This window comes from Bidens hawaiensis, unplaced genomic scaffold (genome assembly GCF_021521415.1).
Source record: "Bidens hawaiensis isolate Kalapana, Puna unplaced genomic scaffold, B.hawaiensis_p1.1 tig00004234_1, whole genome shotgun sequence".
Lineage (NCBI taxonomy): Eukaryota > Viridiplantae > Streptophyta > Magnoliopsida > Asterales > Asteraceae > Bidens > Bidens hawaiensis.
In genome coordinates this window covers 76,584-148,672 of record NW_027491252.1, presented here as the reverse complement: position 1 = coordinate 148,672, position 72,089 = coordinate 76,584, and the positions used below count along the sequence as shown (strand labels likewise).

Here is a 72,089-nt window from a genome sequence, read left to right as displayed (position 1 = left end):
AATGATGTTGTTGTGTAGGATTTGAATTATAAAGAGAGGGATTGGATATTTAAGCCTACACAATTTGAAAAAAAAATGTTACACATTAAATACTTATATGTAGTGCTATTATTATGATGTAGGCTACATGTTGTTCAGTAAAAAAAATTATGTGTAGGCTACATACATGTACATTATTTATGATAACACAATTTATGTAGGATCCATAAATTTTTGTGTAGGAACGACACACAATATTTGTTTGTGTAGTATACGTAATTGGTGCATACCAATGAAAGACAATTTTTTATTTTGTGATATACATAGTTTGTGTAAGATACATGCACGTACGTTGTTTGTAACACAAATTGTTGTGTAGGATCTATAAATTGTTGTGTAGGTATAGAAAGTGATTTATATGTTTACGGGTTTCTTTTTGAACGACGAACAATATTTTATATATTTCGAAAATAGAAGGTATAGAAGAATATGTTTGATTTATATTATATATATATATATATATATATATATATATATATATATTTGATCGATCTTATTTTTTTTGGTAGGGGTTCGGTATGAATATAGAATGAGGAGATAAAAAGAATCTTGGTGATTTTCAATTAATTAAAAAGAGAGAATTAAAAAATATAAAAAAAGTGACAGAATTGTGAATGATTCGAATAACATAAAACAAATTATAAATATAATAAACTTAATTAATAGATAAATAAACTAATAAAGGGGTATAAAATGAAATTCACAAAATTTAATAGTTACCATATAAAGTACTTTGGAAGTTTTATCAATCTACCCATATATTTAGTTAAAATAAAAAAAGAAAAGAAAGAATTTGATTGGTTGAATTAATTTCTCACACTTCTCGCAATAACTTGACTTCTCTCTTGAACTTAAACATATATATATATATATATATATATAAGTTATCCTAAACCCTAAATTCCTAAAACATTTTCACTCGTTGTTTCTTAGCCCCTCTCTGGCCATCAGCTCCTCCTCTGAACTCTGGTGCTTCCTCCGGGCGTCACAACTTGCTGCCTCATCGTTAACCCTACTTAGTAAGTTAGTAATGTTTTATCGTGTATACCAGGAAGTAACAGGTTCGTGTTCATGTTTGGGATACAAGTACACGATAAGTTTTCGTGTCGTGTACAGGTATACACATTTCGTGTTCGTGTCTTATCATGTACAGAGGTATACACGATATGTCAACCCTAGCTGCCATACACTAACATCCCTAGCGTATGACCCGTAGTCTAACGAATGAACCCCATTCACTAAACACACTAAGCGAATGAGCCATATTACATCATAGAATATTGACTAGACTGCCCCTAGCCTGTTCGATCAATTGCGGACAACAAATCATGCACTAACATGAAGTTTGAAATTTAAATATTTTTATTTCTTTAAGTATAAATAGTCGAAAAAAAGTAAAAAAAAAACAATCATCTAACAATGCGGAAAGGATTCGAAAAATAAACAATAGTCCTAATTCTAACAATGTGATTACAATAGTTTTAGAAAAAGATTTAAAGATTGTAGAATTGACCCATGTACTAGGATTGGTCAAATGTGTCTTTCTTAAGCTTTTTTAATAGTTTTCCCCTTTTTGTTTCATGAGTCGGAACTCGTGAAGGAATTACACCAGGTATGAACATTACATGATTTCTTGAATGTTTTTGTTATTTTGGAGACTCTCGAAAAGCAGATATGTAAGAGCTTAGTGGTACTGTAGTTGAGATAAAAATTGGTATAAATATGGCTTGAAAGACTTTGGTTTGTTGAGAAATAATAGAAATGATGTATGATAGCTACTTGCACTGCGGAAGAAGGTCTAATGGGAATTTGCATCGACGGAGTCTGTTGGATCACAGTTTGTGCAAGGTTGAATTTACTCTTTAACTCAATTTGACAGTGGAATCTTTGATTCCAACCACCTCACTCTAGTGACCATCAAAATTCTTAACAATTTATCCAATTGAGTCCTCAAATCAAAACTGTATCCCTTCACAAACTCAATTTGATTTATTAACAAATGGTACAAAACTCTCAACACCCCAAGTATCAATAAATTTGAAGTATAAATTGCCAACTATATCATGATGTCTACTCATAACCTAACATTTTGAGAGGGTCATCCATGTAGAGAATCTATCTACTAAAACAAAATCAAAAGAACAAACAAAAATTTATCATGTTTTAAGTAAAATTGCTAAAAGTAGACTATTCGAAAGATGAGTTAGATAAATCTAACTACGTGTATTTGAAAGATCTATTTGTTCAACGAATGTCGATGATTTCGAATATAATATAACATGGATATCTAATGATGTGTTAGGTATATTATTTTAAAATTTTCCATGAAATTATAAAATTAGAAGAAAATATAATACTGCCATACACATAGTACAAAATTTGACGTTCAAGCTATTATATATCATTTTACGATATCAAATGATTACATATCTTTCATACAAATTATTTTATATTGTTGATTTCACATCTGAATCTTATGCGAATTATTATGTTTTCAAAGGCTATATCTTTACGTTAACACCACATAGCTTCAGGATCTTGATTCTGTTGACTAAAATAAAAAATCTAAAAATATTTGAAGCAAGCACGAAACTGGAATTACCTTATCATCTCTTGGTTAACTGTGAATTTAACAACTTGGTTTGGCTTTATATTCCTTCTCAATTGGGGTTATCAAAAGCAAATACGATGATAGACTCGAGCAATCTTTATCACTACTGCCTTGTTCTTGAGTTTTTTAATCAATGAAAGAAAAGGAAAGGAGAGATAAGGATAAGAAAGGAAAGGGAAGAGAAGAAATTTTTTTTTAATTATGTGTGTTCTTGAGTTCGAAGGAAATTAGAGGAAAGGAATGTTATGCTTAGTAATCAACCCATTTTTGGAAGGATAATTTATTGGGAAAAAACATCAATTTAATCCCTCATAACTCCTCATACTCATTTCCTTTCCATCCTAAAATAAACTCAAGAACACCAATTTTTTAACTATCCTCAGTTTTTCTTTCCTTTCTCTCCTTTAAAAAAAAACTCAAAAACAGGGCATACGTATTGGGCCACATGGAGAGCGTGGAATAACAAGATTTTTAATGAAGTGGTATCGGTAAGAAAAACAATAAAGATATTAAGGTGACAATAATTCTTTTGGATTAAAAACTGGGCGGATATTTCATCTTTAGAATGGTTATGATTGTGTAGCTTCTCCGTCTCTTATTACCATAGTAATTGTAATATTTAGACTCTTCTAGTTTCTGATTGGTTGTTTCTTATTTTGTTTAAATAATTAAAATCGTAATTCAAAATTTAATTTGATTCCTCTGCTTTCAAGTTATGCATACCAACTTGATTTCGTTAATAGCGAATTAAAGGAAAAGAACAAAAGCTATTAAAAAAAAGCAAGTGTGAAATGTTTATTTGGACTCTGAGTAATTAGTTGTTTATATCATTATTTGGTCACAAGATATCATTTATATTCGTTAATGAATATTAAACAAGTTAACTCGAAACATGACACGATTTCAAGTAGGTGTGGGTTAGATTTACGTTTTGGCAAGATTAAATATGGCCGTATTTTGATTCCCCTGTGATTAAGAATGTCATATTATATAATGAATATCTGACCCATTTAATATAGTTTTCTTTTACTAATTTTATTTGCCACACATTTGTATAAAAATGGATTTATATCGAATAAAAGATGAACATCTAAAAGGCTACACCACCACCACTAGCTTTTCGAAAAACAACTAAATAATCTAAATTCGTAAGAATAAAAAAATGACAAGACTAATTTAGGGGTTTCAGATGCCTCGGATCTGTGTAACAAGAAAACACAGGTCAATTTTTTTGGTCAACAAAGTTGTAAATGCCCAGGCAGCCACCCTGTGTTCTGGTTAATTACACTTTTGCCCCTTCCCGTCTACCCCAACCCCACCTACCTAGATATATCATACGTGCTGTCACGTCCCACTTTCCAACGCCAACAACCAATCTCTTTGGGCAATATACTTGTCTGGAAACATAGGGCCTGTTTGGGATTCCTTATTTACACTTCATAAGTTATAAGTTACAAAAGTGTAACTTATAACCTATTTCCCTCACAACTTTTAATTTTGTCAAATACCTTATGATTTTTTTGTGAAAGTTACGAGTCATAAGGAAGTAAAATAAGCAATCCCAAACACCCCCATAATATTATCACCAGAAACATATAGCTAAACATAGTAGTTTTGTCCATTAATTTTTTAAAGAAATCAAAATATGGTTTCTTGACAATTTTAATTTTTTAATATATTGTAACTGACTCTTTGAATTATATACATTATAAAATTCTTGTTTAGAAGACCCTAAAACAAGGAAAAACTAATAATTAAGATAAATGACATGTGTTATGGAACGGTGAAGAGTGTGTTTTTGCCAGCTCAGATGATGGTGTGTGAAACATCACGAGAGTGAAATGTGAAACCTTCACGGCCTACATGTTGCCTACATAGCAAATTCACATATCAAATTTCACTCATCACATAACACAATCTTACGTTAGTACTATTTTCAAATAAACAAGAAATGCTCTTGGCTGCCTATCTGTAGTGGAAACCATCGTTGATCCTCTTTTCCACACTCAACATATCATTCATTTCCCTCCTCTTTATGTTACCTTAATCATCATCTTTGCCACATTTTTTCTTTATTAGTTTGTTATTCGTGTTGAACTTAATGATTTTTTTAAAAAAATTTAATTTTGTAGTGTTGTATTACATCTCACAAGGATTGTGCATTTGGCATTTTTATTCTTGTAGGTTTCATTAATTGGTACACAAAATTCACGTGATATCTTAATCGTCTCAATATACACATGAAAAGTAACTATAACATCTTTCCCACTTGTATAACTTTTAATTCTCTAATAAAAAAAATAACGGAATTAAACTTGGTCTTGTGTGGGGAGTGGCATCGACTATCGAGATAGTCTGGATGGTTTCAACTTTTAGTTCATTGAGCATCATTGGGAGATACTCCAAAACGATATTTTAGATATTTTGGTTTGCTTACACTCGACTGGCACTAAAACTATGTGTAGTCAAAACTATACATATTCAAGCATTTTACGTTATGTGACGCCTAGTAAATTTTTGAGTTTTCATTGTACCCCATCAGCCCATCATCTTTATTCTTTTCAGTTTCCACACATACAACGTACACCATCCATGTGCTTCATTTCACATGTTGAAAGTTTGAATTTCTCAATGTAGTCTCTATCAATACACCACGTACGTCATCATCTTTACTTCCTTTGTAGCTATTTGACTGAATGTCACATGTGACACGTCTGAATTTTCATATTGGGCAACTCTTTTTACTACTAGTCTCACATCGCCATCTTTATCTGTGTTTATTTTACACGTAAAATGTTTGAAATTTCAATGTAGCCCATCGTCTTTGCTGCTGTTGCTACTACTACACATACATCACCATCTTCTATATGGATACTACACATGCATCATCTTTACTCTCTTTGTATCTATTAATGCATAAATACTACATATTAAATGCTTGAATTTTTAGTGTACCTCATCTTATTTACTGTTCTACATATACATCAGACTAAGGGTAGTGGGGCGCGGCAGGCCGGGCGTGGACGACGTGGTCTCCGCGCACATCACTACACCCTTGCCGTGGATGGGGGCGTGGACGGCGACCGTGGGGGAAAAAGAGCCGTTGGGCTGTGTGGGTTTTAATTTTTTTTAACCTATAAATACAAATTCACACACTTCATTTTAATTAAAACTCAACTTATTCTCTCTTATTCTCTTAAAAAACCACACTTTCCCTCTACCCAAACTATATTTCTCTCCATATTTATAAATGGCATTGTCTTCGTCTTCCAATTCTTCCGAAGAAGACGAACTCATTTGTCCAGCGGTTCAAACGATGATAAACTTTTTGATAGATCGAAAACGCCCCCGAGCCTCATTCATCCGGCAACCACGTATTCATGATCGAAAGACTGCTAATGAAACTTTGATACATCACTATTTTAGCCCCAATCCCACATATGGTGAGGATAGTTTTAGAACCCGTTTTCGAATGACTAGACGCTTATTCATGCGTCTAGCAAATCACTTGCCGGGGCACTTTGAGTATTTTCAACAAAGGGATGACGCTAAAGGTCCCGGGTTCACGACTACTCAAAATATTACCGCCGCTCTTCGACAACTAGCGTATGGTGTTGGCTCGGACATGTTGAGCGAGTATCTACGAATGGCTAAAAAGACCGGACGCAGTTCGCTTAACCATTTTTGTAGAGGTATATAGTTTTAATATAATTTTATTATTTACATTTGTTTATATAATTTTAAATATGTAGATAACTTATATAATTTTAATAATTATATTTAGGGGGTCATATCGCTATACAAGCGGAGATAATTACGTAGACCAACAATGTATGATATATATCCAACGCATATACGAGGTGCACGGTGAAAGGCATGGTTTCCCCGGGATGCTCGGTAGCCTCGATTGTATGCATGTTGGTTAGGCTATGTGTCCTATTGCTTGGCGAGGTTAATTCCATCGAGGTGATCACCCCGACCCTACTATTGTACTTGAGGCGGTGGCATCACAGGATCTTTGGTTTTGGCATGCATTCTTTGGGGTTGTCGGGTCTAATAATGACCTCAATGTTATCGATCAATCACCAATAATCGATGACCTTATCGACGGGTTGAACTCCCTCAAGCTTTTTTTGCAAATGGAGAACATTTCAAGTACGGGTACTACCTCGTTGATGGTATTTACAACGAATGGGGGATACTTGTTCAAACTTATGCGTCTCCACTTTCTGACAAACGAAAATACTTCACAAAGAAACAACAATCGGCAAGAAAAGATATTGAATGAGCGTTTGGAGTCTTAAAGAAAAGATGGTCAATTTTGGCAAATCCAATAAGATTTTGGACAAGAAGATAACGGAAGTCGACATCACGTGTATAATCCTACATAACATGTTACTAGAAGACGAGGGTCACGCTATTTGTCAAAACTACCAAGTTGATATTCCAAGATAAGGATCGACGATCACCAATGAACAACGACTCGACAACATAAATGTCATCAAAAGCCGTGAGATACACAACAACGTTCGACATGAGTTGGTCGAGCATTTGTGGGATAAAAGACCGGATAATCATGTATTAGACTAGTAATGTTTTATATTAGCATCAATGTAATGTAATGTTTTATATTATTATTAATGTAATGTTTTAAATTATTATTTAATGTAATATATAAAATAAATAAATAAATAAATAAATAACTGGATCAAGCCCCGGATCACCTGGACCACTAAACCCTCTGGGGCTTGATCCTATGCCACGTCAGCGCCTATGTGATGTAAATATATTAGATCACTTGGGGTTGAATCAAGCCCCACTACCCATAGCCTCACCATCTTTACTTTCCCATATAGCGATTTATATGACTTTCACATATGAATTGCCTAAAATTTCCAATGTACTCCTTATTCTTTCTATATATATACTTATTTGAATGAACTTTACATGTGAAAGGTTTGAATTTATATTATAGTTCATCTTCTTTACTACTACTACACACAAATCACCATCTTTACTTTCCCACATAGTGATTTGCATCAATTTTGTATGTAAAAATGTTACGAATTTTCACCTTTGCTTCCACCGGCATAACGATTCGCATGATATATATGAAATTTAATGAATTATCAATGTACGACGCCTTCTTTACTGTTATTAAACATATAAAACCATTGTAACTTTCTTTGTACTTATTTGAAGTGAAGTAATCTCGAAATTACTATCTTGGGTCTGACAGATATCAAAATGTCTTGTATCGTGTTTGAATCAAAGATGATATAATATGTTTCATGTTTCAAATGGACTAGTGGGAGCATAGTGGAATACACGATCTACTTTTGAAAAAAAAAAACTTATGACAATTGTTCATATATGCCTAGAATATTGAGTAGATATAGATTCTTCAAGAGCATATTAGCTTCAAGGAAACAATAGTTCCAAGGAGAATGCTTGATGTTAACAATCAGAGCAATTATTATAGCGAAACACTTTTGTAACTATTTCGTACTGATAATCAAAAGTTCATATACACTTGAATTAATAATATACTTGATAGATCCTAATATCCTATGCCTAAAAATTTAATATTCTCCAAAAGAATTGTTTTAACATACAACATTTCTGTAGAGAGTTCTTGTAAGTATCAATAAGTGAGAATTCAATTAAACGCAATATATCACAACTGACACTTAAATTCGATTTTCTTTAGCAAATAGTATTATCATAGATGTTATTAATAATACATAAAGTCTCATGTTTAAAAACACGACGAGCATAATATCAGACGCACGATAAATTTTACTGAAATAATAATCCTAAATAGTCATTATTTGAAGGATTTAAGTACGAGAGCTTGCGCATATAAGAAATTCAAATAATATGTTATTTGAAAATCAATAGTGATTTCAAAGTTAAGTATTAAGATGTTTAACACAACAAATTTCAAAATAATCACTGAGGATTGCATTTGGTTTTACAATCCGTTTGTAAACAAATTTGCTTGAGTTGAAAGAGCATTACAAAAGAAGCAACCAATTAACGTCTATTTATTATAGAATGAAGATGCACAAGTTGGAAAAGGAGAGGGTTAAAACATTATGGTTGTCTAACCATATGAAAAATCTACAAATTTATAACAATCCATAAAAACAAATAAAAGGAAAAGTGAAGAAAAGAAAAGAAGTAAATTTCATCCTACAATGGTGGAGGAAAAGAAATGGAATGCCTACATCATGGTATAAATTTGTAACTAAGTTTTTATCCCACATGGAAAGTAAGATAAATATGAAAACTCTTTATAAGAAGATGAGTTTTCATAGTAACATTCTCTAATGCATAGTGGTCCTAGCGCACGGGCTCGTGCGATGGGCGCAATGTGGCGTGTTGATTGCGCACTTCGCATCATTGTGAATAGCCTTATGTTTTTGAAAACTTCTTCCTTCGCATTACTCGAAGAAACGAACTAAGGTCCTTCGCGCTACGCGAAGGACCATCAGTTATCCAGAAACTCTTTTGTCCTTCACGCTACGCGACGTGGTAGTCACGCAACAGTGGCACGCAGCCTGCCACGTAGCCTAGGTAGGGCTGACTCGACAACCCTATGTCCCATTCACGCTACATGAAGCGCTTGATAGGGATGGTTCGTGCTACGATAAATGACCAAATTTCAACTATAAATAGGTTAGAAATTTAGCCTTCAGTCATCGTCCCACATCTGATCTCTCTCTCGAATTTTCATGTATATTGTTATAATACCCCCGAGTAGTCATAAAGATATCCTTTTCGATCGATAAGAAACTTTTATACATGAAACTAAAAGCTCTGCCAGTACAAGGTAAGACATTGTGCTATCGTGTAGAGTTTCTAATATCGTGATTATAGTTATAATTATTGGGTTTATGCTAAATGCTACATTGTGTTTAACCTAGGTGTTTAATACCAGGAAGCGCTCATTTATTATAAACTTACAAAGTGAGACATTCGAGTCTTTGTACAACTCACATTTACGTGAGACAAATGGTTTTCCAATTCTGTCATGATGATTTTTTAAACCTATTAAAACATGATGGATAATGCTTTTAAAAGTATTTTCAAAATGTTTTAAAGTATATTACAGTGATTAAGTCTCTGTAAACTTACGTGATGATTACTACCGGTATTGTGGGATTTTGTATACAATGTTTTCCTACTGGGCTATTACACGTTACTTATTGGACAAGTGTTAACCAATAAGTAATATGACCATAGTCATAGATACGGTCGAGTGACAAGTACCTTTCGGTAATTTGTAAGTAGGTAGATATAAAAGTATCTTAATGTTGTAACTGTAAAATGTGTCATTTACATGTGAATGTTCTTACCGGTATTTCTTGCTGATCAAATATTTTTAAACATGTTTCAGGTGACTAGTTAGAGACAAAGGAATGATGCATGCAAGTGTAAGGCACCGATCCCGGTGCCCTACTTTGACGTTCGATTTACTCATAAACACAATTCTAAATATCAGAGTTAATTAAAACTTTTTACGGAATATAAAACTTCAGCCATATATTACATAATCATTCAAGTCTTTCCATAGTAAACAAACTTTCATCTTTAAAACATAGTATAAAAAGTCATATTAAAACATCACAACATTCTTCTAAAGATGCTAGCCTCTTCAGTCCAATGCCATGTGTTTTCATTCAAGCGAGTTGCCTTAGCCTATTCACATGCATGCATACTAAAAGGCAGTTATGCTGAGTGAGTTCTAGTTAATCAGGAAACATGCAATACATTCACATACTTACACATACCCAAAGATACATATTACATACTTAGCCTGTTACCTTTCTTTCATACATACATGCATACATACATACATACATACATACTTTCATTCTTACATAATTATTTATGTTTTAAAAAGCATTTCGCCCTATAACCTTCGCATATATTATTACAGTATGCTCCCTCCATTCGGAGATATTATTAGAGTTTGTTCCCTACATTTGCATATATTATTAGTGTGACGTTCGTCATTTTCGGTTCGATTTGTATTTGTTTTCGTAATGTAAACCCGACCCTTTTTGGTTTTCGGATCGTTAGATATAAATAGAAAAAAGAATTTTATGTTATAATAATGTTTCATACTTGTCGTTTCGTTCCAAATCCTTTAACGGTGTTTAAAACGCTTATTTTGTGCTCAAAACGACATAAAACGAACTACGGGGACTAAAAGTGCCATAAAACAAAGTTTGGCCGAAAACCCCACCTCACATGGCGCGTAAACCTGGTCTCAGCCCGCTGCGTAACAGCAAACAGTGCAGCTCAGCAATAAACAAAATAGTTTTTTTAACGTTTTCGGTTCGTGAAGCTCGTTTAAGGCCCGGACTCGTGTTTTAACCATCCAAACCGACCAAGACTCAACCCATAATTATTCTAGAACCCTCCAAACTTGATATTATCTCTGGATATATTTTATTTAACTTAAAACACATTTTAACTTATTTTTAAATAAAGAATCAAAGTGTACCGGTTACCCATTGGATAAAGGTTTTATCCAACCCCTCAAACCCTAATCCTCCCCCCTAAATGCCCACTAATCTCAGACATTTTTCCCTGCCCATTTTCACCATTCTCTCCCAAATTGTTTGAACTTGCAAGTTGTTCTAGCTAGCTTTGCTTAAGTTTGACTTTAAAATTCGACGGAACCAAATCTTGCATTTCAATCCGTTTCGGGTATATGTTTTTTGTTAATTTCAGTTGTTATAAGTTAATTTAGGTTAAGAAAACCATTTCCATCTTTGTTTAAAGTTTTTGGACCTTCAAACACTTATTTTTGCATTTTAGGCCCGTTTGGGTCGTTTTTGGGAAGTTTACTCGCTTAACTTTCTTGTTTGAGTTTAGATCTGAAAATTTTACTTTCTTATTAGTTCTATGGTTTTGGACATGTGGTAACCGTCCTTGATCTCATACCGAGTCAAGTACAGAACCAAACTAAATCACAATTTAAAATTGAAATGTCCCTTAATACTTATCACCAAAAGTGGCGTTTGGATATATTTTTTTAAAATTAATAGAATTTTAGGTTTAAATAAAACCTCAACTGCAGAAACAAAGAAAGAAAATAAAAAATTACCTATGGTGTCGACAATTAGGATGAGGCAACAATTAGGGGTGCTGAGAATTACACCTGCGGTGCACAGAAGACTTGCCAGAAACCGTACGGTCAATCTTGTAGACAACACAAAGACTTAATTGACCCAACTCAGGTCAATTTTGCAGCGGTAAAAGCAACCAGAAGAACCCAAACGTCTCAACTGAAGATACCCGATCGATATTAGAGCTTAAAGCTCTGATACCATGTGATAAAATGGTATTATTATTGATAAAATTGAGATACAATCTGAACAAGAAGCAATCGCTCGGCAATTGACTAAAAAGTTAAAACAGAGAATTGCTATTAAGAGTGAAGAAGCAAGTTGTATCTTGTAGCAATACATAGATCCAGACTTATACTAGGTATGAGCGTCTTCTAAATTAAGAGAGACTCAAATCAATCAACCAGTGAAGGAAACCCGATCAAGTATGAGCTGTATATACGTAAATTAGGTTGCTACAAGTAATTTTGCATGAGTCCAAAGTAAGCCTAATATTGAGAGCCCATATGCAAGATAAATAGAAAAAAAAAAGAAATTAGAATAAAAAAGGATTGTTAAATTGAGAACGTAAAAATAAATCTTAACAAAGTCCTATTGTAGATAAACCGGTGTATATTTTGAATATGTTAGTGTCTGAGTTTGCTGTTAAGAACGGATTAAAATTTAACAGTTGTGTATTTTTGTTTTTTTTCCTAGTTAAATACAAAAATATCACCATTTTTAAACTTAAATAGCCTATATATATATATATATATATATATATATATATATTGTTGGAACCCGGAATCAATCACTATAACTATAACAGATCTCGGATCTCTGTGTATTAGATTAATCCTTAACTCGGATCTAGCTCATGATTACGTTTGATTATATGTTATATGTGTATATATTATCAGTATTGGTAGTTGTATATGAATAATATTAAGATGAAGATTGAGAGCGATTTGGACAGAACTTCGTTAATTACTCTCAAAAACTTAATTAAACGTGAACAGTGTTCACCTATAAATAGAAGACGGACCTAGTTCGTTAACATCCCCTAACGAACTAGAGTCTGTTTCGTTACATGCATTACAAAGTAAATAGTTTAACGAATCACCCCCTGATTCCTTAAACATCCTTAACGAATCAGGGGAAACTTAACTTAAGTCTTAGTTCGCTAAACAACCTTAGCGAACTAGACATTACATTAGCGAACTAACTAGATAAATAATTGTTTATTACATTAAACAAAAACGACAAATACATTAACGATAAATACAAAGACTCAAGACGCAAAACCGTGCACTAACAGACACCCCCTCGTCTTGAGCTCTTTGTCTTTGGTCTTCACCTGAAACGCTTGGACTGCCAGTCTCCGCAACTATGAATTCCATTTTCATGACAAACACACACAACGCATTGGAATTGCATAGCCATGTCATAGTCTTCATCGTGCTCAAACAGAATCTTGCTCTTGTGCAGCACGTCATTGTCGGTCTCAGATAAATTAACCAACCACATCGGGTCGATTATCTTGATAAGCTCAGTCTTCAGTCCTTGACCAAGCACAATGACGGCCTCGCCAGTACGATTGTCGTAGTACCAGCAGTTAAACGAGAGATGCATGTGTTGGGGCATCGTCTTCACAGGCACCCACTTCATCGTCTTTGGCGGCTTTACCTTAAGAACAAGTTTCCTCCATCCGGTCCTTGGATCAATCTCGTCAATACGTTTACGTCTCGGGACCTGGGACTTGAATAACTTGAAGCCATGATTAACCTCGAACAGTAAGTGTTGATGAAACCACTCAGCTGTCCTGTAGCCACCACGATTGATGAATGGACGACACGCAAGGGTACGAACATCCCAACGCGGTAGTGTAAGGACGTCCATTATCGTTTCATAGTACTGGATCCCCTTTTCCCATTTAACTATACATACCTTAAGCTCGGAATCATATAGCCATGAGACGATATCACCATGTACCTTGGATATAGTCTTGAAGGAGGTCACTTGGTTTGCTTTGACCCAAGCTGCAGCTACGTCTTTTCGTTCTTGATCAACATACCGATACGCCTTGAAAATCTTACCCGCCGCTTTGTAGCTGAACCACTTAGCAATATCGGCATCAGTTGGATTCTCAATCGATCTGAACCGAGTGTCCACAACCTTCTTACCCTTTGACGTCTTTTTCAAGTCATCTTCAGCTGCTTTAACCGTTTGCTCATCAAACATTGGAGCACCTTGATCAACATTTGTGTGTTGAAACAAGTCAGGATACTCCTCAGCAGTGACGTCTTCCATCTCAACATCCTCGTCGTCATAAATAAAATCCGTATTCATTTGAATGGATGGATCATCTGTTATACCTTCTTTATTCACCACCTCAATGTCAGGCTCAGTCTCTAACACAGTCAACTGTTCATCATTCAACCCAAGCAGTATGGAAATCTGCTCCCGTGTCAGAGACCTATCAACGAACTCACCAACCTCGATCTCATCCCTGTTCACCACACTTCTAACCACCCCCGATCCATCCACAAATATCACAGTGTTGGCTTCAATCATTTCAATTGGCTTAACAGCAGTTGAATCCTGATACACAACAACCTGCTTACCTGAGTCATCACCGCCACTTGTACCAGCACCGGAAGATAAGCCGTGCGCTTGTTTAAGCTCACCTCCTGCACCAGACTTGTCAGGATCTTGATAATCATTCTTGAGTTTCTTTATGGCCTCTTTTCAAGTCAGCTGCAAGATTAGATCCTCTTGTTCCTTCATTTTCACCCCCTGAGACTCAACAATCGCACGTAGCGATTTAGTCTCCTTTTGACAAAATGAAATATTACTCATCATCCGTCTTTGATTCTCCAATAAACGTTCTTGATTCTGACGGTCAACAGACATTTGGTTTTCATACAGATGAAGAAGATTTAACAGCATATATGTCTGACGGTTTGGTGGCAAGTTGTACAAGGATGGATGAATTGGTTGGATCGGTCCTTGAGGCCGAGTAATTCCCATAAAAGAGACATCACTAGGAGGAGGAGCAGGAAGATGAGGCCTCATGGATGGTGTTGGGGGGACAGTAGACGATGTAGAAGGAGGCCTTGGTATTTCAGATAAAGCCATCTGTGGAATCAAACCAAGCCTTTCATGAGATACCATCGTCGTTGTTAATGTGAGCATCGGAGTGCTAGTAGTAGGCGGCACTACCGGGCGTTGAGGCGTTGTTTGACGAGGTGGTGGCACACCGATAATTACACCAGCCCCAGCTGACACACGTCTCTTCTTTGATAGCTCTCCAGTTGTCACTCCTTTCCCTTTTCTCTTCCTTTCTTGTTGAGCTGCAATAGTGGCAGCTAACGCAGCATTTACTACATCTTGTTGCTCATGAAGAGCAGCATCACCAACTCCATCACTACCACTATAACCATCATCATTATCATCATCATTGTTCCCACCTTCTCCCTCCTCACGCTCGGAATCCGAGTCATCGTGGATCCAACGTTCATTGGGAGGGCATACATAATTTGGATTAATGATATGACCAATCATCCGTTTGTCCTTAGGTTTCTCCTTACGGTAAATCTTCATTCGACGGACAATGTCGGCTGTCATGTGTTCCATAGGAAGTACATCATTCACCAGTGTTTAATCAATAACTAAATTGGGTATCAAATCTTGAATGATCAGTTGTAGAAATCGTGGATACATTAAAAATTTCTTCTGAGTCGTTTACTGAACTTGTTCTTTCAGATGATCGAAGACTAGCTCAGAATAGTTAAATGGCTTGTTGAGGATAAGTGCAACAAAAGCCGATTGCACACTGCTTCTGCATTGGTCAAATCCACCACGACGACCACTCATACAATGAATCAAGACATGTAGAAGATACTTGCATGGTGGGCATAATCCATTCTTGTTCAACATTGATTCATCAATACCCCCATCGTAACGTAAATGAGTAAACAAGCCCTTGATCAAATGCTTGTCAAATTCACTTGGGTTGTCATCATTTTCACCAAAACGAAGCACACGACGAACCACTTCCACATCAATTGTAATAACAGTTCGATTGATCGTGGCTCGAATGTGATTCTCCACCTCAACATACTCAGCAGTATCCCAAAACTGTCTAATAATGCTCAGATAAACTTTAGGTCGAGCAGTAATTGCATAATGTATCACTGAGCGTCTTAAGAATGCCAGCATGTCTCCAAACTCAGCAACATCAGCAACATCTTGATCAACGTAAGCACAGATGTTGTGTTTTGTGTCATATGGTAATAAAATAACTTCTTCCTGCTGTACTTGAGGTGGTTGTTCTTGTTGCCCTTGATCAGCAACCAGTGGATCTTGATTCAATTGATCAGCCATTTTACTGAATAAAATTTAAGCGAGCATAAGTAATGTGGAGATATAATTTACAAGTAACATTAATCTATAGATGATGTATTTAATTTTATATGTCGTGTGTAATCAATATATTTACATGTTTAGAAGGTTGGAATAATTCATTAATTTAAGAAGTTAATTGAATTTAATTAAATAATTAAAAATGAAATGTCATTCGTGTGCCTATCAATCTGATTCGTTACACACATGTAAAAATCAATTGATTCGCTATCAGGTAAATATATTAACGAATTAGACCAAGCGAATTAACTATAAATATTAACGAACTAAATCCCAGTTCGTTCCAATTTTAACGAATCCACATTTGATTCGTTGAGGGAATGATTCGCTAGGCTAATTCGTATGCATCCTTAACGAATTGGACACGAAGCAGTTCCAGTTCGCTAAGGTTAACGAATGGCCAATAATTAGACTCAATGTTTGACAATCCTGGTCAAAGTCAAAATACATATGAACACTGAAAGTCAACAACGTGAACTCAGCATCAATTAGACCATAATCATCGTTGGATAACCAAATCAACAATCTTAGCAGACTCGGAAATACAATACGAAGCACATGGTGTTGAGATTGAGGCTCAACATCGTGAAATAATTAAGGATACTCGGTGAGTTAAACAGAACCTAAAACCCCGATAATATCAACATTCAATCGACCCGACAAACAATAATCAAACATTGATTAAAGTCTACCAAGGGTTTCGGAATCACATTCCGATCACAATGAACCATAAACAAACTATATCAACACACTATAGCATACATAAATCATAGTCTTAAACTCGGAAAACCCATAGAACAAAAAAAAATACATAATTAGTCTATCAACACAACATCATTTTTGACGAAAATCACATAGATGTGATCGTCTATACCTTAGCAACACAATGATATACTTGAAAGTTCGAATTTCGAAGGTTGAAAAAATCAGAGAAAATTTGAACAAGGTTGCTTTAGGTATAAGGAAGATGGTGAATAGTGAAATAACAGTTCGTGTAACCTGTCTTATATATATTCTTACACGCTACCCAATGTACCCTATGTACGAATCAAGAGATTCGTTTGAATTCTCAACTAACGAATCAGCCAATTCGTTGTCCCAATTCGTTATATCAGAGTAGCGAACAAGACATGTATCGTGTCTTGACTCGTTAAATATGTATGACGACTTAGAACTGGTTCGTTACAGAGTGCGGAAGTGAAATAGATGAGCGAACTAGAAAGTAGTTCGCTAGAAAACCACCTAATTCGTTATCCATACTTAACGAATTAAAATTTATTTAATTTTAACTTAAATAATGAAATGAATTAAATAAAGAATTAATTAAATATTATCCAATTAATAAACAAATGATTTAAATTAAAAGAATTACCGAGGACCTTTATCCTGATAATCAAATACTTTAAACACGTTTCACGTTTTCGAAACATAACTTTAAAACATTAAATAATATGTAAAGTAAAAAAGATAAAATATTTTTTTTGGTATTTTGTAAAAAATTTAAAGAATGTATTTACAGAAATATCCGAATTAGAAAATAAACAATCTTTTTGTGTTTTTCTATGTTTTTCAAAAGTAGTACATATTTTTGTGTTTTTGTTGAGTTTGAGCAGAGAATCATATTGACCAAAATGCACTCCCATCACAGTTTTATATTTCAGCGATATTATGACTGGCGTTAAGTCGGTCATTGATATTGTTGTCCACTTATATCTTATAACAAACCTTCGAGCAATTTTGTGATATGATTTATGGTTCAATTAGCGCACATAATATCAGAAACTATCAGCCCTAATCTTGGTTCAAGCTTAATTTGATTTTTACCAAATCACCCCAACTTGACATAAACCATTATAGTGTTGATCAAAATTTTTGAATACCAGTTGTGAAATTTTGAGCAATGTATCAAGTTTCCTTTACTGTGAGTGAGTATGCACTAGTCCATCTGTCGGCTTACATACATTGTATCCCCTGGGGTCCGTTTCTTATTGGTATTGAGACGCACGCAAGGGAGGAACAATTGTATGACTAACAACGGATTTTGATCAAGTCAGTAATTTGGATTGTACGAAGTACAATAGTGATCAAGTTTAATGACTTTGGGTTTGCTTTAAAAGCGAGTGAAATATTCATGCATATGAATACCCAGATGATTAAGCCGCATAAAGACTCACAGTGTCCAGAATCCTAACGCTTGTTATTTGCTTTATTATATTTTTGGGAGATCAACAGCTATAAGGCTTGAGTATGACCGGTTATTACATTTCTGCCATCCTCACCAAGACTTTTGCTAGAGACTAACACATCTTTCAATTTGGCTTTTCTTTAGGTTTATATCACTTACTTTACTCTAACAACTTGTTTAAGACCTATCAATGCACCAATGATTAAGCACTCAGTCTTTTAGGCTTATTTCTTTCTGGATTTGGGGTCAAATAATCAATGTACTTCATTTTCTCTTTTTTCTTCAAAAACTCAAAATTTTGAGGATCATAATAAAAAAATTTAATCGCCTCAGTTACTTTAAGTCTATAGACAAATGGCTATCCTATCCATCTACAGGTAGAGAACAGGACCAAAACATGCAAGCATGCTCCACAAACTTAAATAACTGATAAAATTTACAGCGAGAAAATAAAGTAGAAAGCTTAACGAACGCCCCAAGTACTTTTCATTTGTCAGGTGAATGGCTAACCCGAATATTTACTAGAAATTATCAGGACCAAACATACAAGTATATGTCCTTCAAACTAGAAGCAAATGACATAATTTTCAGTGAACATAAGCGAAAATCTTTTTAGTTTTTCTCTTTACAAACTTAAAAACACAATTTTTTTGTCTTTTCGGATCTTTCTTTACAAAACGAGAAATTCACATTCTTTTTGGCTTTTTCAAAATTTTCTATACAAGCAAAAATACAATCTTTTTGATATTTTCTACTTTTAAAATGTTTTTGGTTTTTCAAAAATTTAAAATAAAACAAGAAGGAACACAATATTTTTGATTTTTTTTTTAAATTTTCTAATGTTTTTGGGTTTTATCTATACAAACTAAAAAGACACAATATTTTTGTATTTTCTAAGATTCACCCCCTAAAATCTAAAAAAAAAATAAATTTTAAACTAAAAGAAACTAAGCTAAAAGATAATTATCCTAAGTTTAGGATCTCAGCAAGGGTCTTCAATCCATTTAAACCAAGCAAAAATTGAAAACGTGTTTTATCAAAGGCGTTGGTAAATAGATCGGATTTTTGAAAATCAGTATGTACTTTCTCAAGATCAATTAATTTCTTTTCATAACAATCCCGTATAAAATGATATCGAATTTCGATATGTTTCATTTTAGAATGTTGTACGGGATTCTTGGTGATACTAATAGCAGCAGAATTATCAATCAAGATGAGAGTAGTAAGAAACTTCAAACCGTGGTCGCGAAGATGTTGTTGTATCCACAAAACCTGGGAACAGCAACTCGAGGCTGCAACATACTCAGCTTCGACGGTTGACGTGGAGACCGTTGTCTGCTTCTTACACTGCCAGGATACAAGCCGGCTTTCTAAGAATTGACATCCCGCTGTAGTAGTCTTGAAATTGATCTTGCATCCTCCATTGTCTGAGTCTGAATAAGCGGTAAGATCGAAAGTATCATCTTTGGGGTACCATAACCCGATGTCAGGATTTCCCCTTAGATATTGCAGAATACGCATGACCATTGCCAGGTGAGTCACTCGGGGACTAGCTTGGTACCTAGCACATAAACAAACAGCAAACATTATGTCAGGTCGAGAAGCAGTTAAATACATTAAAGAACCAATCATAGCAAGATAAAGGGTCGGATCAACGGTATCTTCCAATTCATCTGGTGATAAATTGTGACCCACGGGAAGAGGAGTAGAAGGGATGTTTTCGACAGTAATCTTGAATCCGCTCAAGACATTGTTCACATATTTTGTCTGATGAATGAGGATTCCATTCGCAGACTGATGAACCTGCAACCCTAAAAAGAAATTCATCTCTCCCATCGAACTCATCTCGAACTTGGTTTGCATAGACTTCTCGAACTCCTTACACAACGTGTCGTTTGTAGACCCAAAGATTATGTCATCAACATAAATCTGAACGAGTAGAAGATCATCACCAATATTTTTATAAAACAAAGTACAGTCGACAGTTCCACGTTTGAAACCATTATCCGTCAGATGGTCGGCGAGCGTGCCATACCAAGATCTCAGGGCTTGATGTAGACCATATAATGCCTTGTTTAATACGGTAAACACGGTCAGGATAATCAGGATCTTCAAAACCTGGAGGCTGTAAAATGAACACTTCCTCATGAAGTTCACCATTGAGAAAAGCACTCTTGACATCCATTTGATAAACTTTAATATTCTTGTGAGCAGCATATGCCAGAAAGATTCGAATCGACTCTAATCTTGCAACTGGAGCATGTACTTCAGTGTAATCAATACCCTCTTGCTGATGAAAACCTTGCACAACTAATCGTGCCTTGTTTCTCACAATTACCCCACGATCATCTTTATTACACTTGTATACCCACTTAGTCGGAATCGCCTTCTTGCCTCTAGAAGGTTTATCGATAAGATCCCAAACACCTAAACGTGCAAATTGCTGTAATTCTTCTTGCATGGCTTCTACCCATGCAGGATCTTGAAATGTCACACGAGGAGTCGTTGGCTCAACTTGAGATAGAAAACAAGTGAATTTAGCAAGATTTACAATCCCAGATGAGTGTAAGTCAGCATAGGCACATAGAACATTATTTTCACTTGATGAAGCAACTTGATGTCGTGTTTGAACTCCCACATCAAGTTCTCCAATAATGTTTTCTTGTGGATGGTAATTATGAATCCTGAGAGTAGGATTCTCAGAAACAGCAACATTTTCAAATAAATTAGTGTAATGTTCACCCAATTCAGGAGATGAAACATCACTATCAAGTTCAGTAACTTGATCTATAACTGCATTATCATCAGATGAAGTAGAGGCATTATCATAATTAACAGGAGACTCATTATCAGGTTCTTCAGTTGGAGCAACAATTGGAGCTTTAACATCATTTGAACTTGCAAACCTTGGAATTTCCAAATGTTCTTCAAAATAAGCACGAACTAAATCTTCATCTAAATGATCAGTTGTTGGAGTAAAAGAATTAAATAAGCCATCATAGTCAAACATCAAGTCAAGACCTTTTCCTTGAGAAGGAGTAGTGTACTTCTGACAGTCCACATGGTACCATTCTTCAACACAACCGGACGTAAAGTTAAACACTCTTTTCTTAGGTGACACATACCCCAAGAAATAACCTTCAATGGCTTTTTCATTAAACTTTCCCACATCCTTTTTCAACATAGTACAAGGACACCCAAATGGTTCCAAGTACTTTAAATTAGGTTTACGATTATTCAATAATTCATAACTGGTCTTCTTGAGTCTTTTAACAGTTAGAACTCGATTGAGTGTATAACAAGCAGTATTCACCGCCTCATTCCAAAACTGGACAGGAAGCTTTGAATCAGCAAGCATCGTTCTAACAGCTTCAATCAATGTTCTATTCTTTCTTTCAGCTACACCGTTCTCTTGTGTTACATATGGGGCAATGTATTCTCGATGAATTCCTTTTTGGATACAAAAGAAATCTAATACAGTATTTTTAAATTCAATACCATTGTCACTTCGAATTCTCCTCACCTTTTCTTTTTATAGTGATTCGATCTTAGTGATTAGATTTTGAACAAGACCCGGTGTTTGATCTTTTGAACTCATAAACAAGACCCATGAATATCGTGAATAATCATCTGTAACTACTAGGCAATACCAGTCTCCAGAAATACTCGCACGATTCACTGGACCGAATATATCCATATGAAGTCGTTCAAGCGGAGTATCAATGGAATTTAATAACTTAGATGGGTGCTATTTCTTCTTCTGTTTTCCCTTCTTACAAGCAACACAGTGATCGGATAACTTAAAATTCTTTGACACACCCTCTACCAGATCATTTGCTATCAAAGAACTGAGTCTTTCTCGGTTGCTTTCGAGACAAAACATGTTTCGATCGATGTAGATACTTTAGAATTCATATTCAAGACATAAATATCATTTGACCGAGGTGATCTCATGACAACCATGTTCTCGGGAATCACATAACCCGGTTTCAAAATCAGACATTCTTTATCTGTAAATACTGTAGTGTATTTCTTATCACATATTTGCGACACACTCAATAAATTATGGTCCACTTTATCACAATAGTTAACTTTCTCAAAAGTTATATTCCCATTCGAAACATCACCTTCCTGTGTAATCATACCCCTATAATTCCCAGCAAACGCCACATAACCCCCTTGAATATTTCTCACATCTATTAAGAGATTGAGATTCCCAGTAATATGACGAGAACATCCACTATCCATGATCCAGTTTTCACCAGAAATGGTCTTGGATGTACCCTGCACACAAATGAAAATGATTAGTTCAAAAAGGCAGCCCAGGCCTCGGTCTTGGGCACCTTTTGGTTTCCTTGAGAAAAGTTAACCTTAGTTGCATTCAATTGTTATTCAGCAACTTGAGAATAAGTTACAGGTTTCTTAGACTTTCGTCTTAGATACGCAGCTTGAACCACATTTGAATTAACGTTTTTGCAAATTGGTTCGGTTGGAATAAACTTAGGTTTAACGGAACCATGAGTTTCATTCACATGAACAATTTTTCGAGGATGTACATTAGAGAACATAATATGAGTATCATCAGCATACGACACATGTCGTTTCAGAATCTCCTTTACCAAAGGAACCGGTTTGGAATGGTCATTGATAAAAGGATGAAGATTCTGATTGTTCTTCTGGCCATAATTTCTTACTACATGACCTTGTTGACCGCAAAGGAAACAGCTTCGCATATCAACATGATGATGTTGAGTATTAGTTGGAACATGTAACACAGATGATGAATGATGACTCACATTTTTGGTCATGCTCTTAGCAAAATCATCAAATAATTCAGATTTCTTTTTTCAAGTAAAAATCTAAATTAGAACAATTTGAAAAACTTTTCAACGTATCTGTCCCAGTTGACTTCACAAATTGAATTTTCTTTGCTTGTTTTAAAACTTGCTTTGCTTTAGTCAATGGATCAGATGAGACTGATGTTTTCGCTTGAGCATATTGACGTTCAAGTTCACGAACCTTGGAAGTTTCATTGTGAAACACACTCTCAATCAGTTCAGGTTTAATGATACTTATTGGAATTTCTTTCCCAGTGAACATCGTGTCCATTCCCTTTAACTAAAACACACGAGCAGATGACGGCTTAGATGCATTAAGATTTATGAAACGCAACAAATACTCATCAGAAATTTTAGGTTTTTCTGATTTCTTAGCCCTTACTGGTTTGACATTAACATGCACATCTTGTTTCACCTTAGTTGTGTACGAACCATACACAACCTCCTCAAATTCATGAGGTTCACAAAGTATGTGATTTGAACTTGAAATGTTCTTGTTCTTGTGTATAATTTCAGGTTCAAACACATCCTCAATGATAACTTTGTCAACATTTTCAACAAAGACTTTGTTGCTTTGAACATGAGGTTTTTAAGGAGCAAATTGGGTTTTAACATTTTCAGATTTATTGAGTTTAGGTTTTTCTGAAATCATGGGTTCTTTAATGATAACATCGTCCTCAGTAGGAGCAAAAGGATTAATATTATAATCATTGTGAAATGGTGGAGGAATTTCAACAAAACCTATACCTTTATTTGAATCTTTTTGTTTTCCAGATACTTCAATGATTTCATTCAATAAGAACGAGGAGTTTCTAAATTTACCCAATTTGTTCTTTAACTCAAGAACTTCATTCTCAAGCTCGGTTATCTTTGAACGATGTTTCAAAATTTCTTGAAACTTTTGGTCATTAATTGTCATTTTCACAGATAATTCAGCTTTGAGGTCATGATTACTTGTCGACAATGCTTCAATCTTTTCACGAGATCTCATTTGAGATTCGAGAGATTGTCGATAAGTATCTTTTAATGAAGCAATTTCTCTCACTAAATTATCATTGTGATTCTTTAAAGATTCTAACTTACGTTTGTCAGATTCACAGTCAACACAATTTACTTTAACTGATGATGTAGCAGAAATAGAATGACTAACCTCATTAATCTTAGCCATGCATGCAAAGACAGTTGTAGGCTTGTCACAGGAGTCATCAGAATCCGATCCAGAGTCATTATCAGAAGACACCTCACTTCCACGAGCATCATGAAAATCTTGAGTCAACCCAAACAAAGCCAAATTAGCTTGATTATCATTACACAGTAGTCGTTGTGACCATTCATCTCCATTAGCTAACATTGCTTGTGACCCAGAACTTGATGGTTTCTTTTCAGCATCATTACCTCGTGGTGTTGAAGAGTTTGAATTTTGACCACGAGGACCAGTATACTCCTTTTTCGGTTTGTCACATTCTTTTGCAAAATGTCCGAATTCTTGACAATTATAACATTTCACCTTTAACTTGTCAAATCCAAATTTCTTGTTCAGGGCAGGAAGATCTTTTCCAGTTCTTTGCATAAATCTTTTTACCTTACGAACAATCATTGCCATGTTCCACTTTAAATCCATGATTTCTAAGTCATCTAGATCAATCTGATCATAGTCTTCATTAGTCAGATCACTAGTAGCAATTTTGCTACTCACCAGATTCTCGTAAGAAGTCATGAAAGCTGATAAAAAGGCAAAGTTTTGTTCAGCTTCTTTCATGTTAACATTTGGAGGTGAAACAAACTGACTTGCAGTGGATGAACTTCCTGAACCAGCAGAAACATTTGGTGATCCAGAGTTACCAGCAGTATAAAAACATGCTCTAGGATCACTATAGATGGTTGTTTCATTTTCTCTTGCGTTTTGTGTCAGAAAAGCAGCGATCGGTGAAATTGTTGAACTTAGAGGCATGCTACCACCATAGAAAGCAGGATCTTGACTTTCCTTGGATGATTTTTGATACTTGAGATCATACTCCTGAGCTTCAATCTTTTGTAAGAACTCACTTGCAGTCAAGTCTTCATTGAAATAACTGTTTTCTTTTAATACCATTAGGAAAGTAGAGTACGAACTTGGTAGTGCACTCTTAATAGTATCAATCTTGTCAATTTAAGAAATTTCTGACTTCATTTTATCCATTTCTGCAATCAAGTGATTGAATCTCGTTGTCATTACTTCAACCGTCTCACCTTTGAGTAAATTAAAGTTTCTGAATTAAAACTTAAGCATCACCCTTTTGCTTTCAGCCGTGTTTCCCATACTTCTCATTCGGATATGTTGAAACAAAGAGGCACAGATTTTTATACTACCCACTTGGTGAAATATATTTTCAGGTAAAGCCATGGTTAGAGTAGAGTAGGCTTTTGTCTCTATCTCTAATGCTTTCTTCTCTTCTTGTGAGTATTGAGATATAGTGTAGGTTCCCAGCCGGATCTACACAGGAGTATCTCGTAACACGAGGGTGCGGAATCCCCACGTAATACGATACGAGTGTCAATACAATTAGTACGTTGAATTGGTAAAACAAACACACTGGATAATACTGTAAACTTGATGTATTACTATTGCCAACCCGTGATACAGAAGATCACCAAAAACAACTCGTTTCTTAAAAAAAGCTTAACCTAAAACCCGAAGTTGTGGTTTAAATAGACCTCGACAACTTCGCCTACAAGCTAGGCGAAGTTGTCATAACTTCGTTTGGTACCCAAGTTCGCTTATACATACCGGCGAACTTACATAATCAACAGTATTCGACACGTAACAAACAAACTAAACAATTACAGACACAGACAAAACACAAGATACTGAACTACTGACATCATGCACCAACAGACTCCCCCTTGGAAGTAGCTTCATATCCATATCTTCATTCTCGTGTCATGTAATCCCAAAACTTTCATACCACTCGTCTTCAAGCATGGACGCCCTGCCTTACACAGACAGAGACCACCCTCTGGTACTTCTTGACTTAATCCTTCCACGCAGGAATGTAGAATATCTTCTTATCGTTCAGTACCTGCAAATCAGCTTGAGACAAATTAACCAAGTGCATGGGATCATACACTCTGAGAATCTCCTGTTCGCCCTCATCTTCTATAACAGCTTCAGCTGTCTGACAATCAACGTACCACCACTTGAGATTCTTTAACACGTCTTTGGGCATCATCTTCATCGGCACCTCTTTTAAACACCGAATCGGCTTATACTTCATCACCAACCAAGGCTTACCATCAGCCCTCATTCTTCGTTCCTTATCTTCAACCAACCTTCCTTTCTGAGGCTTTAGAAGTTCAAACTTTTTCTCCTTAATAGCTTCCTTCCATACTATCTTTCCAATTATTATTGCAATATCATCATCACTCCTATTAATCAATCTCAAACGAGCCAAATCTTTCACCTCACACTCAGGCAAGGTGTTTAGCGATCTCAATGCCTTCTAAAAATACTGAATTCCATCATAACGCTTAATCACAAACAACTTCAACTGTTAGTCATACAACCAGCAGATGATACCTTTCTTGGACTCAGCGTACCCCTTGATGTTGTAACTCTTCTTAAACATTGTTGGAACTGCATGCTTCTTTTTCTTGAAGAACCACTGAGCACATCCTTCTTTCCATCTCGGCTGTTCTTCCCACTCGGACTCATCTGACACATTTGCATCTTGGCTCACGTTCACCTTGTCAACATCTGGAATATCATGTTCTACACCATCATCCACAATCTCCCCTTCTTCTAACTCACTATCAATCTCAATTTGTTCCCCTATCTTTTCAATCTCATCAATTAACACATCATCTCCTAACTCATCATCATTACCCAACGCTTCCTCATCATCTACAACTACCACATTCTCACCACCCGTACCGCCTGACTGACCAGCAGACTCCCCCTGAGATGTGGAAGTCCCAAGAGTTTGTTCAGTTCTTGGCAACTTACCACCTGCACCTTCCGATGCATTGGGATCATCGTCTCCGGTTCATTAACCGTAGCTCGCATCACCGGCGGGTCGACATGACAATCATACTCAATTGTGATCCAAAAATCTTCAACGTTCGGTAGTGATATCGGAAGAGTAGTAGTGATTGCATGAAAGATGCGTGAGCGTATGAGGAACGAAATGATCTCACGATAATCGTCACTTCCTCGAGCATCCGGATCTAAGGTAATAAACATGTTGTGACCCGGGAAAAACTGTCGGTTATTATCTCCACCTTCATCACCACCAGCGCCACCAGCACCTGCCACATCAGCCATATCTGCACAACAAACGGTCTAAGTCAGATCATCGGCTTAACAGGTCATAACTTCGCCCTTTACCATAGGCGAAGTTATGATGTAACTTGTTGATACATAAATGTCAGTAGTTCATAGTCTAGCGTTTGTAATCGAGTCTGTAATGTAATTATGTTTAAGTTTATGTTTATGTATTATGATGTAACTGATTGTGAACTTCGCATTAAAAATAACTTCGCCTAAGTCTGAACACAGAGACTAACAAAACTAGTACACTTAATCAATATTCTCTTGAACAGGCAAAGTTAATCATATGGCGAAGTTGAGTACAACTTCGCCTAAACCCTAACTTCGCCTCATAATCGCCTTTTCACGATTGACCCATTTGTGGTTTTGTTTGGCCGATTTTGAGAATGAAAATATGAAAGAGGTAGTTCGATTGAGATCTAGATAACCAAAACTTGTTACTAAACACTGTAAAAATGAATTGTTAAACGAGGGTTTAGTAAGACCACAAACCGAATCATCGTGATACCGATGATCCCCATATATAACTAATTACGGGTTACAAGGATCCTACAAACCTTAATCACGTACAAGAAGTAGATTATAATGTGGGTTTCGAGTGAACGTCAACAGTATAAGTTCGACGAGAGTTATAGGTTGAAAAAAGTTTGACACGTTTGACCAACAAATCCCCTTTTATAGTTTAGAGAAACCCCAGAGGCGAAGTTATGTGAACTTCGCCTTCAAAATAACTTCGCCTAAGTCAACCAAGTAGTCAACTTAGCCTATTAGATAACTTCGCCCGAAATAATTGTTAAACAAAAACATATATATCTGACCAAAGGGCAACTGACTTTTAAAATTCTCGCAAAAAAGATGTCAACAAAACGATCAAGTAACCAAGTGTTATAAAAGTAAACCATAAAACGAAATGCATAACGAAAATTTGAGTAATAAAATAAACGGGTTCAAATTTCAGTCTTGACGAGAACCTGCATGTTTTAGAGAAGATCCTAACAGGAATCATACTAATTAAGTGGCTGTCACATAGATCCATGTTCAGCGGTATTATGACATAAAGAAACAGGTTGTAAGAAGGTATAAAACTTAGTATGGTTTTCAACGCTTCTGTGATACGGATTTGGTTCAATTAAGCTCAAACTTTAGATGGACGTCACATAAGAGATTGTGATGCCTCCTATCTATTCTCAAAGCGTATTTGGCTTTCCCCACGTCACCCCGAGTTGACTTCGACCCGTAGTGTCTGATTAAACAATGAGCACACATCTATCTTTAGAGTCTTCTTCCCGTTTTTTCTTATGCTTGAAATATTCTTTCTTGCCTCTTTCTAGATATTTGAAACAACTTAAGCTTCAGAAGGCTTAATAATATACATTTTTTTATACAAATAAGAACATTAATACAACTCCAAATTGTAGACAACTGCAAGTCCCGAATCTGGATCACTGCAGGTACTTAACACCATCTTCGCGGGAATCAGAACACTCACGGGCTCGTGTATGACTGGGTAATCTCTTTTCTGCCTATCATTCGGAAAGATGTATATGGAGACATGCACAACTCAAAATGGTTTTCCACATTAAATCGAGGATATTTAGTTTGTATCACTTCTACTTTTACGCACCATAGAAAGCTACCGTAACATACAATGACTGTTCTAGAATCTTTTAGGCCTAATAACTTCACCAGTTGAGCACACAAAATCAGTTGTTCTATCACTTTCCAAGGTTGGATCAATTTTCATTTTAACACCGTATTGAAACTTCTTACGAAGTTATAGACTTGAAAAATTATATCATCTCCCAAAAAAATTTTTAAATCCTATCGCCCCGATCAAGTCAAAGTCTTCAGGTAAACGGCTATCCTGAAGATCCAATGGATCAGCTGGACCGACCACATACGAGTATGTGTCCGTCTAACTAAGTATGAACGACTATTTTTCAGCGAAAGAATAAAAACCCATCATAAACCGCCCCGGTCACTTTCAGTCATCTGGTTAATGGCTATCCTCATAATCTACAAGTAGAAGTAAGGACCAAACATATCCGAGGATATGTCCTTCAAACTTAAGCAACCGACATAATTTTAAGCGATAGTGATGGTTTTTTTTTTTTTTTTTTATAGAAAACAAGGTTACTCGGGATTGATCATCCCATTAAGCTCAACAAGATTTTGAAAACGGGATCGGTCAAACGCTTTAGTAAAAAGATCGGCAAAATTATCTAAAGAATCAACCTTTTCAAGCACAATTAATTTCTTCTCAGCACAATCCCGTATAAAATGATGACGAATGTCAATATGTTTAGTTTGGCTGTGTTTAACGGGATTGTTAGTTACTGAGATTGCAGCAGTGTTATCAATGCAAATAGGAGTTTGAGTGAAATTCAGACCATAATCGCGTAATTGCTGTTGTATCCATAAAACCTGGGAGTAGCAGTTTGATGCTGCCATGTACTCTGCTTCGCAAGTGGAAATGGCTACTGAGGTCTGCTTCTTGCACTGCCACGACACCAATCTTTCTCCGAGAAACTGACATCCACCGGTTGTTGACTTCCTGTTCTGATTGCAACCTCCATAGTCAGAATCTGTGTAAGCTACCAAATCCAGTTCTCCTCCTTTCGTGTACCACAATCCCAACTTAGGCTTGCCTTTGAGATACCGCAAGATTCTCTTCACTCCCTTCATGTGAGATTCCTTCGGGCTTGCCTGAAAACGAGCACAAAGACAAACTGCAAACATAATGTCAGGTCTAGATGCGGTTAGATACATTAAGGAACCTATGATTGCTCGATATTGAGTGGGATCCACATCTTCATCACTGTCGGAATCAGCACCCAGTTTGTGGTTGACGCAGATTGGAGTGTCAAATGGGGTACTATCATCCATCTTGAAGCGTTTGAGCACATCATGAACATATTTCGTTTGATGAATAAACATGCCATCTTTCTTCTGATCTACCTGCAATCCTAAAAAGAAAGTTAATTCGCCCATGGCGCTCATCTCAAACCTCTTCTTCATGGCCGCTTCAAATTCCTGACACATAGTGACTTTTGATGCAGCAAAAATGATGTCGTCCACATAAACCTGAACAAAAAGAAACTCTCCCCCTTTTCTCCAGGCACGAGGAGCCTGATGTAACCCATATAATGCTTTACTCAGTTTGTACACATGATCAGGAAAATCTGTGTCAGGGAAACCCGGAGGTTGTTCAACATACACCACCTCATCGACTTTACCATTAAGAAAGCACTTTTCACATCTAACTGGAACACTTTCATCTCTTTGTGTGCAGCAAATGCCAGAAATAATCGAATTGCCTCCAATCTTGCCACAGGAGCAAACACTTCGTTGTAATCGATTCCTTCTTGCTGATTAAACCCTTTTACTACCAATCTTTCCTTGTTCCGTATAATTATCCCCTTCTCATCTCTCTTACATTTTAATACCCATTTTGTACCGATAGCGTTCACTTCTTGCGGTTTTTTAACTAACTGCCATACTTCCATCTTCTCAAATTGTGCCAGTTCTTCCTGCATGGCTTCAACCCACGAGCTATCCTTCAGTGCCATTTGATAATTCTTTGGTTCAATCTGGCTGATGAAGCAGGTGTACAAGAATTCATTTATAGTACCCGTATCTTTAAAGATTGCATAAACACATGTGTATTCATCCAAACTTCTTCTAGTACGTACACCATCAGAGGGATTACCGATCACATTTTCCAAAGGATGATTCTTATGAATTTTAGTGGACTGGACCGGACTGACTTCCCGATTATTCTCAAGATTTGTGGCAAGTTCATCAGTGTGAGGCTGAGGTTGAGTGTGAAATGGATTATAGAATTCATCTTCCTTCGAGACAGTAGGAGTTTCGACTGCATTTGACGAAGTTGGTTGATTTTCATCATATTGTGGACGTTGCATAATGGTCTCCTCCTCGTCATACAATATTTGTGAGGCCATTTTCTCATCGGTGTCTGCAAAATCCAAGTAAGGCACATTAAAAGATTTGAATAGTTTATCATAGTCGAAAGCCTCTGCCGGGCCCATGCTAGGCCTTGGTGATTTGTAACTAGTAATGTCAGTGTTACATATCACCTCAACCTTGCTGTTCGATAGATTAAAGACTCTTCTATTGGGTGTCCCAACAACATAGCCAAATAAAATACCTTCGTCAGCTTTCTCACCAAATTTAGAGTTAGTCTTTAATATCGAACATGGGGACCCAAAAGGTTCAGGACCTTTCAAGTTTGGCTTTCTACCATGCATAAGTTCATAACATGTTTTATTTAATCTTTTAACAGTTAAAACACGATTAAGGATGTAACAAGCTGTAGCCACAGCCTCAGCCCAGAACACCACGGGAAGTTTAGCATCTGCCAGCGTGGTCCTGGCGCCTTCGATTAGAGTTCTATTCTTCCTTTCAGCTACTCCATTTTGTTGTGGAGTATATGGGGCACTGTACTGATGCTCTATCCCTTTCTGTAGACAAAACATCTCCATCTGATAGTTCTTAAATTCTGTCACATTATCACTCCTGATGTACTTAATCTTCCTCCCAATAATATTTTCCACCTTGGTAATCAAGTTAATTACCAACTGAACTGTCTCATCCTTTGTCTTCAGAAAATATACCCAAGAGTATCGAGAGTAATCATCGGTTACAACCAAGAAGTATGACGTTCCACCTAGACTCTTTACATTCACAGGACCAAAGAGATCCATGTGAAGTAGGTCTAGGGTGCTGACAATTGAGTTAACCTTCTTAGAGTGATGAGGCTTTTTGTGTTGCTTTCCTTTCTTGCACGACAAGCATTGATCTTCAAAGTTAAAATTCTTCAAGGGAACCCCAAGTACCAGCCCATTCTTGACAATGTAATTCATTTTGCGAAGATGTATATGTCCCATTCTTCGATGCCACAACTCTGACTCAGACTCAGTTGCCTTTGACAGAAGACATGACTCTTCTATTGTCATCTCAGTTGACCTCATATCCATTACATACGTGTTCTTTTCTCTTGGAGCTTTCATCACAACCCAGGCCTCTGGTATCTTGAAACCAGGATAAAGAACGATTACCTCATTTTTAGTAAAATGCACCGTGTATTCTTTGTCATAAATCTGAGATACACTCAACAAGTTATGCTTCAACTCTTCCACAAAATTCACCTTCTCTAACTTTATTCTTCCATTCGTCACAGTTCCAATACCACTGATTCTTCCTCCACTCTCTCCAGCGAAACTAACCCTTCCTCCTTGAACAGATTTCCAGTCACGTAACAATTTCTTGTTACCAGTCATGTGCCGAGAACAGCCACTGTCTACAACCCACATATTGTTTACAGCCCTGTTTGACTGTTCCTACACAATAAAAGAGATAGATTAAAATCTGGGGACCCAAGACCTTCTGGTCTTGGGTTGAGTAAACCTGTTATCAGGTATCCAGTACCTTGATTGCCCAAAGTCAGTTTGAGGATAGTTTCTGTAAGTTCTGAACGGAAACCTTCTAGAGGACTGGCTATGAGGCCATCCAACTCTTCGTGAATTAACTGAATTATAATTGTTGGTTTGGTAGTTTACTGGGAAAAAAACGAGACTAATTTCTTTGAAATCTTGGATTAGTCCAATGACTAAAAGTCGGTGTGTTCACATTCTTACCAGCATCATAATTAGTATTCATTTTATATCAGTTTTCGGAGGCCTCATACCTCTAAATTTTCTCTGTTTTAGAGGACAATCAGCAACAAGGTGTCCTACTTTATTGCATCTGAAACAACTTCTGTTTTGAACTTTCGTCTCAACAGTTGTTGCAGATGTCGAGGTTGCGTTACTACCCGTTTGTCTAACATATGGTAGGACGAACGGATTTAGGGAAGATTTCTTTTCATCGGGCTTATATTCCTCCCCACGTTTTAGTAACACAACCTCTTCTTTTATCTCACCCAATTCAGATGACTTGTCCGAATTTGATGAGACAGAGCTAGGGACCGAAATCGCAACAGTAGAACTTGACTTACTCATTTCGCTCTTATTAACTTCAGTTTCTTTAGTAGAAACTTTGATTGGAACTGTCTGACTAATCTCAACATTCGCAGATTGCTGATCACTAGGATTATAAGTATAGTTATGTTTGTACGGTGGTGGAACTTCAGAAAATCCAATTCCCCCTTTGTTAACCGGGGAACGTTGAACACTTATGATGTGATCTAGCATTGCTGAAGAATTTCTAAATTGTTCAATTTTTCTGTTTAGTTCCACCACTTTTACCTGGTAATCAGCTATCTGTTTATCTTTTTCAGCAATTAGTTTGGTCTTTTCTTCTAACACTTCATAACTAAGATCAATTACTTGTATTTTTTCAGCTAGACTGGCTTTAAGACTTCTTATATCCTTTTCACTAGCTTTTATTTTTACCGAGTAACTATTTTCTTTAGTTTTAAAGTAGTGATGTTCTTCTTTCAGGTTTTTAAATTGAATATCCAAACTAACAAACTGATCAGTTAATGTTTTTAATTGTTCAGACAGATTTTCACATTGTTCACAATGAAGTTCAGAACTTACCTCAGAGAGCTGATCGTTCACTTCTGCCATGTATGCCTGATCTTCTCCCGTCTCTCTCTCACTTCCTCCAGTTTCGATGTTTACCAAATTAGCTTGTTCAATCACTTCCTCAACTTGTATATTCCAGTTGTATCCACCATTCTGTCGAGATACCATAGCCCTATTTTCACTACCACCCCCATTCTGTTGTGCAGGACTGTTCTGACTTCGTTCGACTCTCTCATTTGTACTTTCCTTAGCAAAGTGACCATTTTGTTGACAGTTGTAACATCGAACCTTTGATTTATCAAACCCTGGTCTTTCTCCAACGAACTTTCTACCTGTTTTCTTCATGAATCTCTTTACCCTTCTTACTATCATAGCCATCTGCCACTGCAGATCCATCTCTTCCAAATCATCAGCATCGATATGATCATAGTCTTCATCCAAAGTTGCAGGGTCTACTATTGTACATTTGATATAGTTCTCATAAGATGCAATGAAAGATGCATAGAGAGCAAACTGTTGTTCAGCAGATTTCACACTCATAGGCATCTGTGAGTAGTTATTTTTTGGAGCATTGGATGAGAACTTTCCAGTTGTAGTTTGAGGCTTTGAGGAATTACTCCCTCCCGCTACTAAACATACGTCACCATCCATATTGAGAATCACATGACCATCTGGAGTGGAGTTTGATTCCCCCTTAGAGTAGTAGGCAGTGGATTCTAATTTTGAACTTGAGCTCGGAGTGACTTTAGCACCATACATTCCCGGATCCTGAACCTGATCAGTTGGTGTCTCCTTTCGAACCATGTTAAGTTCAAAATTTCGTAACTTATTGACCACTGTTTCCAAATCAATCTTGTCAAAATCTTTATCTTCTCTCATCAGTACAGTGTACATTTCCCATTTCGGTGGAAGAGCATCAAGAAGTTTCTCTACTATCTCTTCTTCCTTGTATACAATTGAGTAATTATTTAGTTCGGTCATCAAATGATAATATCGTGTGATGATATCATCAAGTGATTCATTTTTCAAATACTTGAATACAGAGAATTGGGTTTTTAGCAACTTTGTCTTGGAAGTACGTATCCCCACATTACCTTCATATCTATTTTCTAGTGCTTCCCATAGCTCTCTAGCAGTTTTGTATTTCTTGAAGGTATGAAGAATCTCTTGTGGAAGAGCCATTGTTATAGTTGCATGAGCTTTACTCTCTGCCTCATACATTTTCTTTTCGTCCTCTTCCATCTTACTGTTCTTCTTAATCTGTTCACGGCCTTCAAACATGGATGTTAGTGGAATGTACCCGTCTTGAATGCAAACCCACATCTTAGCATCTTGATACTTCACATACTGTTCAAAACGATCTTTCCATGCAACGAAATCGGTACCCTTAAGCAGTTTTGGAGCTTTAGTTGCTGAACCGGCTTCAACCTCCATCTTTACCAGTTCTGTGATGTTTATTGAAGTCATAGTTGAAAGAAACAAGCTCAAACCCCCCCCCCCCCCTTTTTAAATAACCTTCTGTGAACAGTGAGCAAATAGCGAAGTTGATATAACTTCGCTTGAAACATAAGTTCGCTGAACAACTTCGCCTGCTTCTTAACTTCGCCAATCACTTAACTTCGCAGCTAATCAACTTCGCCAAACCTATATCTTCGCTTAAACCCTACGTTTTGTGGCGGCAACTTCGCTTGACGAACAATGAGGTTTTGCAGGATTTGTTAGGTTGATTGCGATGGACGTGAGGGTGTTTCAAGGGAGTATTTGATGGGGGAAGATTGACAAAAGACAAAATCAAGGTATTTCAACGTAAAATCGTTCCGAAATGGTCAAACGGAACGATCTTAACACTCGTGTGATAATCCCGAACCACACAATCACGAGCAAACGCTATGATACCAATTTTAGGTTCCCAGCCGGATCTACACAGGAGTATCTCGTAACACGAGGGTGCGGAATCCCCACGTAATACGATACGAGTGTCAATACAATTAGTACGTTGAATTGGTAAAACAAACACACTGGATAATACTGTAAACTTGATGTATTACTATTGCCAACCCGTGATACAGAAGATCACCAAAAACAACTCGTTTCTTAAAAAAAACTTAACCTAAAACCCGAAGTTGAGGTTTAAATAGACCTCGACAACTTCGCCTACAAGCTAGGCGAAGTTGTCATAACTTCGCTTGGTCCCCAAGTTCGCTTATACATACCAACGAACTTACATAATCAACTGTATTCGACACGTAACAAACAAACTAAACAATTACAGACACAGACAAAACACAAGATACTGAACTACTGACATCATGCACCAACATATAGCTTTAGGTCTGAATCCGATAGTGTCATCCCCAATCATAGGAACGGTATAAACTTCATCTAAACAATATGAACAGTCAGGATGAACTGATCCTAGATGAGCACGAAACCTAGGTTCCCATTTGGCAAAGTCACTAAACTTCATCAATCTTGGACATTTCGAATGTGAACCTATCTTGGTATCAAGTTGCAACATTTGTTGCATTAACATATTCTGTGAGGCTAGTGCATACATACCAGCCATTTTTGACAAATATCAAAAATTTAAGGTTTAAATGTAACGAACTGTGAATGGTTGAAGCGAACTGTGAACAGTTGTAGCGAACTGTGAACAGTAAATTAACGAATCAAATCTTAACGAAACTAAGATTGATCAGGTAGCGAATCAAGATTGCTCTTAACGAATCAATCCAACGAATCAGATAGTCAACGAATCAGAATCAACAATAAGTCAAACTAACAAATTGACTAGCGAATTGCTAAGTGTAACTTTGACGAATTAGAAGATTTTCAGTAACGAATCGCTAAGAAAGACTTAGCGAAGTAGATAACGAACCAGCTACAGTTGATAACGAATCAACTAATAGCGAATAAGGTTGTTACAACTGTTTGTAACAAACTCTGACACCGAATGCCATGTGGCAATGGTTGTTATGACACCAATTCCAAGGTAGACACGTGTTACACGAATCTGTTAACACGAATCAGATGAGTTAGCGAACTAATTGACGAATCACTTGAATTTTATAACGAATTGACTAAATTAATTAACGAATTAGTGTGACCAAGATGACGAATCACCGAAAAGATGATAACGAATCATAGTCATCTTCAAATCTTCAAATCTTCAAAGATTATTTCCAGATTTTCTGGAAATGAAGAACATCAAACCCAGAAACCCAGAAGTTTAAATTCGTAATACTACCTCAATTCGTAATCAATTTGCAAAAATAACCTACCAAACGACTCACAAACCAATCGCGAATCCAAAACACCAATACTCGTAACCGATTAAACCCTTTCTCGAATCCAATTGTACCAAAACCAAACCTCTGTTTCGGCCACAAACCAGAATCAATACCGAATCAAACCAAAAACCAAACCAAACATCAATTCCGATTCTCCGAACCTTTCCTATACCTTAACCAACTCAAATCCAGTCCAAACCTTCCATAATTCAATCAATACACCTCAAATTGATTCAAAATTTACTCAAACAGAACACTATCAATACCTAACACTATATAACAGTCCAATACTCTTAAGTAAACAACCAAATCAAGTGTAATTGAGCCCCGAAAGCTCTGATACAACTTGTTGGAACCCGAAATCAATCACTATAATATATAACAGATCTCGGATCTGTGTGTATTTGATTAATCCTTAACTCAGATCTAGCTCATAATTACGTTTGATTATATGTTATATGTTTATATATTATCAGTATTAGTAGTTGTATATGAATAATATTAAGATGAAGATTGAGAGCGATTTGGACAGAACTTCGTTAATTACTCTCAAAAATTTAATTAAACGTGAACAGTGTTCACCTATAAATAGAAGACGGACCTAGTTCGTTAACATCCCCTAACGAACTAGAGTCCGCTCCGTTACATACATTACAAAGTAAATAGTTTAACGAATCACCCCTTGATTCGTTAAACATCCTTAACGAATCAGGGGAAACTTAACTTAAGTCTTAGTTCGCTAAACAATCTTAGCGAACTAGACATTACATTAGCGAACTAACTAGATAAATAATTGTTTATTACATTAAACAAACAAATACATTAACGATAAATACAAAGACTCAAGACACAAAACTGTGAACTAACATACATACATACATACATATATATATATATATATGGGTGAGTTATAATAAAAAAAATAGTTTCCTAGGATTAAGGATTTATGCTACATAGTTTCCTAACTCTAAATTTTATGTCATTCCTACTTTTCCTATAAAACTGTGTATTTTTATTTTAACCCTTAAGAACTTGAAAGAATCCTTGAAAACTAACGTTTTTTATATAAAAAATTTGTATGTTAATGTTATTTGAGTGTAGTTTTATCATTTATATCTATATTTACGATTACAATTTTGAAAAGTAGTTTTATACGTATCTATGTTTTATTTTACACTTATGTAAATTTGTTAGTATATAAATTTTACACATATAAACTTGTGATTAATATATGTAATAATTTTTTTTATATAAAATATGATAAAACTACTTTTAAATAATGTTAATATATAAAAAAATTAAAAAAGTGTTTGGTTGTTAAGAGTTCTTAATTTTATTAGAGTTCTTAACTGATATCAACCCTATATATATATATGTGTGTGTGTGTTATTTTTTTCTAAAATATAACATAAATCAAGAATTTTATTATGTTTAATATAGGTATAGCATTGTCATGTAAGTTTATTGAAAACAACTTTTTTTTATGAAAAAAACATCAATATATCGTGTGTCGTTATGATGTGAATATAAATGATACATCCATCAAGAAATGCGTCATATTCTGGTATTTTTCTACACATTATAAGATTAAACTTTTCAGACAAATGAATTATATCGATATGTATATTTAGTGTATTCGATATAGCAGTAATATAACACTAAGGTCATTCGGTACACTGACATTGCTAGCTTGCAGTGTCTAACGTGGCAAGGAGGGCCATGGGGAGGGAAGTTCAATATAGTGCGGAGGTGGTGACTCGTACTTGGTACGAGGGCCGCACACAAGGAAAGATGAGGTGAACGGCAATGCATGACAAGTGGGGTTGCAAGCCATGGGCGTTAACTAGCACATCAACAATTTAACAATGGCACATCGCGCAGGCCAATAGGCCACTCGGGGGGGGGGGGGGTGCCTTTTTATCCTCTCTTGTTAACATGTTACCGCCTCAAAAGTTCTTTCAAGCATAAGGGCCGATCTAAATGCACCAATCAACTTTTTTCTTTTATAAAATTGTAAGTTAAACACAACATATTAGTGAAATGGCTAGTTAGTTAATGACTTTTGTATACATGACGTTTATGTGACATTTGGCTAGCCTTGCTGGTTAAACATTAACAATAGGTCTAAACATATAAAAAGCAATTTAGAAAGATTTTTCTTTTGAAAAAATTACAAAAATAAACAAGTTTGACCTACAATTTTCCCAAATAGACATGCTTAAATTTAGCCTACGTCTTGCTAATCATTAAGTTTATGACCAATAAACAAGTGACACATCAACGAAGCCGTCTAATGCTTAGTCGCCACTTTTTGGACACGGAAATTTGTGAAAAGTAAACGGGTGCTGCTTTTAGCCAATAAAAATTTGACACGTGTCAAAGACGGCTAAACTTAACTTACATCTCAGGTCATTTAGCCGTCATCGGGATATGTGTCTGTTCACTTAGCCGGCTCCATATATTCCTTCTTAGTCGGGTCCAACTCGGCTTGTAGGCTAAAGTTTCACTTAGCCGTCTTTTTTTTTTTTAGCCGTCTAACTTTAGCCACCAAAATTAAATTGTTGCCAACCTTACCTACTCTAGTAAATACTTAACGGCTTCTATCTTTTTATTTCTTTAGCCGGTGTAAGTTTAGTCCCCAAAATTAAATACTTTTACCTACTCAATTAAATATTTAGCCGACTTCTATCATTTTTTCTCTTAGCCGTTAACTTTTTTTTTTCTCCTAACTAACATGTCACACCCCGACCAAAGGCGGCGGAACATGCCGGGGTGCAACGATTGCTCATAAGCGCATGACACTATTTAAAGCGACAATATTTAACAAACTCATTTCATTTCACATCATCGAAAATGTCACATAACCAAATATTCATAACTCAAATACAACAAAATATAACAAAATATAGCAAATCAAATATTGTTCAGTTTTGCTAATATCCTAACGGTATTTGTGACGTTTTCTTCACCGAACTCCATAATCAACCTAGATGCAAACCTGTAACATTTCATAAAATAAAGTTTATCAACACAAAGGTTGGTGAGCAATTCATAAGTTTGAACAATAGATATATAGTATGAAAAGCCACAAAACTAGTATACAAAACCATAAATAATAGCTATAAACTTGGATAAATAGTTATCGCTAATAAGTTAGCGACACCCAACTATAAGGGGTTGCCAAATAGTTTAGGATTTTATAGTTATCGTTAATTGCATTACGTTAACGACACCTTGCCATGAGGGGTTGCCAAATGGTCTAGGATTTATAGTTCCACCATCCAAAAGCGATAAACACATAGTCAAATAAGCATAGAACACCAAATCGAGCAATTATTCAAGTAAGGTATACAACAACGTTTGTGGTTTAAGACCCAAGTATAAAACATTTAGTTTAGATAAGTTGAAATGTCACCCCCAAAATAAAAGATAGAAAACGGGGTATGAAGTTACTCACATTCAAGTAATAAACTTGAAAGATTGATTATTTGGAGATTTGCCGGAACGACGAGTTTAACGTATGAAGCCTAAATAAAAGAAAGTCTTGGATTTAGAAAGGTTGTCTTGAAGATCTTTAATTAAAATAATTGTTGCAAAAACTAATCAATTAAAGTTCAAGGTTTAAAATGTAACTATTTAAGAATTTATAATAATAACCCTTTTAAAAAATGTAAGTTTGCTCAAAACCGGGTTAAAGTATCTAACCTTAATATTTACTTAACCAATGTTAAGTAATAAGGTGGGGAAAATGCTAAAATGCAAGTTCCATTAGGCTAAAGATACTAAAACGGGTTTTTAACGAGTGTTCGGGTTGTCGGTTCGGGTCTTGACAAATGGTCAAACCCAAAGTCAACTTTCCAAAATATTAATTGTTATGAGATAACTCATTAAAACATACTAACACTTAACCAAGTATGTAGATCTATTGTTTAGAACTAACAACGCACGTTAAGCGAGTGTTCGGTTTTGTCGGTCCAAGCTATGTTATGAGATCAAGTTGGATCCAACTATTCCAAGTACTTAAGAAAATAATTAAAATCAGTTTGTAAACTATTTTTTTAAAGAAATATACAAGTCTTGATAACTAAAAACACACTTGTGTGTCTTAAGCGAGTAAAAGTCGGTATAGTTCGGTCTCCATCTCACAAATAGTTCATAGATGGTTTCTACATGCCCAAATATCATAGAACTTGTATATTGGTTTATAAATGAAGAAAACTTAAATTTTACAACAAAAAAAGTTAACTACAAGTCTTTTAAGCAAAAGTTTCGGGTTAGTTCGGTTTCCATCTCCCAACGAGTTCATAGATGGATTCCATATGCTTAATATCAAAGAACTTGTAAAAATGATTTTTGAAACTCAAATCTAGCAATAAACATGTTTAAACAACTATTTTAACAAAACTAGTAAACAAAAGTTCGGTTTCCGGTTTGGACTAGTTTCGGTTAAACCGAGGTTAGTCATATACAAACCCACACCATGGAACTTGTAAATAAGATGAACAAACTAAAGGGTTAGAAGTTAGTCATAAGTGATATGTATAATAAGTTATGTGTGTGTAAATATATATCAAGAACACGAAGTCCTCCATGAAGCCTTGCCTTATGACATTCGAAACTTAACCAACCAAAGTCGGTGAAGTAACAAATAAAGGAAACAAGGGGTGTGTATTATATATATGTTGTACCACCATATTCAAGAGTTAGTAATGTTAGATGAACAAGTTAGAATGAAAGACTATAGTTAGCTTGACTTGAGAAGTCAAAACTTCAAGAATACATAAGAAATAACAACCTTGAATCTATGGAGTTTGAGAGAGTTTTTGGAGATGTAGCAAGAGTAAAATGAAGAAGATGGGTGTGTATATATAGGGAATGAGTGAAGGGTTGGGTATAAAGATTCTTTTATGGTTTGCATAAAAATGGGTATGTTTAAATGGTCAAACAATGCATAATATAAAAAATATATATTTTATATATTTTAAATGACAAGATCCAATATTTTATATATTTGAAATGTTCGGGTTACAAACGGGTCGGGTTTACATAACAAAAGTGACCCGAAATTGACGAATGTCACATAACATGTTTTAGCCATCAAAACTAAATATATTTACATACCCAATTTTAGTTTTTCACCAACCATTCTTATAAAACTAAATATGGTTTTATATGTCAAATAAGATAAGACGAAGATGGTTTTATAAACTTTTTAAAATGGTAAGTAAAAAAATTAAACTCGATAAGTAAACACATATATTACCGTGACTAAAAAATGTCAGCTTAGAAAGAAAAAGATAGAAGTCGGATAAAAATGTATCTGCGTAGATAAAAGTATCTAGTTTTGATGATTAATCTACATATACTATTAAAGCAAAATCATTTTTTTACATGTTATTCAACTAGAGTATGCAACTATAATGTCAACTAATAATATTACCATTTATAGAATTAACAAAGTTACAAATATAACTTTAAACGTTGTGTTAAATGAGATTTTAAAAATATTTTTGAATTATAAAATTTTATTATCATTATTTATATCTTATGAATCCATATTGTTATTTATATTATTGAATTTAACTTATTTGTTGCATTTTTTTTATCGCTCGTGCATTACACGGGCTATATCCTATTAGTAAAAAAAGAATGAAAGCGGGCTAAGTGTTTTAATTTGGTAGTTAAAGTATTTAATAGGGCGGCTAAATGAAGATGGCTAAGACCATAAGTAGTTATAAAGCCACCCCTTGGCGTTATGCGCCACGTGACGCCCAGTCAGAGTTATGGCTTTTTACAAAAACAAGTGTAGTCATAAAGCCTTCAGAACTTTGTTTATTTGTTTTTTTAATTCTCATGCCTATTAACTTTGTTTATAAGCGTTATCTACAAAACGCCACCCAAAAACAATTAACCAAAAAGCCTTCATAAAGCACGGGGGGGGGGGGGGGGGGTTCCAGGCTTTATGACCCCATAAAGCCCTCACTACGGATGGTCTAAGAGAGAGAAACAAAAATCCGACTAATTATTTAATTGGTTAGAAATATTTTAAATTTTGACGGCTAAGTGAAGCTTTAGCCTACAAGCCGAGTTTGAGCCGACTAAGAAGAAATATATGAAGCCGGCTAAGTGCATAGAGACATATCCTGATGCCGGCTAAGAGTCATGGATGCCGGCTAAATAACCAAGATGTATGGTAAGTTTAGCCGTCTTTGACACATGTCGAATTTTTATAGGCTAAAAGTGAATCCCGTTTACTTTTCACAAATTCCGTGTCAATAAAGTAGCGGCTAAGCTTAGCCGGCTTTGCATACGTGTCACTTGTTTATTAGTCAAAAATTTGAAAAAACATAGGCTAAATTACACATGTATATTTTAATAAATATTAGGTTAAACTTGTTTATTTTGGTAATTAATCCGTTTTTTTTTCGTCCCATCACATATATATTAATAATATTAATAATACCAAAAGGTAGGCATGTGGTCTACCCGGAAAGTTTAACAGTGTATCAAGATTTTTTTCAAATTTTGTTTAGTTGCTTTCCCTGCTTTTGATGCAGCCTTGTCTGCCCCACCCAAAACAAAAGCAAAAGTCATTCAACCTCACTCTTCTGGTCCTCCTTTCATATTATACTACTTACTAAATTACTAAACTAACCTCCCATGCTTAATAAAAATATTTACCAAATGGGTCCTTGCAATACACAAAAATTGCAAAACCAACACCAAACTATCCACCATGTTTTGATTTCACTCTATAACAAACACCCTGTACATTTTCCCTTATTCCCAAACACCACCTAATTCCTATAACCTTTGTTTTTTAATGTCTTCACATATTCCTTGCTACCAAAAAAATGTTAAAAGAAAAAACACATAATAATCCAATGCTTCCTCACCCAACATGTACACAAACAACTCGTCAACTCGTCATCGCCTCATCTCCAGCCTGTTGACAAGTCAAAACTCAACACGAACAGTCAGTTTGACCTTTGAACAACGCTCAATGTCTCGATTCAAAGAGTTTATGATTGAATCTTCATCAACCAACCGCTCACCTGTCTTCTACAAAGATTCTGCCTATGAAATCACGAAACCGTTTGGAATAAAGCTTTGGATCCACAGCCGAGATAGATGCGGGGTCCGCTTGTAGCGATTTGTATGCATGTTCAAGCTTCTTGCTAATATCATAATCTTGTAAAATGTCGATTATTCCAAAGTAAAGAACCACCTCGTATGTTTCACCGCTTCTCGAAGGTGTCAAATGGTTGAATCCACCAGTGGTATATTGGTCAAAGTCACTTCGCCTACCCATCCGCTCGGCTCGTGCTGGCATGTTCGCTCCCAGCCGGATTAAGGGTTTCCTGATACAAAAGGTCAACGTCAAATGTTGAAAGAAAATGTCAAAATCGAAGACAATTAGAAGGCGACAATAAAGGTCCCACTCACAAATCTTGTCTGGTGAACAACATCAAATAACCAACAAACACCAATTCAAATTAATTATTTCCAACTACCATGATCAAAGCACCATTCAAAGAAATTGGTTGTCAACTTGAAGACCATTAAAAATTTCAACCAATATGGCAATATAATAATTATAAGCCAATTAAATAGACATTGCCCATTGAATAGACCAGATAATCAATGAAAAATTACCCAAAACTTATAATTTAAGAAAACATACCGGCCAGCCAGAATGCGATCCATGTCTTGTAACTCAGCTTCAAGAAACCGACAACCGCGCATGAACTTTTCTGTTTGGTATGAATCATTCTTTCCTGAAAGAGTATTCCAAATAAAACTTAATATGATGTTACAAGGACTTTCATTAAATATACGGTTTTATCCTCTCTTTCTCGTTACTTTCACTAAAAATGACCGTTTTACCTTTTCTTTCTTGTTACTTTCATAAAAAATGATCATTTTACCCTTCTCTTTCTCGGTACTTCAATTTAAAAATGACCATTACTCCCCTTCTCTTCCTCGTTACTTTGACCGAAAAAGATCATTTTACCCATTATTTCTCGTTACTTTCACTAAAAATGACCAATTTACCCAATTATTTCTCGTTACTTTCACTAAAAATGACCATTTTAGCCATCTCTTTTACGTCACTTTCACTACAAATGACCAATTTTTCCTTCTCTTTCTTGTTACGCTCAAAACTCTCATATCTTATTGCAAGTTGTAAGAGAAGGGCATGAATATCAAAAATTTAAAAATGAGTCTATTTAACATTATATTTTTTTCCCGAAAAGGAGACTTACCATTACGCAAAAGAAACGGGGATAATCCGATTTTGTCACCCGTATTATCATCGCGAAAGTGCATGCCAACTAAAAGACTATAATCCATTATCCTCACGGCTTCAAGAAACTCACAATCTCTATTGATTTGTCTGTAAACACATAAAACCAACATAACATATAAGCAGATAATATAGGCTATAAGTTAAAACCACCCTAAAAGAAGATAAATTTACTAACTTTATTAGTTCTTTGAACCAGTTTTCTTGAAGCCGAAACACATAGTTGAGGTCAAGATCTTTAAGTGTAGTTGTTTCATCAATTTCATCCTCGGGTTTATCAGTTGTGCGCCCATGTGATGATCCTTTAAGATCAAATCTTCTATGGATTCGATATTCAGAGCAAAAGAGATTGCCCATCACAATAAAACGAGTCTAAACATGAAAACAAATCAACATAGTTAGAACTTATTGATGAATGTGATTATTTGACATCATATCTAATAAAGCAGGGCTTGTAAATGATGGTTTTCAATGTAATAATCAGATAATCACAGAATACTGTGACAATACCTTTACGCCGCCAACAGGTTTGACACAATGCACACCAAAAAACTTTGTGACGAGAGAATTCTCGTATCGGCTAACATGCTGATGATAACTCCGTAGCATTTTGATTAGAACCTGTAAAAGCATGTTTCCAAACTTTAGTTTGAAATGATAATATATTGATTGTGACATTATAGCAAACTACCAATCAAGATGCTATTTTCACCTTAACTTCCGACTTTTTGACAGTTTTGATCATAAACCGATCATCTTGTGTCAAGTAAAAGAAGCTACCACTTTTCCCGGGTGAAGAAAGCTCACGAAGAGCATCGTTCCCACAAATTGCTAACATGTAATCTGCAGGATCCACATGGAACAATTCCCTCAAATGCCTGAAAACCATTTACAATTTCTCAAAAGGAATCATTAAAGTTCAATTCAAGATTCTATCAATGAGTTCAAAATAATACCTAAAGACAATTGGGCAATAATCTTTCCACCGAAACTCCGCTGATTGATGAGGTGGCGTAAGTTTTGATCCTTCGGGTGGGAATCGAGTCCAAAACTTTTCTCTTGGGTCAAAATCAGTAGTCTTTAAGTCTCCTATTACCGAAGCATGTTTCCCGACTGAATACCTATAATAACCAACTACACAATCAATACAAAAATGAAACAAATTTACAACTTTTCCAACGGATTAAAGTATTTTACCTGATACCCAACTGTAGATTAAGCATTAAATCATAATTCTTATGTCCTTTCGATATCATCTGACCTGGTTTCTTCACCTCCCCACCATTAAAACAACACGGATTCCTCCTAAACTTCCTAATATCATCACGCCCGAACCCCTTAGCATCATGATACAACATCTCTGCTTCCACATTATCAAGAATATCACAAGTAATATCACCCGCTTCACCCTCCGACTCCCAAATACAAATCCTCGGAAAACCCCTCTCCGTCAAACTCCCTCGTGATCCAACCGAAGACCGCTTCTTCGCCGCCGAAACCACAAGCCCATCCTCCAAAAACGGCGCCGAAAGCTTTCGACTAAAATCCAACTTATCCTCCTCCTTCCCACTCGACGGAAAAAACGTTCCGTTAAGAATCTGCTGAGGCTGAAACGGGTTTTTAAAATTAAAATTATTTTCTTTACTCCAACAACCAACGTAACACCTGCCGTCCGGCCACGTATACACGCCGTGACCTTTCGGGACGCCGTTTTCCCAATTCCCGTCATACCGATTACCATTCGCCCAAATTAAAACCCCTTCGCCGTTAATAAGGCCGTTCTTCCACCCACCAACATACTCATTACCATTCTTCCAAACATACCGTCCGTTACCTTCCTGTAAATTCCGACGCCACGTGCCATCATAATAATCACCGTTACTATAATGCTTTTTACCGTACCCGTGTTTCCGGTCAGCCATCCATGACCCAAAATAAGTGTCACCGGCGGCGCCGGTGAACGTACCGGAACCCTCCATCCTGCCGGACTTAAACTCGCCTTCATAAGTGGCACCGGACGGCCATGAAAACTTACCTTTACCGTACGCCTTACCTCTTCTCCACTCGCCTTCATACATGCACCCGTCGGACCATAAATACTTACCGGATCCGTGCGGTACGTTGCCGGAAAAGCTTCCGATGTACAGATCTCCGTTCTGGAGGTGTTTCTCGGTACTTTCTGAGCCGGAGGTGGTAGCTAGGGTTTCGGGGAAGGAAACAGTTACGATTCCGGTGGTGGTCGGAGCTACACGGCGGCCGGCGGGATGAGTTCTGCTCCGGCCGACGGAAACCAAGGGTTTGGGTTCTGATTGTTCTTCCGATCTCTTCTTCTTTGTGGCGAAAGTACTGTCATTGTCTTCAACTGATAATAATCTCTCCGGCATGATTATATTATCAAATGGGTATCGTTGAAATGGGTTTAGTTTGATGGCAGCATTTTGGATTGAATCTTGTTGAAATTGAGATTGATGTGGTGGTGGTAGTGATGAGAGAGAGAGAGAGAGAGAGAGAGAGAGAGAGTAAAGTGAAGATGAATAATACTAATGGTATTACATTGGAAAACGTTTTAAGGTTGGGATTGCGTCGTGTTTAATATCATACCATGTTTTTTGGTTAATTAATTCATTCCTCACACAACACAAACCATGTCTTTACATGGAAATTACCTTTTATTGTTTAACACCTTTATATTTACAACAACCCCCTTTTCTTTCTTCGACTTACAAAACACTCCCTCAAGTACATGTTTGTATAACACGGTTTTTGTTATCAGTTAAGTGTGTCACTGTGTCATGTGTATTATAAATATAAGGTCCATAGGTCATGTGTTATATATATCATATCATTTGTTAACTCGTCATTTCCTTCATCATTCATCCACATTATTCAACTTATGTTATACTCATTATTCTCGCTTCTCTTTAGAGAGAGAGAGTAGACAAATGTGAGAATGGTTTGTGTGAATTGGACCATTTTCACCACGTCACTAGTGGAATGGAGATGGGGGCGTGACGTTCCTTGTGATTCCACGGCAACTCTTGTGCCACACATATCACTAGTGGTTATTTGGTCATCATAGTGCATGCCCTAAGTGTAACCGTAAAGTTGTTTTAATTGATAGTGAATTTGTTATACATTTATTTTACCTTTTTATCACTCTTTCAGTTATGATTTTTTTCTTTTTACAACTATTTATTTTATTACTTTTTTTTTTGTCAGTTTTTTTAGACAAAGTGTGAAATTTGTAATGGTTTTATGTTATTGTTGAAATAGTGATCGATGAACAACTTGGATAAATAACTATCGTATGTTGATAAATATCTTATTTGATTTTTTGTTGTTTAGGTAAACTACTATTGATCTACATTTTGTGTTGCAACAAAATGTCTATAGTTCGCTATGCATGTTTTTTCTTTGTCAAGGTTGATCTAATGGATGAGTGGTTGATAGTGATTTTGCCTCCCATTTGGTGAATGGAGTTTAGGAAGAGATAAATCAAGTAGGACCATGTATTATTTTGGTGTTTGGTATATCTCTTTGATTTTATGGGTTTAGGGAGAGATTGTTTGTGTTTAGTTTTAGCATAAGGTTCCGACTTTTGAAAATACATATATAAATATCTTATTGATGAATTAAGAAGATAAGATTTCAAATTTAAAATCTAGGTAAACTCATGTATTATAATTTTTAATACTGTTAGAAAGATAATTTATCCTAAGTTTTGTGTTATTAACTGTATTATTGTAACTATCACAAGTATTGCCGTATTGGTAGTTAATTAAAGGGTAATTACTGTTAGAAAGTTAGTTATTTAACTAAGAGTTGTGCTGGTTGGTTTGTAAACCTTCACACCCTATACATATTTATAATATAATTCAAAATTTTAATAGTCTTGGTTTCTTATTGTTAATGCAAACATATAGCAGGGATTAGGTGGAAGTAACACCTTGATAGTGATAACTAGAATGCAAGCCAAATTGGAAGTCAAAGTCTTATGGTACATTTGTCTTATAGATGGTAACGAGAGAACATTAAGATCAAATTTGAAGATTAATGTTGATTGTGTATGGCATTTTAAATTTGAAGATTTAGATTTTTTATTGCACATCGTTCTTGGTACGAGGTAGCACATTGTAAAGTATATTTTTGGTAAATTTTATGAAATAATCGAAATTTTCAAAATTTTTATTCACAATTTATACAATAACCGTATGTGCAGCGCAACATGCTGGTATAGAACCTTGTAAAATTCTAAAACACAAAAGTTACCAATTTTGACTTTGTTTTAAGCTTCAAAAATTTAAACGTTTGATAAAACTTGCTTGCTTACACTTCTTTTTCCATATACCAATATAAGAAAAAAACATAAACAAGAGGAAAATGTCATAATGAGAAGAACATAATATATTTATTGATTTTTTTTTTCAACGGCAGATATTCGTGAGGGATTGGCAAGTAACTAACCCCTACCAAGAAACACCTCATCCCATCAGTCTATGATGAAATATTAAAGCTACATCAATCAACCAATTGAAATAGTTTGGGAGTGTTGTGCCTAGCTTTTTTAACAAAGCTTATAGCTTTTTTAGCTTCTTTTTACAAAATAAGCTTAACTTAGTGTTTGGCTTAGTTTTTTAAGCTTATGCTTATTAGCTTATATAAGCACATTTGAATAAGCTTATTTAAATATGGTTTTTTAGCTTATTTGATAAAACTTATTTGTTTAAGGGTGTAAATTACTCATTTATCCTCAAATGGTGGTGGATTAGTAATTATTACTCTAACAAATTAAAGAATGGTGGATTTAACAACTTATTAAGACACATAATTAACTTGTAGAATATAAGCTAATCCAAACACTTAAAAAGAGCTTATCAAATAATAGAAAATAATCTATAAGCTAATTTTTTATATAAGCATAAGCTTAAAAATAAAAGCTAGGCCAAACACCTCCTTAGTCTCCGCCTTATTCTTGACAGGGGCGGATCTATAGCATAAATAGGTGGTTCCCCAGAACCACCCGAGTTTCAAAATAATAATGTATTTATATATAGAAAGTATTAGAGGAACCATCTTATAAACATTTAAAACGTTGGTCCAACCGGTAAGGTGTTGGTTTTGTAACCTGAAGGTCACAGGTTCGATTCCCGATTTCCAGATAATTTTTAGAACTTTTTTTTTACCAACTGTTGCACAGCCCATTAGGGTTTTATTAGTAAAAAATAGAACACACAGACACTAACAAAATACAATGACTTGCTATCTCCCTTGACCCCTCGTCCTCGTCGGTCTTTCAGCCGTTCTCCGACCACCGCCGCCGCTTTTTCGGCCGTTCTCGGACCTCTTGTCTTCCTGAATTCCTATCCTCCTGGCTTCTGCTCTTCCTCAAAGCTCCATTGCTCGAATCCTCCCACTTTGAAGGTAAGTTTGCATTCATTTGTTAAATGTTAAGTGTTCTTGACTTATTAATTGTTCTTGATTGTTAACTACTTAATTGTTATGCTATTTGTTAAATTTAGTTTTAATGGCTTGTGGTCGCGAATAATATGTTTCAAATCATGGTTTTTGGTGTTGGGTATTAAAATAGTTGGAAAGACAAGAGTGTTGGTGGTGGTGGTGTATGTTTTTTTTGTTGAGGTAAGGCTGATTGTGTGAATATGGTTTCTGGCATGGTTGGTTTTAGGATTGTGTGAATATGGTTTTAGGATGGCTGGTTTTAGGATTGTTGTTATCGTATTTTCATTATGTCATGAACTTTGCCCGAACCATCGAACCGACTCGAACCTCAAATCGACCCGGAATTTTTTATACCCGACACTATGAACTTGAAGTATCTAAAAGTTGTGCACCATCTGAAATAAATTTCTGAATCCGTCACTGATTCTTGATCCAAAGGAATTTACAAGGATTTGGTGTTTTCAAATACTTTAGTATGCAGATCTCCTTGGTTTAAAATACCTTGTTCCAAGGTTTTCAAATGATCCAAAGTGTAGTCAAGAAAGTAACTCCACCTTTAAGACTATATATGTTGGTAGTTCAAAAATCATCCATCTTTACAGATTTACATGTCATTTGCTTTGATCATCATATAATTTATCAATTATTATTATTATAACTTAACGATTGATATCGATGTGTACATAAGATGTTCATTTGAGGTTCACCAGAGTATTCCTAGTAATGCAACCAAGAAAAAGACGGTTTAATCGTTAGTAATAGCGGCTTGTTGGATTCTTTGGAGCGCTAGAAACAACTTCATCTTTGCCAACATTCTCCATAGAAACTCACATGTGTCCTGTTCTTCTCCGAGTAATAGCGGCTTGTTGGCTAGAAACTCACATGTGTCCTGTTCTTCTCTGAGTTAACGGTAATACCTCTCCATAGATGTGCACGGCTAACTGCGTGATAATTATAAATATCAATTAGCTACCTCTAACTATATCATACTTTTAGGTTAGTGAAACCCCTATCTAACGAGGGTCCCGGGGCAGCAGGGTTATAAGGGCAGAGCCCCTGGAAAAAATTTAGTTTCATTTATAAGGCTTTACTAAAAATTCATCAGAAAATTGAAGTTTAAACCAATCAAATCGAGTTTTCAATCCAATCGTCGAGTTTTCAATCCAATCGAATCGAGTTTTTCAATCCAATCGAATCGAGTTTTCAATCCAATCGAATCAAGTTTTTCAATCCAATCGAATCGAGTTTTCAATCCAATCGATCGAGTTTTCATTCGATTCGATTCGTTTCAATTCGATTTGATTTGTTTCAATTCGATTCGATTCGTTTCGATTTGATTCCTTTCAATTCGATTCGATTATTTTCAATTCGATTCGATTCTTTTTCCAAACGAATCAAGTTTCTCCAGAACTCGATTTTAAACATCGTTTTTCGTGTCTTTTCTTCTTCATCACATCCTTACATCTCGTTATGCCCGTTATACTAATAAAACGAGTTTCGGGCCATAATAATTTCATTTTTTTACTTTAACACGGTCCAAACGTCACTCCTTTGTACCGTTTCATTCCAAAAATCTTGTTTACGTTCAAGTTTATAGTTTTCTTACATGATAAGGCCCGATTTACGTTAGTATCAAATCCTAGGGCAACCCGACCTCAAAAACTTAACCTTTAACCTAAAACATACCTTTTTGGTTCGGTTTTGCTTCAGCCCGGATTCAACACGTGAATCTAGACGTGTTTCTTGCTTTACGTGGATACTAGAACGCGAACTCTAACCTTTCCTTCAGCTCAGATCTAGGTTCGAATATGATGAGAGTGTTTTGAGTGTGTGTAAGGAGGTCGGATGAATGAAATGAGAGTTTTAGGGTTTTAGAGAGGCTTAAGGATGTTTATATACACCTAAGCCCATGGACCTAAGACCTATCACCATCTCTTATTCCATTTTTTATTGACCAAGTTCACAATCTATTATTTTTATTTAACTTAATTAAATAATAACACTCCATTAAGCAAACAAAATTCTTTTATTTATTATTATCAAAAGTAGGATGTTACAAATTAGCAAGAAACTATTAATTGATAAACTACTAAAGAGCTGTATGGTATCCTTTTAAAGGTCATTAATAAACTACATTTTAATAGTTCATAGTCTCTTAATGGTTAAGAGGTAACGTTAAGTATGGTCTGAATGGTTAAAAGGTAACAATTTAGATGTTATATTTTAACCATTGCTTTCTCTTAACCATTATGAGACTATGAACCATTAAGACCGTCCGTAATGGACCGTTGTCGGAGGGGAAAACGATGGGGAACACCGTGCCTGGGGGTTTGGGCAATGTTTTGGTGCCAAACGGTGTTTACATAATGGTGTGGAGGGGAAAGACTTGGCCAATAAAGTTTTTGCCTTCACATTTATATTTTTATTTATATTAAAAAGTATTATATAATGATTAAAAGGGGGTTATATCGCATTTTACCACTACATCACTTTTTGTAAAATGTTCCGTTGCTGACTGGAACGTCACATGTCGCAAAACACCTGTAGGTGGAGCGTTTAATTTACACATGGTCTAAAAATTATCATTTTAATAGCCATTAAAAAACTACCAAACAGCCTCTAAGTACTAGCCTTAACTTGTACTAGCCTTTTGTTGATCAAATACTATCATAAGTTTTTCTAAAGTAGTCGTTCCATATGTTCTTATAAAAAACATGCTTCAAAATACATAGTAATAAAAAAGTTTGTGATTATTATTATTAGAGTGAAAAATAAATAATTTCACCAAACACTTGGTGTCACATTTTATAGATTCATTTGACATGTATATTTAAGATAATAATATAAGTCAATGAATCATTTGATTTTATATAAAACCAAGACATGTAATAATATAATAATTAAAGGATATGGTAAGCACTAACAAGATTAACGATGCAACATATTCATCCAAACATTGGATAACGGTGTTCTAATACGACAATAACATCAATTTCCGACAACAAAGTTAACAATATAGTAAACAAAATATATTATAGTGTCGTTATTAATATTTTGATTTGACTATGAATTAATATAAGAAAATCATAATAAAAATTATAAACGTCATGATTACAAACATGGTCGTCTCCGAGAATTTAAATTTCGGTCGAATCAAAATAAAAAGACCCGTAAACCCTAACGAGTAACGAAGTATATAAGCTAATTTTTTTAAATGACGATTAACGCTATAACAACAAACCTAGGAAAATGTCACACCCCGACTAGGTAGTTGCGGAAGCGTAATACAGGAATGTAACAGATAACACTGGTATCAACCACATTGTTTATAAATAAATTCAACAAACTGATTTACATCATATTACAGGTTTGGTACTAAGTTTACAAACTAGATAAAAATCACATAACCAGTTCACGGGCTTCTTATTCATTACTACGTATTTGCATCTATTCACAGCTATTCAACTTTGCTTCTAGCACCAAGCACGTAAGCAATTCATTCCAACTTCGGCTTACCTGAAAAGCATGTTAAAACGGGTCAACTACGTCTAGTTGGTGAGTTTCAAGTTTCTCGAGTACGAACAAAGTCAGTATACGAGTTCGTAAAGTTCATAGTACGTATGTATATAAGTATGTGTATGATGTATTATACTAAGCCACAAGTGAAACCAAGACATCTCGCACGCATGGCCACCCTTACCCATGTACTCCTGTTGGCATTTAACAGCCACTTTGCCCCAAGTTGTACTATGTCTAACACCACATAGCAAAATGTAATAAGTATAAATGACAATGTGCAACTGGGTTAACATGTTCCGGCATACCCTACCGGCACTGTCAGTTGGGTTTGTCAAACCGATAGTACTATCCACACGTCACTGGCACGAAGTTAATCACTTGTGTTTGTGGGGACTTTCAAGTGTTAGTACTTAGATAAATCACATCATCACACGATTTCAAGTAAGTATACGTAAACATGCTTTCCACCCCAAAAGTTCGTAAAACAGTTTAGAAAGTGGGGGTCGTGAAACTCACCTTAGCGTAGTTCAAGCTGGTAATACGTGTCAGTAAGTAATGGGTCTCGATTATAGCTTGAATCTTATAACCGGTATCGTATTGTTAATACTAGTACAGTGTTTAAGCTAAATCGGACTGTATAACTAGTCTGGGTATAGCTGTTAGGCCCATAACATGGCCATACTCTTAGATTGTGACGTTGTACATTATGAAATGTTCAAAACCAGATTTGGCTAAGTTTCATCATTTTCTTAGCCTAGCCAAGTCTGATAGTTTATGCGTTTCAGGATTAGTTAAGATCACACAAACTTAAGTAAACATATTGATTGATAAAATGATTTAATTTATGAAAGAGTTTTGAAGTTTCGGTATCTAGATTGATCGCAGGATTCGTTTCCGTTTTCATACGGGTTTGATTGCACAAAACGCGTACAATACACCCGAATTGTCCGGAGATCTCGTAAAAAGTTCGTTGTTATCAAATTCATCCAAAACTATGATATTTTACCACTTTTGATGTTTTGACATACCAGTCAGTTCGTTAAGCACAAAACTGCCGGTTTCGTTAAAACATATATATAATTTAAAATCTTCAAATAATCATAACTAATTATGTAATTAAATATAAATTCTTAGAATTTTTGTGAAAATAAATTAAAATATTTAGAGTTTTATAAAAATATTTTTAGAATTTTTATACTTAACTATTTATTTATAAAAATTCATTTTATGTGTTGTAATTAACCGATAAATATCCCGCTTATACCAAACGACATCTGAAAAATCCAATAATTTTTCCAAGTGGTCACAATACCATGACATAGCTCCTGCAAAATCTCCAGAATCTAACTCTTTGGCCAAAATGCCTCTTTACGTGTTTTTCGGCTGTTAAAACATGATTAAAACACAATTGCACAAAGAAATACTTAGACATCTCCAAATGTCCCCAACTTTTGCCAGTGATCTTAACCTAAAATTTATGATTCCCAAACCAAATTTCATAATTTTTCATGAAGATTAACTATTTTTCCCAAATAAACGCTATTAGCGGTAATAAATTCGCCAAATATTCTCCGTTTATCGAAAAATTACCAAATTTGAACAGGGACTCAATTAAGTGATCCCTAATGTCCCTGCAAAGTTTCATAACCTAAAAGCAAGCACATCACAATCGAAGCACAAACAGCCCCTAAACGAGTTAACCGGTAATACCTTGTCGGTTTTCGGTAGATTTTGATGGTTTTAGCGACTCTCCAGGTCTCGGGTCACAAAGTAAGTGTCTCTACATATCATATAACACAAAACCAAGCATAAAACATCCATAGACCAGCCTTTTTAATTAGTGTTTCGGTTTTGGTTTCAAACCGAGGTTTTAAACCGTAAAAACGTCATATTCATGTTTTAATCCGTGTTTTTGGTCAAAATTCTAAATAGTTATGCTTTTTAAACATGTTTAACATCAAACCATAATTTTAGTTGATTTTTATGGTTTTTGGATGTTTAAACATGTTTATTACTAATCAAAACTTATTTTTCTAGGTTTAAATCATGTTAAACAAGTAAGGAATCCATGGAAAAATTAGTGTTACCTCTAGGATTTTGGGAGAAAGGAGGAAGAACAGCAGGGTATTGAGTTGGTTTGATGTTTGGTTGAGAAATGACCAAGTCTTGGAAGCTTTTAAAACAAAATAATAACTGAAAGGTCCCCCCCTTACTTGTGGCGGGCCCGTAAAGGAGGCCATTTGGGCCTCCTTTTGGCCCAATAACGCCTTGATTTCCGTGTCAATCGTAAATATCGGTCCAAAAATTAATTCGGGTTCGGTTTTTGCAAGAAAACTAGTTCGAGTGCGAAAAACGGCGCGAAAACGAGTGTTTTTCAGCCCATTTTTGTAAAATCAGAAAAACATACTGACTCGTTGTAAAAATCCAAAATATTTTCACGGATTTCTTAGAACATGTCATATAAGTGATTCGTAAATCTTTTTCGGCTTAACGGATGTTACAATACTCGTTTTGATGTTAACGATTGCGTTTAAACTCATGGTGTATCAATAAACTAAACCTTTTTCGTTTAAATGGTTTTAAGCGTACTAGGCCCTAAATGTCAATATGTTAGCCTCTATAATATATATATATATAACTCATATATGACCCCTCAGTATATATACGGGTCATAATCAGTAAAGGTCGGTTACTCTTTTAAGCACTACAAATTAACCGATTTATCGTTTACTCGCTACGTAGTAAATAAGGTATACCACGTTTTGTCACGAATGTCACATGCTCCCCCCGTTAAGAAATTTCGTCTCCAAAATTTGATGTGTCAACGGTTTTCTTTTTAGGGAACATGAGTGGGTATTTCTTTCGGAATTCATCCTTTTGTTCCTAAGTAAATTTGGGTCCTTGTTTTGAATTCCACCGAACTTTTGCCAATGAGATTTTATTGTGTCATAACTGTTTAGTTTTCCCGTCCACAATTTCTACTGGTTCCTCTACGAAGTTGAGCTTTTCCTTGATCTGAACATCTTCCAATGGTACTATTGCCATTTCATCAGTCAGACATTTTTTTTTCCAGATTCGATACATGAAACACATCGTGAATGGTGCTCAGTTCTAAGGGTAGTTTTTGTCGGTAAGCTACGGGACCAAGTTTTGTAATAATCTCGAAAGGTCCAATGTATTACGGGGCTAACTTACCAGTCTTTCCAAACCTTATAACACGTTTCCATGCCGATACCTTTAAAAATACCTTGTCGCCTATTTCAAACGATAACGGTCTTCTACGAATATCATCATAGCTCTTTTGTCGGTTACGGGCGGCTTTCAGCTTTCGTGTAAACTTATGAGTCTTATCAGTTGTTACATGAATCAATTCGGATCTTGTAACTTGAGTATCACTCACTTCGGTCCAACATAGAGGCGATCTATATTTTCGTCCGTACAATTCTTCATAAGGTAATACTTGTATACTATTGTGGTAATTGTTACTGTAAAAGAATTCACTGAACAAGAGATGTTGATCCCAATTTCCTTTGAAATCCAGTACCCAAGTACGAAATAAGTCTTCTAAGATTTGGATGGTTCGTTTGGATTGGCCATCTGTTTGGGGATGGTAAGAGGTACTTAGATCCATTCGAATTCCCAAAGCTTCTTGAATCGCTTGCCAAAAACGTGAAGCAAAGTGACTGTCTCGGTCTGAAATAACTGAAAGTGGTACTCCATGTCGGGATAAAATTTCATCAATGCAAATTCGAGCGAGTTTCTCGGTAGTGTAGTTGTTGTAAATTGGAATGAAGTGTTCGGATTTGGTTAATCGGTTTACAATTACCCAAATTGCATTGTGTCTTCGGGAGGTTTTGTGAAGGTGTGTTACGAAGTCCATGGTAATTTATTTCCATTTCCATTATGGGATTTTGGGTTGTTGCAACATTCTCGAAGGCCTTTGGTATTCAGTCTTAACTCGTGCACAATTCGTGCATTTACTTACATACAAGGCTATATCCTTCTTTATACCAAGCCACCGGTAAAATTCCTTATCATTTTTATATATCTTATCAGTACCTGGGTGAATATAATACTTGGATTTGTGTGCTTCATCAAGAATCAGTTCACGAAGATTATGAATTGTGGGAATTCAGACCCGGTTTTTGTAATAAAATACTTCATCGGTCTACTTGGATTCCTTGTTGATTCACAATGTGTCCTAAAAATTGTACTTCCTACAGCCAGAATTCACATTTGGACAACTTGGCGTATAACTTTTCTTGCCACAAAAATTCTAAGAATACCCGCAGATGTTGCTCGTGTCCCTTGTTACTTTTCGATTATATCAAGTTGTCATCGATAATTACTATTAAGAATTTGTCAAGGTAGGGTTTGCAAGCTCGGTTCATAAGATCCATAAATGTTGCATGTGCATTTGTCAACCCAAACGGCATAACCAAAAATTCATAGTGACCCTACCGAGTTCGGGTGGCTGTTTTTGGGATATCTTCTTCCAGAATTTTTACTTGATGAAAACCTGATCCGAGATCAATTTTCGAAAAATACTTCGCACCCCGGAGTTGATCAAACAAGTCATCAATTCAAGGTAAGGGGTATCTGTTCTTGATAGTCACTTTATTTAACTCCCGGTAATCAATACACATATCCCAAAACTTCTGTTTTTATTTTTACAATTAAAACTGGTGCTCCTGATAGTGAATAACTAAGTCGTATAAAACCTCTATCTAGTAACTCTTGCAATTGGTTGGACAATTCTTGCATTTCAGAAGGTGCAAGTCGGTAGGGTGCCTTAGCATTTGGAGCTGCTCCTGGTATTAGGTCTATATGGAATTCAACTTGTCGGGTCGGTGGTAAACCATGTAACTCATCAGGAAACACATCTGCATATTCTCGTACCACCGGGATGTCTTCTATTCGGTTTTCATCGGGTTCCTTAACTATTACACTCGCTAAGTATAATGTACAACCTTGGCGCAAATACTTTAGTGCCTTAAGTTGGGATACGAGAGGTAATACGGTACCAGATTTCTCACCTTGAACAATCATTGCCTCATCATTCAAAAGAGGTATCCTAACAGTCTTATCATTACAAACAATTTCTTCTTTAAACTTAGATAGCCAGTCCATACCGACTATAACATCGAAACTTCCTAATTCTACTGGGAATACGTCGATAAAGAAGGACAGTTTAGGATAAAAGGACAGTTTCGAACTATTTGGTTAACAATCATAGACTTATTGTTAGCGAGTTCTATATTATAAGGATTTGTTAATTCAGTAACCAAAATTTTCCTCAATGGTAAGAAGTTAGTAGCTACAAAACTTTTATCGGCGTCCGTAACAATTAAGACTGAAGCACAATGATTAGAAACTAAGCATGTACCTGTTACTACATGTGGGTCTTGTCGCGCTTCGTCCGATCCGTTTACGAAGGTGCGTCCCCTAGCTGGATTGGAAGTTGATGTTTGCGACTACTGCATTTATAACATGTATAGGGGTTCCTTGTAGATGGAGTTTGCTGATTAGATTTTTGTCGAATTGGTTGGGGACTAGATGTTTGTGAACGACGAGGTTGGGTTATTTGAAACTGTCGGTTTGAAGTATTCATTATAGATCTACCACTTGGGGCATAATGCCCAATATTTCCGCCTCTTTGACATATGGTCGTTCGACATTCTCTAGTATGATGAAAATTACACTTTCCACACTTCGGTAATGACCCTTTGTACGCATCTTGTTTCATGTCAGAATTGGTCATAGCATAGTTCGGAGTTGTAGGGCAGATTCGTTATTCTGAGATTTCACTTGTGTCCTAGAGGTATAGCCAGTTCGTTTCAAACCGGACGATTCCCCTGGTACTCTTAATACACCGTTTCTTGTAAGATCAAAAGTAACGACGCTATCTTGTGACACATCACTTTCTAAAGTTGGACGGGCTATGGAATTGACTATATTTCTCACGGCTGGGGTCAGTCCCCAAATGTAGCGCTCAATACGCTTGGATTCCGGAATAATTGACCATGGTATTAAACGAATCAATTCATTGAAACGATTTGTGTAACTTAATTTATCAGCGCCTCTCATTTCCAAATTCCAAAGTTCGTATTCTAATTTCTGGATCTCATTTCTTGGGCAAAAATGTTCTACTACAAGGGTTTTAAGTTTAGGCCATGTCATATTGTTAATCGTTTCTCGTCCCTGAGTTTGTACAATCATATGCCACCACATCAAAGCATGATCCAGAAACATACTAGTAACAAATTTGACTATATGGTCTGGTGGACATTCACTAATGTTAATTACGGACTCGGTCTTTTCAATCCATTTCACTAATCCGCTAAGTCCTTCAGTACCTCTAAATTCAATCGGGTTGCACGATGAGAATTGCTTAAACGCATAATCCTGACGTGGGGATTCTTGGTTGTTACGATTGTTATCGATGTCTGGTTGTACATTAACATTTGAAGTTGTATTAGTATTCAGTGCGGGGTTTGGATTCGTGACATTGTTGACGTTCAAAACGGGTTTAGGGTTCCCAACGACCTTAACAGTCGGGCGAGTATTCTTATCGTTCATAATATCATTAGTAGTTAGCGGGGTAGTAACGACCGGGTTTATATTAGTGTCTGGCGGATGTATGTTATCAGTGGCTGTAGTGGTGCTAGAAGGTTGATTAACAGTATTGTTGGCACGTATGTCGGCAGTGACTTGTATTACAATAGTCGGTATCACTGCTTGTAATTGGCGAGCAATTAATTCGGCCACTTCCGCCTCCGATATAAGGTTAGATTTCTTCGGGTCCATTCTATAAAAAATAATAAGATATATAATAATTAATATCGCTTCCACCATAACAAGCACCACAGCACAATATTTCTAATTACAAACACACAACTATGCCAAGGAACACGTTTGTATTACCCATAATCATTATTGTACATATGCATTTCAAAATTTAGTGCATAGCCTTAACTTGGTATAGGCCAGCGCTTGTATATACGTATCAAAATTTGTCATTAAGTGACATGTAAACTTAACCCGATAAGGGCCAGTGCTTGTAATAATGCTAAAACGTAAACAATTCCCAAGTTAGCCCAACATGCTACTACAGATTGCTGCATGGGATGTCAAAAGACTATATACTACCAAGCTATACTACTAGTGTTCTACCCACTCATAAGTACATGGTACAAAAATCACACAACAACAGTCACTAGGGCTGTTATAATCTCCATCGGAACTCCCAACAGGGTCATCGCCCGATTCAGACGCCAACGGTTGTGAGAATTTGACCTCTGTACGTCTCTTACTTCTCGCTGCATGTACCACATATGATCTTTCATGTCGTGTCTGTGCTGGTTAAGGTTGTTTATCGAGTGTGATTGTCCTAATATCTGATCAACCACTAAACCAAACTACGTTGAATCGGATAGAAGAGGTGACTCCGGTGTCGGTGTGGGTAGACTCCAGGTGGGAACAGGTATCTCAGTGACATGGACACGTGATGTTTCTCCCCTATGGTATGTAGTACGAGGTAGGAAAGAGGTTTTCTCAGGTAGGTGCACACTCATGCGGGCAGTCTGATGGTTCCTCATAGTGGGAGGGGGGTATTGGTGTATGATACACAGATGGAATAGGGGATTTAGGATTTCTAATTGTTGAGTCAAACAATTGACCTAAGGGGGAGATTGTTGAGTCAAAGATTTGACCAGAATGAAGTATATGGAAGATTGGAATCTTCTCAACCTCCTCAGAATTCGCTAAGTATGGATCCGGGCGCACCTTAGACATCCGAGCAAGGTTTTACTTAGCCGGGTATGATATTTTGTCTATCGGGCAAGGTTTACTTCAAGAAGTCTTCTTTAGTGGATATCCGAGCAGGGTTTGCAAATTAGTGCATTGGCGGGAAAGGTACACTAGTTTATGTAAATCCGGGCAAGGTTCACTTTATCAAGTAAGTTTGTTCTTCCGAGCCAAGTATATTACTCTTCCGAGTAAGGTTTGGTTAACCAAGTCCAAGAAGCCAAGTGATTGGAAGACCGGGCAAGGTATTCATTAATAAATATGGTCCAAGTAGGCTTGATGAAAATGGAATATCTCTAAGTAACATCGGGCAAGGTTCAACTCAAGCAAGGTATTATTCTCCCGAGTACACTTTGCTAATAAGTTATTTTAGCAAAAAGTTGAAATGGATCATTAAAGAACAAGGTTGCTCGTAAGGGTTTGTCGGGCAAAGTCTGGCAAAGTCAAGAAGACTGAAGTCTACCCGGACTCTTCAAGCAAATTCTACCCGGAAACTGATCCCAGGCATACTTCTATGTTACCAAGTCCTGAAGGATGGCAGAGTACACAGCGTACTCGGAAAATGAAGATTTATGAAAAGCCTACCCGGAAGACTTGTTTTACACTTAGTTTATTTTGAATATGTAATTTGAATATGTACGTTGTATTTAGGGTTTCTAGAAGGAATGCGGTTGTCCTAGGTTGGCAGGCCTATAAATAGAATGTTTAGGGCAAGCCGCCAGAGAGAGACAGATACACACGAGACACGATATTCACGGATAAGGATAGACAGACACATTTATTGAGAGAGAATATCGTGTGACGGCTGTCCTAGGATTCCTAAAACCCTAAATCGATTATCCACTTTGTATGATGAAAATTATATAGATGGAAATCTTTTAAGTGAATCCTGTGTGTGCTTTCTACCTTTGATTATTCATAGCAACCGTATGTTTGTTATTGATTCCGCCTTTAACAAACGGATATCTTTCTAAATATAGAAACCCGTCATTAACTCTCTTGTCGGCACATTAATCTGTGTGAGTTATGACATGATTAAGTAAGATCCAGCTGAAATCGAGGGGCCTGACATGTAACACCCCGCAACCGCAGCGGAAACGTAAACGGGATGCAACAGACACCTCTGATATCAACCACATTGTTTATAAAGAAAACTGAATACATTAATATACTTCAAATTACATTATCTCGTATTTCATTACCGTCTAGGTGATACACACATCATACAATACGATACACAATTTTATTTGTTATAATGTATCCTAACATCCTGCACGCAAATCGTACACACATCAAGCACTTAGCACGTAAGCAATCACTTCATCTTAATTGTACCTGAAAAGCATGTGAGAAAACTGGTCAACTACGAATAGTTGGTGAGTTTTACAATTTGAGTAAACCATGATAAATCCATATCAAAATATAATATTATCTGGGGACACTGTTAACCCAGTACCGTACTCATTCCGGGGGCAATGTTAACCCAGAAACATGATGTAATTATGCTGAGCCCACAAGTGAAACCTCTGACTATCACACACAACCCCCGTGGCATATCCCCCGCCCACGGGCCCGTGGCATATCCCCCGCCCACGGAACTGCCCCAAACTGCTATGTCTAACATTACATAGCAAAATAAATAACAACAAAATAGACATGTGCAACTGGCTGGGAAACATCAGCAAATCCATGCCGGACCAGTTGGGTTTGTCAAACCAATAGTACTATCCACACTCTACCGGCTTTCAGTTAATCACTCGTGTTCCGGGGCCTTAGAATGTTAGCAACTCAGACAATTACCATCTTAGTACATTTCCGTACGATTCCCGTACAATAAAATATATATAAATCCACGCAAGTCCATGCGTTCAGTATGTATTTAAACATTTCAGTAAAAACATGCTTCCGCCCCGAGAAAATATTCAAAAACAGTTCAGAAAAAGGGGCTCGTGAAACTCACCTTAGCACATGCAAGCAGGTAACAACAATCATTATCAGTTAACACGTCCAATCTGTAATATGATCCCTACGATCGTTACTATACACTCATTATTAATATAACTTTAACCTAGTTAACCGGTACATCTGGGGACACTGTTAACCCAGTACTGTACCCGAAATACTTCTCCGGACTCAGATTGTGATATCGTTTAGAGTTCCATGGTCACAATTACGATTAGTCGTTTTTCTCGTTTTGCGTGCCTAGCACGGTTATCCGTTTTTATGTTTCAAAAATGGGTTTGGTCACACACGACCCGAAAATAGTTGTTGACTGATAGTTTAGTTAGAGTTGTGAAATTATAGCTCGGTTTAGACGTCCCGATTGGCCGCGGGACCCGTTTCCGTCTTTGGCGTACCGGAAACTGTTAAAATAGGTTAAAATTACTCAAATCATCCGAATTATTTTCGGATGATTCATTTTTACTTGTTTAACTCATTTATATGAAAATAGTCCATTTTTAGGGTTTTTATACACCAGTCAGCTCGCTTAAGCGAACTTTAACGGTTCACTCGTTTTAAGCTTTAAAAGTTTGTTTTTGCACAAATAATTATCCGTTTAATCTAGGATCTTGAAATTTTGCACAAAAGACTTTTTGACAGTGGGGAATTTTATAAAAATATTTCCAGAATTAATTTTTATATTTAAAATTTATTTATCTATTTTTAAACACCATTTAAACACTAAATATGTCGTAAATACCAAACGATCTTAGAAAAATCCCAAATTTCTCCTGGATGTCCCCTGCCATCCCCATAGTCCCCTGTAATTTTTCCAGAACCAAAATCTTCTTTTACATGCCATTTTCACTAAAACCGAGCTAGAAAACCCTAGAACTCGTTTAACCGAAAAGCCTACTTAGACTTCTCCAACTGACCTAAAATTTTGTGTGTGAATTATACATGATATAAAAAGCTTATCCAAAATTTTCAAGGATTGTTCATGATATTTAACTATTTTTCACCATATTTGGCCAAAACCGAGCATTAAATTCACCAAATATTCATCCTTTATCCAAAAATTACCAAAAATTCACAGAACTCATATTTTCATATGTAGATCATCCTGTAAAATTTCATGACCTAACTCTACCCGTATCACAATCTGTCCAAATATCCCAAAACCGAACATAACCGAATATACCTTTCGTTTTCCGCCACTACAAGCTACAAACTCGTCTTTCCGCCTTATCTACCACTAAATACAGAACCTACAACCAACATACCACAATACCAAGCAAGTTACACTCACGATCAAGCCTCTTACACTATAGTTTCGGTTATGATTCAAAAACAAAGATTTAAACCGTAAAAATTCATTTTTGCTTCGTTTAACTCCTTTCTTGGACCAATATCCCTTGTATAACCCGTATACATCACTTGATCATGCAAGAATCGGTTTTCATCTTTGAAACCTCATTTTCTTGCAAACAAACTCAAGAAACGAAGATGAACACGTACATAACTCGATTTTTACCTCGTTGTTCTTGCTACAATACTCGGTTTTTAGTTGGATAATGTGGAGAGGAGAAGGAATGTTGCAATGGTTGTGTAGCAAAGAGAAAAATATAAGTGTAAGGGGTATAACCCCATCCGATCGGAATAGATAGGATGGTGGGGTGGGACCCACATCTCAAATTCTAGCCACATGTTTGGATTCTCGAAATCCGGATAATGTTTTGGATAATCTGGTTCAGTTCGTTTTTCGGTTAAATGTTTAATTCGGCTTAAAACGAGGCTAAAACGGTCGTTTTTCGGCTTAAAAATGAAATTTATATAAAACCTATTTAAAAACTTTAAAAACTTAAACCATGACATTTATTAGCTTGAAACATCATATTATTAATAATCGCGCATCTTTTTCGGCTTGATCGATCGTCTCTTGCTCGGTTTGGTATTAAAGGTTTCGTTTAACGTACTGAAGTACATTAAATCGAAATTCTTCTTCTGTGCCGTACTTTACTTATCCCGAAGCATTAATGCTTCGTAAAATCACTACATATCATATATCTCGTCTATAATTGAACCCTAGATTCGTTCGGGTTTCAATAACTATCGATCGATTGATCGCATATTCAATACGATGAATTATATATTCACGTACAATCCATACAGTGAACCCTGTATTCTCGTATAATTACTATGGTAATTCATGTATCCGACATTAAATATGACGTAACTATTGTCTACCGGTTAGGGTATACCGGGTTTCGTCGGAATCGTTACATTCTCCCACCGTTAAGAAATTTCGTCCTCGAAATTTTACACGCCCGCTATCCCCTTCCGAGAGAAAGGCGGGGGGGTTTTCCTTCAGAATTCACCCTCGCGTTACCAGGTATAATCTGGTCCTCGCTGTGAATTCCACTTAATCTTAACCAATAACGCTTGGTATGCCCAAACTGTTTAGATTACCCGTCTACTATCTCTACGGAATTATTTATGATATCAAACATATATTCTATGAGTACCTCCAATACTAGTACTTTTGTTGCCTCATCGCTTAGGTACTTTTCAATCCGTATATATGGCAAAACATCATGTATAGTACTTAGCCCCTGGAGTACTTTAATCGATAAACTAAATGACCAATCATGGAGATAGTCTCATGAGGTCCAATATTTTAAGGACCTATTTTCGGTTTTGCCAAACCTCATATCACCTCTCTAAGGTGATGCCTTAAAAATGCCATGTCACCTCTTTCCGGTGGCAATGGTTTCCTTTGAATGTTGGCATAAATCCTTTGCCAATCTCGCGCTGCTTTCAACTTATCTTAAATATTATAAATCCGATTTGTTGTTTCCCGATCCAATTCATATCTTATGGCTTGAGTGATGCCCATTTTCAATTTAACAAATTGGTGATAAATACTTCACCCATAGAAAGCTTCAAGCTCTCGATGTTTCCTTCCCCACCTTCCAATAATGGAAGTAGAATGACTATTTCGATCTGAGATCATTGAAAATGGTACTCCACGACGAGATACCATTTCCCCATCAGGAATTTGGGCGAGAATTCATTGTGGTAATCGTCATGAATTGGGATGAAATGCGAGGATTGGTTAATCGATCCGCGATTACCCAATTTACCTCATGCCTTTGATATATCTTGGGAATTTGCGTCCTGAAATCCATTGTAATTTATTCCCACTATCATTGGCAAATTTTCTGTCGTTGTGGTGTTCCCTAGGATTTTTGGTGTGCCGCCTTATCTCTTGCATAACTTGAATATTCACCAACATACGTAACCATATCTTCCTCCAAACTCGGCCATTAATAAAATCCTTTCAGATATTCGTATCATCAATAGTCTAATCCGATCTCGGATGTATGGAATATTTCGATCTATGCGCTTCGTCCATGATTAATTCACGAAAGTCATGGAGGGTCGGGATCCAAACCCGATTTTTGAAATATTGAATTTCGTCCACGCGCTGTTCGAACTTTTCTCATTGCCGTAAAGTCCTTCCTTTTCCAAATGTTCCTCTTTCAACGCCTCACGTTGAGCGACTCGAATCAGGTCCGAAAAGTTCGACTGGAGTATCATCCCTAGCGCTCGCACTCGCAATGGCTTAACCCGATCTTTCCTACTCAAGGCATCGGCTACGACGTTAGCCTTGCCGGGGTGATAACGGATGTCACAGTCATAATCGCTTAACAACTCGTCCCATCTTCGTTGCCTCATATTTAGTTCTTTCTGATCGAACATGTGCTGCAAACTTTTATAATCGGTGAAGATGGTGCACTTCGTACCGTAGAGATAATGTCTCCAGATTTTAAGTGCGAAGATAACCGCTCCCAGTTCTAAGTCGTGAGTAGTGTAATTTTTCTCGTGTACTTTTAACTATCGGGAAGCATAGGCTATAACCTTATTATTCTGCATCAACACGCATCCTAACCCTCTACGTGATGCGTCACAATACGCGACAAAACCATCGTCCCCATCGGGGAGACTTAAAATCGGCGCTTGGCATAATTTTAATGGTTTCCATCTTATTTGGATCTATGTGAAATCCTTGTTGCTTTACAACATGACCAAGGGATTATGCTTTCTGTATTCAAAGTCACATTTCGAAAACTTCGCATATAACTTCTCTTGCTTTAACACTTCCACCATTTTCCTTAAACGTCGTTCGTGCTCTTCCTTACGTTGCAAATATATCAAAATATTATCATTGAATGCTATGACAAATTTGTCAAAATAAAGTTTACCGACTCGGTTCATGAGTTCCATGAATGCTGCCGGCGCATTTATTATCCCGAAAGGCATAACTAAAAATTCATGATGGCCGTAGCGAGTCCGAAACGCTGTTGTTGCAACGTCCTCCTCTTGGATTTTTCATTTGGTGATAACTATTTCTAAGATCAATTTTTCTAGAATAAATCGCCCCTTGCAGTTGGTTAAACAGATCATTCACTTCGAAGAAGTGAATACCTATTCTTGATCGTCACTTTATGCAATTCTCTCTAACCAATACATATCGTAACACTTCAGTCCTTCATTTCCCAAATAACACTGGTGCACCCCATGGTGACTAACTAGGTCGTATAAAACCTTATCCAATAATTCTTGTAACTGATTGGATAATTCTTGCATCTCGGACGGTGCAAGTCGGTAGGGTGCCTTAGCAACAGGGCCAGCTTGAGGTATTAAATCGATTCTAAATTCGACCTGTCGGGTTGGCGGTAATCCAGGAAGTTCTTCTGGGAAAACTTGTGGAAATTCGCGTACCATCGGGATATCTTCTATATGTTTTCTTTTAAATACTTTGGCAATCGCGTTTGTTAAATACACCACGTCTTCTTGTCGTAAATATTATAACATCTCAAGATGAGATTAGAGTGGTAACATAATACCGTACACTTTTCTCTGTATCAAATCGCTTCATCGTCCGAATGAGATCTTCAAATCATCTTCTTTTCATATTTGATTTCAGCTTCATGTTGAGTTAGCCAATCCATGCTAACTATTACGTCAAAACTTCTTTACTTTACTGGTCGTAGGTCAACAAGGAAAGGTTAATCGTTCAGAATAATAGGACAATTCCGAACAATTTAGTTAACCATTAGGGATTTACCGTTAGCGATTCTACAGTATAGGGTTCTATAGTTTCACTAATCGGTATCTTTCCAAATGATAGGAGGTTAGCAGGAACTAACTTCTATCGACGACCGTAAAAATATCGCTGAAGCCCATTGATTTAAAACTACAACGTACTTAATACCACCTTTGGATCATGACGCGCTTTATTCGAATTACTCACAAAAGCACGGCTCCTTGCTTGATCAGAGGTTGATGCTTGTCATGAGGTTCATCTTCTAACGACACCTTGGTTCAACTTTGGGCAATTTCTCTTGAAACGTTCTGTATTGCCACATTCATAGCAAGTACAACTGTTTGGCATAATTTGATTTCCTTGGGTGGGTTGTTATTGAAGTTGTTGGGTTCGGAGTGGTTGTACACGTATGGGTTGGGGTTGCCGGTTCACCTGGCTTCAATTGGTTCTACAATTGGGGCATTACGTCCATGTTTACCACACCTGTGGCCTACTATCACTCGACATTCTCCTTCCTGCCGATAACCATATCTTCCACATTTAGGGAAGGACCCTTCATGCGGTTCGAGTTTTCACACCAGAACTAGTCTTAGTATAATTCTGGGTTGTAGGACATACCTACTTATTCAAAAGACTACCTTGCACTATACCGTTATCATTTCTCTTCTTTAACACTCGACATCTCACCTAACATCCTTCCAGTCCGCTTCCCATAGAGTTAAATATATCGATGCTGGCTTGTGACACAACCCTTCCAAAGGTTCTATATTTTACAGGATTGACTATACTCCTTATCGATGGAGTTGTTCCTCAATATAGAGCTCACTTCGCTTAGTTTCAGGAGTAAATAGCCATGTTACCAGACATGACAATTCCTTCAAACGATTAGCGTGTTCTAAGTGATCAGCACACTACATTTCTATCTTTCATAGCTCAGTTTCCAAACTCTGAGCTTAATTGCTCAAATAAAAGTGCTCTAGCACAAGAATTTTAAATCCTGACCATATCATCTGAGCAATAATTTTCTAACTATAATTTTGTACCATCGTGTTCCATCACGATACAACATAATCTACCAACATATCTGTAGCATATTTCACTACACAATGTTCTAGACTCTTACCAATATCCTTAACCATTTCGATCTTTTCTATCCACTTGCTAATCTATCCTCCCTTTACCATCAGTAAACGATTAATAATTTCCTTAACACAACCAACAAACATATCCTTCATACCGGATCTAATTCATTACGACTACTATTCATATTTAGTTTATAACTAATACTTGTAGTCATAATAGTATTCGGTGGGGCATTAACACTCTTAGTAATAACACTAAGAATTGAAATATTCATAATCATGTGATTGCTCGATCTATAAGTCTGCGATCACATTTGCATCAACACTAGCAGTGATCTGTGATACGACATTCGGTATCATCATCTGCTATCTTTGAGCAATCAACTGAATCATATCAATCTCCATCATTGGAGTTACTCTTTTTATGTCATTCTGCCGTACTCATCCCGTACGCAGTAATCAATACTAATCTCACCGTATAACTCGTTACCAGTTCAATCATAACAGCAGGTACACATACACACCAAATATTATCATACATATTACACATACCAGTATCTAGTATATATGTCCCACAAGTATAATAACATATGGACTTAACCTGACGTCGGTTAACGTTTAAATATGTTTCATAACCCTTGTCACCAACTGACATATAGATCTTTCTTAACAAAGATTAATGTTTAATATGCTTGATTTCAATATCCTTCTACATGTCAGCATAACCGATACATGCTTACCGTGAGCACCAAACGATTACGTACCACAGAGTTATAATATCTGTGTCTATTTGTATAACCGGCATACACGGTATACCACCTACGAACGATCAACCAACTAGGCTATAATGATTCCAACACCTCTTTGTGTATGGGTAATCATTCTATTCGAGTATACATGGGTATGGGCATCTAACGGATGTAAGGAAAGCATAGGGAGTTGCAAGGTTCAAGGTAATCGCGCAACATGGGTTGCCTTAAAATATTATTAATTACTATTATGGGAAATTCTATCACTTGCTCAGTCAATGTCCTCAGGCGTTCTAGGTTCGCTAAAATCGGTGATTCTCGATCTGGAGGTGGTATGACTCATATGTTTGAGAGTGAGAAATACATATATATATTTCTATATATATTATTTTTTTTATTTTTTTTATCTGCTCATTTACTATCAAACTCATTATTATTATTATTTTATTTATTTATTTATTTATTTATTTTCCTTAATGGAATAAGAATAGGTTCAGGTACAGATCCATCCGTACGTGAGGGTCGTCGGTTCGGGTGAACATAGGGGGTTATTAGAATATATGGTACCGGTGTTGGTAGAGTAAGGGGTTTATCAATTTTGGTTGGGAGTGACGGTTACTAGATATTTCTGGTTAATGTCAAACGGAAGATCTAATTTGGTACTATCATAACTATGACCCGATAAGTCAGACTCATTATCAACCGATGCTCTAGAAATTTCAGCATCCTCGGTACTTTTATTATTTCATCCCC

General features: G+C 36.2%; 1 protein-coding gene across 1 annotated transcript; it reads right to left on the bottom strand.

Annotated features, from left to right (window-relative positions):
• Positions 1–43,904: 43,904 nt before the first annotated feature.
• Positions 43,905–48,168, bottom strand: LOC143625747 (phosphatidylinositol 4-phosphate 5-kinase 2-like). Its single transcript, XM_077096000.1, has 8 exons — positions 46,870–48,168; positions 46,629–46,793; positions 46,385–46,550; positions 46,183–46,293; positions 45,851–46,044; positions 45,632–45,762; positions 45,049–45,142; positions 43,905–44,725 (listed from the first exon to the last, which is right to left on the bottom strand). Exons 1-8 carry the CDS (start codon positions 48,054–48,056, stop codon positions 44,416–44,418), a joined length of 2,358 nt encoding a protein of 785 aa, XP_076952115.1. The 5' UTR covers positions 48,057–48,168; the 3' UTR covers positions 43,905–44,415.
• Positions 48,169–72,089: the final 23,921 nt, after the last annotated feature.

Excerpts from the sequence above, each read along its gene's own strand:
- LOC143625747 (XM_077096000.1), bottom strand. The coding sequence starts at position 48,056 with ATGCCGGAGAGATTATTATCAGTTGAAGACAATGACAGTACTTTCGCC. Across the intron at positions 46,794-46,869 it reads AATCTACAGTTGGGTATCAG|GTATTCAGTCGGGAAACATG; the intron begins GTAAAATACTTT and ends TGGTTATTATAG. Across the intron at positions 45,763-45,850 it reads TGGTTCAAAGAACTAATAAA|ACAAATCAATAGAGATTGTG; the intron begins GTTAGTAAATTT and ends ATGTGTTTACAG.